The sequence below is a fragment of the Eriocheir sinensis genome, chromosome 31 (genome assembly GCF_024679095.1).
Source record: "Eriocheir sinensis breed Jianghai 21 chromosome 31, ASM2467909v1, whole genome shotgun sequence".
In the NCBI taxonomy this organism is placed as follows: domain Eukaryota; kingdom Metazoa; phylum Arthropoda; class Malacostraca; order Decapoda; family Varunidae; genus Eriocheir; species Eriocheir sinensis.
Window position 1 is genome coordinate 16,132,417 of NC_066539.1, and position 70,543 is coordinate 16,202,959.

The 70,543-nt window shown below is 44.7% G+C and overlaps 5 protein-coding genes, 1 long non-coding RNA gene and 2 pseudogenes across 7 annotated transcripts; 1 reads left to right on the forward strand and 7 right to left on the reverse strand.

The window, feature by feature from the left end:
* Positions 1 to 3,806: 3,806 nt before the first annotated feature.
* LOC127005967 (uncharacterized) lies at positions 3,807 to 12,569 on the reverse strand. The gene is made up of 3 exons (XR_007758992.1): positions 12,180 to 12,569; positions 11,511 to 11,596; positions 3,807 to 5,178 (listed from the first exon to the last, which is right to left on the reverse strand). It is a non-coding gene; the product is annotated as an uncharacterized LOC127005967 (long non-coding RNA).
* A 13,923-nt stretch (positions 12,570 to 26,492) lies between these two features.
* LOC127005974 (trypsin-1-like) lies at positions 26,493 to 29,785 on the reverse strand. Its single transcript, XM_050875452.1, has 3 exons — positions 29,638 to 29,785; positions 28,157 to 28,377; positions 26,493 to 27,068 (listed from the first exon to the last, which is right to left on the reverse strand). Exons 1-3 carry the CDS (start codon positions 29,678 to 29,680, stop codon positions 26,550 to 26,552), a joined length of 783 nt encoding a protein of 260 aa, XP_050731409.1. The 5' UTR covers positions 29,681 to 29,785; the 3' UTR covers positions 26,493 to 26,549.
* A 13,121-nt stretch (positions 29,786 to 42,906) lies between these two features.
* On the reverse strand, positions 42,907 to 43,818 carry LOC127006007 (trypsin-1-like). Its single transcript, XM_050875491.1, has 2 exons — positions 43,801 to 43,818; positions 42,907 to 43,459 (listed from the first exon to the last, which is right to left on the reverse strand). Exons 1-2 carry the CDS (start codon positions 43,816 to 43,818, stop codon positions 42,965 to 42,967), a joined length of 513 nt encoding a protein of 170 aa, XP_050731448.1. The 3' UTR covers positions 42,907 to 42,964.
* A 1,030-nt stretch (positions 43,819 to 44,848) lies between these two features.
* On the reverse strand, positions 44,849 to 45,909 carry LOC127005975 (trypsin-1-like; annotated as a pseudogene).
* A 1,986-nt stretch (positions 45,910 to 47,895) lies between these two features.
* LOC127005971 (trypsin-1-like) lies at positions 47,896 to 49,111 on the reverse strand. Its single transcript, XM_050875450.1, has 3 exons — positions 48,944 to 49,111; positions 48,579 to 48,799; positions 47,896 to 48,475 (listed from the first exon to the last, which is right to left on the reverse strand). Exons 1-3 carry the CDS (start codon positions 48,984 to 48,986, stop codon positions 47,954 to 47,956), a joined length of 786 nt encoding a protein of 261 aa, XP_050731407.1. The 5' UTR covers positions 48,987 to 49,111; the 3' UTR covers positions 47,896 to 47,953.
* An 864-nt stretch (positions 49,112 to 49,975) lies between these two features.
* On the forward strand, positions 49,976 to 51,176 carry LOC127005972 (trypsin-1-like). Its single transcript, XM_050875451.1, has 3 exons — positions 49,976 to 50,140; positions 50,271 to 50,491; positions 50,597 to 51,176. The coding sequence occupies exons 1-3, from the start codon at positions 50,098 to 50,100 to the stop codon at positions 51,116 to 51,118; spliced, it is 786 nt and encodes a 261-aa protein (XP_050731408.1). The 5' UTR covers positions 49,976 to 50,097; the 3' UTR covers positions 51,119 to 51,176.
* Positions 51,177 to 56,323: 5,147 nt separating this feature from the next.
* LOC127005969 (trypsin-1-like) lies at positions 56,324 to 57,763 on the reverse strand. The gene is made up of 3 exons (XM_050875448.1): positions 57,703 to 57,763; positions 57,006 to 57,226; positions 56,324 to 56,903 (listed from the first exon to the last, which is right to left on the reverse strand). Exons 1-3 carry the CDS (start codon positions 57,761 to 57,763, stop codon positions 56,382 to 56,384), a joined length of 804 nt encoding a protein of 267 aa, XP_050731405.1. The 3' UTR covers positions 56,324 to 56,381.
* A 7,520-nt stretch (positions 57,764 to 65,283) lies between these two features.
* LOC127006008 (trypsin-1-like) lies at positions 65,284 to 67,123 on the reverse strand (annotated as a pseudogene). The gene is made up of 3 exons (XR_007759009.1): positions 67,095 to 67,123; positions 65,968 to 66,183; positions 65,284 to 65,863 (listed from the first exon to the last, which is right to left on the reverse strand). The product of XR_007759009.1 is annotated as a trypsin-1-like (transcript).
* Between the last annotated feature and the right edge of the window lie 3,420 nt (positions 67,124 to 70,543).

A 70,543-nucleotide genomic window follows, 5' to 3' on the forward strand; every position in this document is an offset into this window, starting at 1 on the left:
CCGTGTCATCAATGTATGGAATGCTCTGCCTCAAAAGGTCGTCGAAAGCGAAACTATTTGCACGTTCAAAAACCGAGTTGACAAATATTTAGAAGCTAACCCGAACATCTGCTATTTTGCTCCGGTCTAGCAGAAAGTAGTGTTAGCTTAATAGTCGTAACTATATGATCTTCCTTCTATCCATATTAAATTCCATTGTGGTTTTTCTATACTAAATGGTATTCTTACTTTTCATGCCAGCTTCGGCCGGAGGGACTGATGGGAGGGGAGGAGCCTTCACCTTTGCTGTCCTGTGTCTCTGACTCGGAGATTAGAGTAGATGGTAGCAACAACAAATAGCCCATTTAGGACCAAGAGGTCTGTTGCTGTTTGCTTTTCCTTTGTAATTCTCCTCCTCCTCCTCCTCCTCCTTCTTACTCCTATTCCTCCGATTTCTCCTATCTCCTTACTCCTCTTTGTTTCTCGCTCTTTATCCTACTCGTTGTTGTTTTCTCCTCTTCATTCCTCCTCCTCCTCCTCCTCCTCTCCTTATACAAGCCGTGCGTTAGAGAAGCTGTGACCCTTTTTTTTTTCTTTTCCGAGAGAGAGAGAGAGAGAGAGAGAGAGAGAGAGAGAGAGAGAGAGAGAGAGAGAGATCCCCCCTCTCCCCACCCACCATCCCTTCCGAGGCAGCAATCATATCGCGGGTCCAGGGCAGCGCGTTCCATTAGTCCTGTGGCTGGCAAGGGCTCGTCGACGGATCCCTCAGAACCTCATTCCTCGCGCTGAAAAGATTCAATTTTCCTCACGCGCCGATTGCCAGAATTTGACGCGAAAATTTTTGGAAAAGGCTCACCCTGGAATGTCTATTAGAGGAGGGCCGCTGAGTTGTGGCGGCGGTGGAGGACTCCGGGCCTCGGGTGTCGCGGCGAGGAGAGTTTGTAAGCATGCATGTGTGTGTGTGTGTGTGTGTGTGTGTGTGTGTGTGTGTGTGTGTGTGTGTATGTATGTATGAACGGATACATGCGTGTAGGTCGGTAGGTAGGTTGTTAGTCAGTAGGCTGGTAAAGTAAGTCATAGGCGACGGGGAAGAGGCGTGATGCACCTAATGTCTGAGGGAAGATGATAAGGTGAAGGGGATTTTTGAAAGGTTGGATTGGATTTTCCTTTAATTTCATATATTATACTGTTTATCAACGTTTATGAAATGCATTTTATTGATTTTAACATTTTCATTGAATATTACTCAGGTTTTTGTTACCATATCTTAAACATTAATGGTTTATTTCTCGAATATTCATGAAATTCCATGAAATTTTACACATGTAACCGTTCTTATTTTAGTGTCCGGATTCACTTTGTTTCTTTAGTGTCCGTTTAGTACAGTAAGTGTTATTAGTGCCACGCCAGAGACCTCTGTCTTTATACTTCCTGAGTCTGGGTGGCGCGGTAGTGTCGCGGCGCGCGAGAAGTATTGTGAACTGGTGTCAAGGTTTGTCAGCCCATTCGGCTCGGTTCCGAATCCCGGCATGAGCAGCAGCCACTCAGTGACACAGCTGTCCATCTAGTAGCCAGGTAAAAAATGTTGCCCGAGGAAATTACTGGCGGAAACGTGGGCGATGGAGTGGCCCAGTGTGCCGGTGTGGTGTCATGATACGTCCGGCTATAATAAGACATCCCATCCTGATCTGCGCATGTGCGGAACCCAATGTTTGCAAACACAGTGTTGATATCGTCGTTTGTCCCAGGCAAGATGGCGGCAAGACACCATGGCAGCTTTTTTGACGTACAAGGGGTGTGGGTTACCTCAGGTATCACATTTACTGATATACAAGGGGTGTAGGTTGTCTCATTCATCACATTTACTGACATACAAGGGGTGTAAGTTGTCTCATTCATCACATTTACTGACATACAAGGGGTGTAAGTTGTCTCATTCATCACATTTACTGACATACAAGGGGTGTAGGTTGTCTCATTTATCACATTTACTGACATACAAGGGGTGTAGGTTGTCTCATTTATCACATTTACTGACATACAAGGGGTGTAGGTTACCTCATTTATCACATTTACTGACATATAAAGGGTGTAGGTCATCTAATTTATCACTTTAAAAAAGATAAAGAATAAACTTAGGTGGGACGTTTCATGATAGGCAGTCAACAAAAGACACGGTACCGTGTCATAGCTCATCCACCCTCTGTTTGTAAACAAAGCCCGCGCATGCGCAGATCAGGATGGGATGTCTTATTATAGCGGCTGTCTCATGACACCACACCGGGACTGTGGCAATGCACCTCCCGGAGCACGCGGGGCAGAGATGATCACCCTCTGTGTGTGTGTGTGTGTGTGTGTGTGTGTGTATTCGCTCGCGCACGCGTTAAGAAAAGTTTTAGACGCAAACGAGACCGAAATGAAGATAAAAAAGGGAAACAAAGAAATGAATCAAGGGAAATAAAACTGAAGGTAGTGACGAAAAGAGAGTCGTTTTTAGTGGGAGGTAGAGAAATTTTATGCATAGTGCAAAGACAGCGAAAATTATTATAAAGGAAGGAGAGAAGAATGGCATGTCCGCTGTAAATATGCCTGAAATTTATGAGTGTATGTACGCGAGCATGTTAGTGTGGTTCGTGTGCGTGCTGGCGGCCGCGTGTTTGCACATGTGTTGCGCAGTGTATGGCGTTATTCATGACAACGATATTATAAAGTATGATCGTGTCCCGACTCCCACGAAACAACGTCTATATATCAGCGATCCAGCACACTAATATTACGGTAATGAAGAGATGATGCAAAGAAAACTACTACTACTACTACTACTACTACTACTACTACTACTACTACTACTACTACTACTACTACTACTACTACTACTACTACTACTACTACTACTACTACTACTACTACTACTACTACTACTACTACTACTACTACTTTAATAAAATAAAGAAATATTCATAATGGAAAATAACTCCTTAGGGGACGATACACAAAGAGCCTAACCATTATTTCAGTGTAATGCTGCGGGAAATGCATTTAGTTATAATGTTTTAGGGAAAGACCTGCGGAAGAGAAGCTGCAGCAATCGTCTTGTTTTCCACGGTCATTGGCTTGCTGCGTCCCTCTCATCCACTTATGTTTGTCCGCTCTTATCTTAGTTTCATTTTCTCGAGGAAGGCTGTTTGATTTTTCTTTTCGTTCATTGCTGTGTTTTTTGTCCTCTCAAGTTTTTCTCTATCGCGGTTTCATTTTAAGTCACCCCGGATCCCCCATGCTTCTTGTCTCAGTCATTGTTTAATTTTCGCTCATTTTCTCGAATTTTTTTTTTATCTTTTCCGTCCGTTTCATTGTCTCATCCTTTACAGTTTCACTCGTCTTCTTTCCTTCATGTTCTTTCTCATTTTTCTTTTTTTAATTTGTGTCGCTGTCCGGCTTTATTACCTAACCTCACTCCAAGTTTTATTTTTAGTTTTCATTTTTATATTTTACGTCACAAGTCTTTCATAGGTTGGTCAAGTTTGTTGCATTTTTTACATTATCCTGCCACTGTTTTGTATTCCTATTTTCGGTGACGTCTGAAAATTGTCTGTCTCAATATACTACATCTGTGCCACACTCCTGCACTGCTGTGGTCGTGTTGGTCAGCCAGCGCCAGGATGATCGATGCTCCTTCAGTCTTGATTTTTTTTTTTTGTACAAGGCTGTGATCGCATTATTTTTCCTTCTTTTCAGTAAGTGTCGTGGATCTACCCCGCCTGCCTTGTGTCGTCGCCAGAGGAGTTGTGTGAGTGCTATTCGTATATCTGTGCTGTTTTTCGTGTTATTTTTATATATATGTATTTTTTGTTGTTTTATGGATTTATTACGTCACATTATCGCTGTTAAAATACTCTCGGGTTTGTAGAAAAGAAAGGTCAATTTCATATTTATTTAACTCTCAAGGAAAATAGTGATATAAAGAAACTTTGCACGGTACAGAAATAAAGCCGAAAAGCTTATAAAGATAAAACCCGAAAAGTTTGGGGAAAGATGTAGTTCTTCCCTCTGTCGCAGGGAAGAAAAGTAAAAATACAAAGAATTAGCTGGACTCCTTAATTGGTGGCGTTCACAAAGTGTTGACGGTGAGGAGGAACTTAATTGGTAACATTTACGAAAGAGCTGCTGGCGGAAGGAGGAAAGGAAGGAAGAAAGAGAGGGGGATGCGGGAGGAAGGGAGGCAGGGGTTGAGAGTGAGAAAGAAGGGAAAATGGTGGGACGCGGAGTTTCAGGATGTGAAAAGACAGACGAGGAAGGGAAAGGAGAGCGGCTTTCCTTAATAATGTCAAGTATTTCAGAAGTGATGGGAAAGTGAGACAGGATGGAAATGAGCGACCGGATAACAGTGGAAACTGAAAAGGGATTGAAGTGTGACAAGGAGGACTTAGAACAGATGCTTCCCGGTAGGAGGAAAACTAAAACAAAAAACAGGAAGGCAGTGTGAGATGTGCTAATGAGACAAAGGAGAAAGTTAATGGAGGAAAACGTGCTTTAATTAACTCAAGAGAGATGAGTTGTGGATTAATAAATCATTAGAGAACCATCGTCACCACACGCAGGGTGGCTTAAGGCGGGGCCGTTGCTCTTGTGTTACCCTAAGTGCTTCTCCCACATCTTTTGCTTCACAATATGGATGAATATTTAATAAACATTCATATGATTTTGCCAGTGACAATAACGGCTACCTCCATACAAACGATCAATTCTCGTGTGGGTTTATGTTGAGCTTGCGGAGTCGTGAGTTGCGAAATAGTTTTTATTTAAAAAAAAGCCAACAACAAATTGTGGTAACAACAATAAATTACTGAGAATTATGTAGCGAAACTAAAATGTCGCCCAGCTGAGAATGTCACTAACAAGAGACCGACGCTAACAAGTTCCGACGTTCTGACGCAAGGCGTGTTCCAACGTTAACAAGACAAATTTAACTTTTTTTATATTATTATTTTCTTGCGTTTGGCCAATAGCGCAGGTAGACTTTTATGGTGGTCGGCTCCAGCCCGTTAGTCTCGCAAGTAAGTGTTTCATAGTGACAATTCTCTTTTGGCTCATGCTGCTCCCGTGGCTCCTCTTGATCTTCTGTTGAGAGTTTAGTTAGAGTTCGGGTTGGGAGTTGGTCATCAGGACAGCATGCAGGCAGTCCTAGGCCACTCGGCATGCCTGAAAATTCTCAGCTTGTAGTAGCCAGCGGCCTCAGCTGATCCCTCTCTCTCTCTCTCTCTCTCTCTCTCTCTCTCTCTCTCTCTCTCTCTCTCTCTCTCTCTCTCTCTCTCTCTCTCTCTCTCGTACTAAAAGCAGTAGCAACCTCCTCCTCCTCCCATAAAAACAGGGCTTCTGGAGGGAGGCGAGGGAGGAAAGGGACTGGGGGGGGGGATAGTTTAGGCTTTTGAGCGAACGTCCATTAAGGGGAAACAGGCACTTGCATTTTTAAAGCAAACTTAAAAGTTGCCTGATAAATTTTCCAACTTCTACCCCTCCCCCGCTCCCTCCCTTCCTCGTTTCGCTAACTTTGCAGACACGTTGTTTTTATTTATTGGCGAATTTTCGAAAACCGTTTTTGCACCTTCCAGATTTTGGGTGTAAAACTAGGCAAAGTGCGGCCACATTTTTGGTGGTGCGCGGGAGTTGCCGGAAAGCTGAGCCCGGTTAATTAAATCCCAGAAGAACGACGTGCTAATGCTCTGGCTTTGTGTTCCCGAGATTATCCGGTGCCCTCCTCAAGGTGCCAGCTCCACTCTGCGCTCAGCATGTCTTGTGCAGGCCATGCTAACCGTAATCCCGCACGAGCAGGATGTTAATTAATTCATTGCTAGTCTCTAACGTAACCGGGAAAAATGTATATATTGTGTGCGGTCCGGTAGCTTCACCCTGACAGGCTTGATTGTTGCACTCGTCCAAACAAGATGTATTGCCGCAATTATTTTTTATGTTCAGCCTGTAGCACCGGTAGACCTGGTAGGGGCTTGATGGTTAGTGGTGCAGGCAAGTGTTTATAGTGGCGCCATCTTGTTTGACTCATTCTGCCCCCTGGAATTCATACCTACTCTACTCTGGTCTGGGTTGATAGGTGGTCTTCAGGACAGCATGTAGGTAGTTTTAAGCCACTCGGCGATGACTGAAAATTGTTTGCTTGTATTGGCGGGCGGGACTTGAACCCAGGTCCACTAGGACACCACGCCTTCACACTGACCACTCAGCCACCGCCTCCATGGATTATTGTGAGCGACTCGTATGATGAAACACGGCTGTCTGACCTCTTACTCTTGCCACAATATTGCTTTAGGTACAACTCTCTCTCTCTCACTGAATTGGTATCTCTCCAGTATGTTTGCGGTGGTGCTGATGGTATGGGACGCTTCGGTACATGAATTGCAAGCCGTTAGTTTTCAAAGTCAACGCCTTCAATTTTAACTTGAATTTAAGGGTAGTATCATACGACGCTAACAGCTGAGTCCTGGAATACATCTGTGAGTTTAACGAGAGATGTTTGCTCAGTCTTTCATTTAGCAACTCTACTTACGTACTAAAAGAAAGTCAAGAACAACTGCCAACTGGGGGAATCGTCGGAAGAATTGTTGAGATGTTGGGGAATCGTCATGGAAATTTTGGGGGGGAATTATTGGTGACTTTGAGGATTTGTCGGGGTAATTCTTGGGGGTATTATGCAAAAGTTAACCTGCATCTTCAATTCCTTCATTCCTTCCGCTGGTAACTCTGGAACAGCCTTCTTTTGCCAGTGTTGCCCCCTGCCTAGGACTTGAACTCTTTCACGAGGGGAGTATCAAGGTACTTTTCCATCTGAAATTAACTTCTCTTCTGGCCCCCCCTGACGACTTTTGCAGGAGCAGTGGTTAGCGGGCTTGTTTTTCCTTTGCTTATGGCTCATGAGCTGTTTACCGTAAAAAATGGCTAACAAGAAAAAAAACATAATTAGAAGAGAAAAGCGGTGCGGGAGGAAATGAACGGTGTGGGTAAGAAAAGAATATCCATTGTACGAGTAGCATAGTAAGATAGTAAGTAATATAAATTATGATTAAAACAACATGCCATGTCTAAAACGGTCAAGGCTACAAAACCTTACCATCAAGGGAGGGAGGAGTGCGGCGGCCTGATGCTAATCCTTCACTAACAGCGAGAACATCCTTCTGTAATGTCCCTGAATTGACATACGTCGCGTGTGCTCGACATTAATACTCGTAATTGGAAATAATGTACGATTCGTATGACGGGAATTTCCAGGCAAGTAGGATGAAAAGGACCCTCGAGTCTGCGCACCGCTGTGTAATGTTGATGAATACGACGCGACTACAGTGTGTGGCGGCCACAGCGAGAGTGTAGGGAAGAGCCTCTCAGCCTTTTATATCAGCTAAACATCCATATTTGCAAATGAACATCACTGAGTGCCAGGATTTGGGATGTTTTTCACTGTGTTAACACAGTTTTACTAATCCATATTTGGTTGAATATTTAGTGAGTGATAACTGAAATGGTATATATATATATATATATATATATATATATATATATATATATATATATATATATATATATATATATATATATATATATATATATATATATATATATATATATATATATATATATATATATATATATATATATATATATATATATATATATATATATATATATATATATATATATATATATAAAGTCTTTTAATCTCTATAAATAGTTTTATTATTATTATTTATAATGCTTGTGAGGACTGCCCTGCGCATCAACCTTGGTTTGAAGTCTTGTCATTTCCAGGTTATTCGCGTTGGTGCGTAGTCTGTCCTACCCACCCTTTAACCTATTTCCTAACCTATTCCTGCCTGTCCCTTCTTTAATGCGAATTTCTCTTAAATAATGCTTCTTCAAACATATTTTCTGCAATTATTAAGCCATTTACCTGAATCGTTTCTCATGTCTATTTTTTGAGACTTTTTTTCTAATGTACTGCCTCTAGCACCAGCAGGCTCTCGTGAAAGGTCTGGTGAGTGGCCCAGCCCGTTAGTGGTGCAGGCGAATTGTATTTATTGTGGTCGGCGTGATATGTGACTCTTGCTTGGGCCATGCTAGCCTCCGGTGCTCTTCTTGACTGAAGTCGTTAAAGTTAGGGTAATCTTCCGTCACTTGGCGATGGTTGATTGTCAGCGTCATGCTGTGGGACTTTAACCCTGGTCCTCGGAATCACCACGTCCGCGCGCTGACCACTCGGCCGCCCCTCCCATTATTTGGTGACGATTGCATAATTCCTCTTTGTGTGCAGTCAGTGCGAATATAATTATGTCACATTACTTTCATGTGTGTTCGATTTGTCAGTTTTTTTTATAATCTTTTTTAATTGCATTTAACATTCATTGTGTGGCTTGGTAGTACTTATTTTTCAGTCAGCTGCAAAAGGAGGATGAACATCAAGGTCGCTGGTCATTGACTTCATAGCGCATAATCCAACTGAGAACCGGGAAAAAAGTAGTCTCCTTGTCACGTTACACGGAAGAGATGGTTTTGAGCAGCTGGGATGACGAGGAATGGCATGTACACAACGACAGACAGACAACAAGCATATACACGGAAAAACAAACACACACACACACACACACACCACCACCACCACTACCACCACTACCACCACCACCACCACCACCACCAACAACAACAACAACACCAACACCAACACCAACACCACCACCACCAACAATACCACCACCACCACCACCACCACCAACACCATCACCAACACCACCAACACCATCATCACCACCACCACCACCACCACACCGGCAGGACAAAAGCTAACTTAGACTCGACGCTATTAACACTATCTTCACTCTACTTTACCGCACAAATTACTGTAAATTATAAATTATATTGCTGTAATGCAAGAATAAAGCCCTCGCCTTATGAGACGATAAAGTGAGGTAATGATCATGTAAGTCACAGGCACCATTAAATTCAAGCTCCAGGGTCTCTCTCTCTCTCTCATATATAAACTAGTCTCATATTCGTTGTGTGAGGCAGAGAGAGAGAGAGAGAGAGAGAGAGAGAGAGAGAGAGAGAGAGAGAGAGAGAGAGAGAGAGAGAGAGAGAGAGAGAGAGAGAGAGAGAGAGAGAGAGAGAGAGAGAGAGAGAGAGAGAAAGACCAGCCAGATAGTGATACTGACTTTGAGGATTTTCTATATATATATAAACTTATATATTTATATATATATATATATATATATATATATATATATATATATATATATATATATATATATATATATATATATATATATATATATATATATATATATATATATATATATATATATATATATGTATATATATATATATATATATATATATATATATATATATATATATATATATATATATATATATATATATATATATATATTAACAAAAAAAGGTACATAATTACAAAAATAATTTGTCATCTGCGGTAGCTTTACAACAACAACAACAACAAAAAAAAGAATGACTGAGAAAAAAACAAAATTAAGAAAGACGACTTGCAAATCTCAACTTTTGCTTTAGGAAGAGGAGCTAGTGTCAGGTGGGGAAGGAATAGAAGGTCCAGAGGTAGAAGTGGGAATAGGAGGCTGAATGTTAGGCGAAAGGGGCACACTCACATGCTTGAGCCTATCAGCGTGAACTACCTCTGAACAATGACCGACAGGGTCAGTCGTGCTAAATTTATTGCCATGCATCTTTGCAGTAATAAGGTAAGGGCCAGAAAATTTAGGGAGCAATTTGCAAGAACGGTCAGGTACATGCTTCATCACAGAGTCTCCAACACTGAAGGTGATGGGACTTGCTTGAAGGTGCTGTTCACGCAGCATCTCCTCGCGGGAAGCTTTAAGCTTATCCCTCAAAGAAGCATGAATATTTTGAAAACTGTGGAGCTGCATCTGAGAGTAGTCGTCAAAGGAATGGAGGGGGCGAGGAGTCTGCAGAAATTCCATCATAAGGCAGTCTTTTGTCATAGCCAAACAGAATGTAGTGAGGCGCTTCGTCCGTGGAGGAATTGACAGAGTTGTTAATACAACCAGCAACAAGGGGTAGCCAGTCTTCCCAAGATTCCTGAAAACGACCTGCATAATGACGGAAACTCTCTAGAATTTTCCTGTTGGTCCTTTCGACAAGGCCGTTAGACGCCAGAAGATGTGCAGTAATGAATGTTTGTTTAATTTTAAAATGTTGGCAAATATCACGAAGAACTTGGTTCTTAAATTCTGTCCCATTATCACTGAGAAGTCCACGAGGAGACGTGTAGGGACAAATCGGGTTAGAGACAAGTGCATGAGCGACCATTGTAGCAGACTTGCCGCGTAATGGCGCTAAGACCACAAACGACTGAAGTGATCAACGCAGACAAGGACGTATGAGGAGCCTTGATGACTGCAAGGGAGCTGTAGCAGATCAATGCCAACGACATCAAAGGACCCGTCAGGTAGCGTATATTCCAAAATTGGAGCAGTCTTAGTAAAACCTTTGGTTTATGGACAGGACAGACACTGCGCAACATGTTTTTCAATGTCGTCTCATCGTAGGCCAGTAATATTTAGTACGAGCTGCAGCTAAGGTTCTGTCCCGTCCGGGGTGACCAGCATGCGGAGCGTCATGGAGAAGCTGCAGGACAGTCTTCACCAGAGCAGTAAGGATGACAACCTGAGTGACGTCTCTCCCATTGATTGCCACTGTGCGACAAACAATGCCATCCTGTAAGGAAAAGGCAGAAAGGGGCACAGGTATATGAGGTAATGTGGACTCATCGCCAGACTCGAGGGCGTAGACGACTTTAGACCACAACGCATCATGTCGTTTGGCCGTCTGAAGCTCGTCAAGTGAGAAGTTCTGGTCCTGAGAAACTGCAACGACAGGAATATGTCGGGACAACGCGTCAGCGCCCACAGTGCTGTCTATACCCGGTAGATACTTTATCACAGGGTTGAACTGTTGGATGGTGAGGTACCGCCTAGCCAGGCGGTCGGTGAGAATCTTGCCACTGAAAAGAGTTGTAACTGCAGTGTGGTCAGTGTAAACTCTGATAGGATAATTAAAAATAATATCCTTGAGATGTTTGAGGGCCCAGACAACAGCAAGGGCCTTAAAGTGAGTTACAGAGTACCGTGACAAAGGATCGGTAAGTACACGGCTAGCGTAAGCAATGACATGTGGACGTTGTCAATCTATAGTCTGCATAATAAATGAATAAATAAATAAATAAATAAATAAATAAATATATATATATATATATATATATATATATATATATATATATATATATATATATATATATATATATATATATATATATATATATATATATATATATATATATATATATATATATATATATATATATATGGATGATTATTAACATGAGCAGGAGCACACACACACACACACACACACACACACACACACACACACACACACACACACACACACACACACACACACACACACACGACACTCACTAATTGGCAGGTGGAGGGTGTCCGGGCAGGTGAGGCTGCGTCCTTTGTCCCGCGCTGATGACGCCTTCAGTATGCAGATGAACCACCTTTACCATGGAAAGTGAGACTGCAATTATGTCGCGGACTGGACAGGTATTCTATATCGGCCTGACTCATTCGTCCTAACTCATCATTTCCTGGAGCCACCCTTGGCCAGGCTCACTTCAAATTAGAGTGACGAGCTTAGTTCGAATCCTGCACGACTGAGCTACTGTTTTAATACAGTGACTTTCTGGGTATTAATTTTCTGCCTTGTTATTTTTACAAATAGGGAGATGAAATTATTATGATGTAATTTATGAAAAAGTAAGTGCTATTTAGATTAAAGTCTCTGATGACGGGTGTGTGTATATATATACATATATATATATATATATATATATATATATATATATATATATATATATATATATATATATATATATATATATATATATATATATATATATATATATATATATATATATATATATATATATATATATATATATGTATATGTGTATATATATATATATAAATATATATATATATATATATATACACATACTCTGAGCACCGGGGGGTGTCGCTCGGCCAGGCATCCGGGTGGGTTGTTAGCGCTGTAGTTCCTTGTTCTCACAATGTACTTACTGTCTCTTAAATAAATTGTGACTGCATTGCACGAGAGGGTTCTCTAGAGTGATGCGTTCGTTGCAAGTGGTGGGGGGTGGAGGGAGAGGGCAACAGTCACTGCGTTCGCCGTGGAGGTGAGGGTCCGCGTGCGGTGGCGTGAGGGCTGGGCGATGGCACTGTTGATAGGGCTGGGAACGGCCTGGTGGGGCGCGTGCCTTCTCACCACGCGGACCCCCAGCAGAGAGATGCCTGGTTAGCATGTTGACAGCTCCCTCCGAATCATAGTCTCGTAACACGTCGTGCTTGGCACAGCTGATAGACTTTTTTGTTTTGCAATTGCCCTTTGTCCATTACCGATAATGCCATGGGGATTTCCTTTCTTTATTCTCTATTGTGTATTTTATTACATTCTAATCGTTGTCATGGCTACATTAATCCTGGTGTGCTAAGCTTGCTAATTGTAGCAATCATGCATCTACTCTTTATTAGGGCCATGCAAGGAAAATCTAAAGCTATTCTCCAGTAATGGTCCAATATATTACCTTTTACCTTTAAAAAATAAAGAAAGTAACGCACTTCATAGTAATTATTGTGCAATTATTTTTGGGAAACTTTTTTATTACGTAGATTTATCTTAAGATTATTTTTAAATGATTGGGAACACCATATGTGAAAATTTTAACTGCGTTAACATGTACATTTTGAGAGGTTCGGCGGCTCGTGCTCATGTGTGACAATACCGAAATTAATTATACGTCTCATTTTAATGAATCTCACTCCTGTGCGTGGGGACATTATAATTGCGAAAGTGTTTGTGTAATTTTGTCCCTTGATCGCACTGGTACTCTCGTGCAGCATCCAATCTAGTTCTCTGCTGTTCTTGAATAAAAGATAAATGAAAAAAAACAGGCTGGAAGTACAGTTCTGCTAAACACTGTAGGAAGTTATTAAGTGGCGATTAATTCTTAAATGCTCCATCAGGAATAATCCTGCAATAGTTCTTTTCTACTGACCGTAGTCGTCACGGCGCGGACGTGGTGATCCCGAAGACTATCGTTCGTCCCACCGCAAGCAGATGACAATTTTCAAGCATTGTGGAGTGGCGGACGATTACCCACATGCTGTCCAGATCATCGATCAATCTTAAACTTAGGCGACTTTGTACAAAAGGAATACACGAGGGGGGTGGGGGGGGGGGCATAGGCCGAAGAAGTCGTATATGAAAGCAGCTCTTGAAATTTAAGTTCGCCCGCCCCTCAAGAGAGTCTACTGGCGGTATGGGCACCAAAAAGAAATGAATGAATGAGTAGATAAACAAGATGCAGTTGAAGAAAACAAAATATAACAAAGTAAAACAAATGGAAAGCTTCACAAGAATGAAGACAGGAGTGTGAAAGTAGCCCTTAAAACCCTTAAATATTGATTGCGAAGGAGATGTCAGCTCGTGAACCGTGCCGCAATGAAGGGGTCATGTAGGTGACTTCCTAGGCACGAGTTACTGTTGGCATCCCGCAGGGTTCAGTTCTGGATCCATACTGTTTATCACTTACATCAACGATCTTGACTGCGGCATAAACTGAGACCTAAGCAAAATGTACCTAAATAACTTTACCTAAGCAAATTTGCTGATAATAAAAAAAATGGGAAGACTAATCAGTTCAAGCAACGACGCTGAGGTGCTTCAGGAGAAACTAATTTGCCTGTATGATTGGACCAACTAATGAATAATGAATTTGAAAAATTCGACAATTGCAACGCCCTAAGTGAAGGAAGAAATAACCCCCAAAGTAATAACGAATTAAGTAAGAGAGTTCTTGGCCACTTCAGTTGCGAAAGGGATTTGAGTGTGCGAATGGCCTTAGGCCCAAAAATCACTTAATTACCGCCAGAAACCGAGGAAATAGTCTAAGGTTTTACTTTGAGAACCGTAAGCGACCGGAGATCTGGCGTTACCCTTGAATTGCACTTAGCATTGGTTAAGCCTCACCTGGATTAAGCTGTTCAGTTTTGGTGCCCCTGTTAAAGAAAGAATATAGATTCCCACGAGGCAATACATATATATATATATATATATATATATATATATATATATATATATATATATATATATATATATATATATATATATATATATATATATATATATATATATATATATATATATATATATATATATATATATATATATATATATATATATATATATATATATATATATATATATATATATATATATATATATATATATATATATATATATATATATATATATATATATAGAGAGAGAGAGAGAGAGAGAGAGAGAGAGAGAGAGAGAGAGAGAGAGAGAGAGAGAGAGAGAGAGAGAGAGAGAGAGAGAGAGATAATAATATACTTGCATATACGAACACTCGCACACCACTTTAAACCCCATAACTAAACTAAGTATAAATGCTAGCAGATCTTCAATCAGAAAATAGCATGTCCTTCAGACTCATTACAACAGTCACTCAAAGGAAGCGTCCGAACCTCACTGAAGTTGAGGTCGAGGCCATCCAGTAGAGGAGGGGGGATGTTAGGGGGACTGATTTCTCTGGCCGCAGTGCATGGTGACCGAAGCGCTCCCTTGGCCTTGAGAACCCAGGGAGGGAAGGAGGAGAGGAGAGGGAGGACCTGAGGGTGAGTGCAGCGGCACCGTGCCAGGGCAGGGCCGTGGGAACGCAGCGGGTGGCTCCTCAACCGGCGAATGAATATTGGAATTACCGGGTGAAAAACAACACTCATGCTTGTTTTCAGGGTGAGTGGTTTTAATCGTTGCCCTGTTCCGTTCTGATGTTTTTATTTGTTTATATCTGAAGTGAATAGTGTATGCTAATTACATCTTGATAAACAGTGTTTGTCCTTATGATTGTAAACTGAATTGATGAAAGTACATTGCCTTTGGGAATTCTGGGAAGTTGCGTAAAGCTCCGTGTCGTGAGAACGACATCGTTTATCTTAACCTTGGTGGGGACAATCGGTGCCCCAGGTTTTCATTTCGTCATTCATTTGTTTTCCTTGCTATACAGAACGTTTGACTTCCAATGTCTGCACTTAACATTTACCGTGAAAATCAAATTTGTTTCTTTGTAATTGAATAAGATTTAATGTCTACATTTATTTAAGATTTTAATATGGAAGGTATTGACAGCATTTGAAACGTTGAGCAAACCACTAGCCATACACATGCTGTGAGAAGATTGTGAAGTGAGTGATTGGATGCATGTCCACAACCCGAGCTGAGTGGCGGATAAGTTCTATGGCTTTTTGTGATGGAAATATGAAAGGTGAAGCGAACGCAGGAGGGAGAGATATATCCTTGATAGCATGGTATGTACTTCACTGAGATTTTTCCTGCTACTATGCCAAAGGGGTATTAGTTATGAGGGCACCTCGGAAGCCAGGTTCTCCTTTCTTCTCTTATATTGTAGTTACTTCGGGCACAACCTTAAGTGGCTATATATTTATATTTTGTATAATTGGTCGATTTGATATTTCTTGAAAACACACACACACACACACACACACACACACACACACTGCAGTCAGTAATAAAATAGGTAGTGAAGGTATGTTTGAATGAGAAAATAATTATGCTTCCAATAACTTTAGATAAAAAGATACTAATGTGTGCTTTAGTGGTGCTGTATTTATTACGGGGGAGGAAATTTTTTTGAAAGGTAAAATAGAGAGAGATTGTTTGGCTACTAAAGGACGTGAGCGAACACAGGATGAGGATCGGAAGGAGTGAGTGGGCACAAACTGATGACGTTTGGTGATGGAATGTCATATTGGGGTTGAAGTCCGTGGATAATAGATTGATGGAAGACTTATCACTTCAGCTATTCCATGCTTTTTTATCTTTTTAAAGCACCAAATATTTGGCCTGAAAGGGAAAATGTAAGAGCCAAGGCTTGGGTTGTTCGAAGCACCACTAAATCAGGTGACTTATTTGTAAGGTAAAAGTATCGTTGAAGAGAAAGCTGCGTGACCTCATTTTTAATTGTAATGGATGGCCCTCATTGTTGATGGCACCAGTTAGGTTGATTTTTTGTCATTCACGAGCTCAGTGACCCGCTTCAGCAAGTTTGGCCATCAGTCCCTTGCGTCGTTGTAGGTTTCTGGAACTTACAGATTTTTTTCACTATATATATATTCTACAAACACTAAAATGATTACATTGTCTTTTTGTAGTTTGGAAGGAAAAAATGATGTGTACATTTCAGAGATTCTTGTTGCGTACTTGGTTTACATCATATTGTATTATTACATTTATTGCTGCACTTAGCGTGTTGGTACTTTTAAGACCGTTTCAATCCTTGAATGTGCTTTTAGAAAAGATGAATTCAGGGCACAGTTTTATTTCTTTGTAGATCACGAAAACCTGACGTTTTCTTGGCATCATGATTTCATTGACTTTACGGTCGATTTGTGTGTCATCTACAAGATTACCCAAAATAAGTGTTGCCCATGCTCTATTAGCAATAACTGTCACGTGTTTACGAAACGTATTTATTAGTGGTGAAAATGTGAAGGATGACTTTCTTGCCAATAATATCTTCAAACAAAGTCAGTTGCGAGGGACACACAGTCAGCACACACATGTGCATGTTCCCTCCCCTCATTACAGCAAGATGCACCCTTGATTTCCTTTCCCAAGCCTATATTAGCCATTCCTTTACGTTGAATGGTTTTGTTTTGCTTTAATTTGGTGCACCTGTAGCTTTGTGATAATAAGTAATTATAATAATTCATATATTATTTCTCGTTGATCAGCCAAATTCATTACTACACTACAAGAAACACATTTAATTCTTATTTGCATGTTTGTTGGTTTCTAGCAGTTTGTGATAGCTCATTTCTCTTGAAGTGCCTGGTGAATGGCCCCAGCCCATCAGTAGCGCAAACGAATTTAATTTATAGTAAATGTATAGAGAAAGTTGATGGCGTACACAATAGCTGCGCTTGTCCGCGATGTTCATTTCAATCGCACTGACCCTTGAGCCTGTGGTGCGTAAGAACCCATTTCCCCGGGACAAAGAACCCGTGTGACATCCGGATTACCACAGATTTTCCCGGGTGCCCATTTATCGTCCAGCACGAAAGAGAGATGAACAGCTAGGTAATCTGCACGCTGATTGCCCAGGGAGGGATTCGAACGCGGGCCAGCGGATTCTAGCTAATCATGCTAACCACTGCACCACGGAGGCGCTATTATGTTTAGTGGCTGCCGTGAGATATGACTCTTGCTAGGCCTGTTCTTCACCCCAGTCGCTGAAGTTAGGGTTGATGAAGATCTGCATAGCATGTGGGTAATCTTCCGCCACTCGGGGATGGTTGTCGGGTTGTCAGTCTTGGTGTGGGACTTTAAACCACAGTCATCGGTGGCCATGCTTGAACCCGGGTCCTCGGGATCACTACGTCCGCGCGTTGCCCATTCGGCCGCCGCCTCGCCAATGGACGAAAATCATTGGAGTGTGTGTATATGGCGACCATCCTATATTAGTAGATAAATGTTTCAATGTTAAAGTAATTATCTCAATCAGTTAATCAATCAATCAATGAGGCAAACGTCGAGGGGCGCGTCGCCTCGTCCACCATACGACGTCAAGCCCAGGGGTCCCTCTGAGCAAGTCTCCACGCAGCCCCCATTCTAATCTGAGTTCCTCCTGGCAGGATATATTTATGGACTTGCTCAAGTCACGAGCTCAGTGGGTGCCCTGTTGGCCTCCTCCACTCAGGATTGTCTCTCACAGAGGAGGGTCGGCCTTAGGGTAGCGTGCCACATGCCGTTATAAAACAAACGGAGTTGGCGCTGACTGACAATGCGGGTAATATATGTCGAATCGTTCTCACGGAGTAGTCGCAGGTTTAACACAGTCATTCCATTCTCATTCTTTCTCTCTCCATCAATATATCTATATCAATGACTATCTTTCTATACCCATCAATTTATATAAAAAGTTGCTCCAGCTAGGCCAAGAGTATTTTATATATATATATATATATATATATATATATATATATATATATATATATATATATATATATATATATATATATATACATATATATATTTATTTATTTATTTATTTTTTATTTTTTTAGGTCCTGCCTGTAGCCCCGGTAGGTTGTCTTGAGAGGCCTCTTCGACGACCCCAGCCGGTTAGTGGCGCCGGTGAATTTAATTTATAGTGGTACACGACCCGTGATATATGACTCTACCCATGCTGCCCCTCGGTACTCCTCTTGACCTCCGAAGCCGCTGAAGTTAGGGTTGCTTGAAGATATGAGCAGCATGTGGGTAACCTATCGCTGCTCGCCGATGGTTTGAACATTCAGCGTGTTTCGATGGGACTCGAACCTAGGTTCACGGGCTCACCACGCCCGCACGCTGACCACTCGGCCAGCGCCTCCCTACTACGTATATAGGTTTGACAAGAGGCGTTGGTGATGGGGTTGATGAAGGGGGACTGGTTAGGTGGGGAGCGGGCTTGGGTGGGAGCTTATGGAGTGGCCATTCGTCAGCGTCCCTGCCGTGGCCTGATTGGTCGTGTGCGTCTCATCATTAATCAGGTGAACGACCCAACGACGCGAGACGCTGACGGGAGATGCAGGCACAGCTGACTTCCCCGATTGGCTGTACACACACACACACACACACACACACACACTACAATAGCTCAGTCGGTTAAAGCTCTGCGTTGCCAGGCTTTACGGCCTGGCAGGCGGAGGTTTGAGCCCCGCTCAGGCCGGGATTTTTCCACTGGCAAGGAGTGGTTACTGTCCCCCCTTGAGCAAAGGGGATGGGGTGTGTGGTGTGTAACTTCTCATCAATGTCCGAAGATCGATTATAATGAGCCTTGCTCTAGTCGGGAGGGTACTTGCCGGCGATGATGAGTCCAGCTCGTGGTCAGGCCGTGGGTGAATTACACTCACACACTCACGCAAGCACGCACGTACGCACGCACTCACGAACGCATGCACGCACGCTCGCACGCACGCACGCACGCATGCATGCATGCATGCATGCATACACACACACACACACACACACACACACACACACACACACACACACGGTTGACAACAGTGCCACTATCAACCACACCAAGACCATGGTGATGCACGTTTGCACGTCCAAGAGAGATGTGCCACCTCCGCTGCTGTCTATTGGCTCACACCACCTCCAGGTCGTCAAGTCCACCAGACTACTAGGCATCACTGTGGACTACCAGCTCAACTGGAAGCTCCACGTCTCCAACACCGTCAGAGCAGCCTCCTACAAGCTGTACATGCTGCGTAGACTCAAGACGCTGGGGGCACCAGCTGCTGAGCTGTGCAGTATTTATTCATCATTCATATTGCCAAAGCTAATGTATGCCTCCCCGGCGTGGTCTTCGATTGGTAATGGGACTGGAGGATAGGGGAAGGGTTGGTAATGGGACAGGTGGATAGGGGAAGGATTGGTAATGGGACAGGTGGATAGGGGAAGGATTGGTAATGGGACTGGTGGATAGGGGAAGGATTGGTAATGGGACAGGTGGATAGGGGAAGGGTTGGTAATGGGACTGGTGGATAGTGGAAGGATTGGTAATTGGACAGGTTGATAGTGGAAGGATTTGTATTGGGACTGGTGGATAGGGGAAGGGTTGGTAATGGGACTGGTGGATGGGGAAGGATTGGTAATGGGACAGGTGGATGGGGAAGGGTTGGTAATGGGACAGGTGGATAGGGAAGGATTGGTAATGAGACTGGTGGATGGGGAAGGATTGGTAATGGGACTGGTGAATAGGGAAGGGTTGGTAATGGGACTTGTGGATAGGGAAGGGTTGGTAATGGGACTGGTGGACAGGGAAGGACTGGTAATGGGACTGGTGGATAGGGAAGGATTGGTAATGGGCCCGGTGGATAGGGGAAGGGTTGGTAATGGGACTGGTGGATAGGGAAGGGTTGGTAATGGGACTGGTGGATGGGGAAGGATTGGTAATGGGACTGGTGGATAGGGAAGGATTGGTAATGGGACTGGTGGATGGGGAAGAGTTGGTAATGGGACTGCTGGATAGGTGAAGGATTGGTAATGGGAATGGTTGATTGGGGAAGGATTGGTAATGGGACTGGTGGATAGGGGAAGGGTTGGTAATGGGACTGGTGGATAGCGGAAGGATTGGTAATGGGACTGGTGGATAGGGGAAGGGTTGGTAATGGGACTGGTGGATATGGGAAGGGTTGGTAATGGGACTGGTGGATAGGGGAAGGATTGGTATTGGGACTGGTGGATAGGGGAAGGATAGGTAATGGGACTGGTGGATAAAGGAAGGGGTGGTAATGGGACAGGTGGATAGGGGAAGGATTGGTAATGGGACTGGTGGATGGGGAAGGATTGGTAATGGGACTGGTGGATGGGGAAGGGTTGGTAATGGGACTGGTGGATGGGGAAGGGTTGGTAATGGGACTGGTGGATGGGGAAGGATTGGTAATGGGACTGGTGGATGGGGAAGGGTTAGTAATGGGACTGGTGGATAGGGGAAGGGTTGGTAATGGGACTGGTGGATAGGGGAAGGGTTGGTAATGGGACTGGTGGATAGGTGAAGGATTGGTAATGGGACTGGTGGATACGGGAAGGGTTGGTAATGGGACTGGTAATAAGGAAGGGTTGGTAATGGGACTGGTGGATAAGGAAGGATTGGTAATGGGACTGGTGGATGGGGATGGGTTGGTAATGGGACTGGTGGATAGGGGAAGGGTTGGTAATGGGACTAGTGGATAGGGGAAGGATTGGTAATGGGACTGGTGGATAGGGGAAGGGTTGGTAATGGGACAGCTGGATAGGGGAAGGATTGGTAATGGGACTGGTGGATAGGGGAAGGGTTGGTAATGGGACTGGTGGATAGGGGAAGGATTGGTAATGGGACTGGTGGATAGGGGAAGGATTGGTAATGGAACTGGTGGATAGGGGAAGGATTGGTAATGGGACTGGTGGATAGGGGAAGGATTGGTAATTTGACTGGTGGATAGGGGAAGGGTTGGTAATGGGACTGGTGGATAGGGGAAGGATTGGTAATGGGACTGGTGGATAGCGGAAGGGTTGGTAATGGGACTGGTGGATAGGGGAAGGATTGGTAGTGGGACTGGTGGATAGGGGAAGGGTTGGTAATGGGACAGGTGGATAGGGGAAGGATTGGTAATGGGACAGGTGGATAGGGGAAGGATTGGTAATGGGACTGGTGGATAGGGGAAGGATTGGTAATGGGACAGGTGGATAGGGGAAGGTTTGGTAATGGGACTGGTGGATAGGGGAAGGATTGGTAATGGGACGGGTGGATAGGGGAAGGATTGGTAATGGGACTGGTGGATAGCGGAAGGGTTGGTAATGGGACTGGTGGATAGGGGAAGGATTGATAATGGGACAGGTGGATAGGGGAAGGGTTGGTAATGGGACAGGTGGATAGGGGAAGGATTGGTAATGGGACTTGTGGATAGTGGAAGGATTGGTAATGGGACTGGTGGATAAGGGAAGGATTGGTAATGGGACTGGTGGATAGGGGAAGAATTGGTAATGGGACTGGTGGATAGGGGAAGGATTGGTAATGGGACTGGTGGATAGGGGAAGGGTTGGTAAAGGGACTGGTGGATAGGGGAAGGATTGGTAATGGGACAGGTGGATAGGGGAAGGATTGGTAATGGGACTGGTGGATAGCGAAAAGGGTTGGTAATGGGACTGGTGGATAGGGGAAGGATTGATAATGGGACAGGTGGATAGGGGAAGGGTTGGTAATGGGACAGGTGGATAGAGGAAGGATTGGTAATGGGACTTGTGGATAGTGGAAGGATTGGTAATGGGACTGGTGGATAAGGGAAGGATTGGTAATGGGACTGGTGGATAGGGGAAGGATTGGTAATGGGACTGGTGGATAGGGGAAGGATTGGTAATGGGACTGGTGGATAGGGGAAGGATTGGTAATGGGACTGGTGGATAGGGGAAGGATTGGTAATGGGACAGGTGGATAGGGGAAGGATTGGTAATGGGACTGGTGAATAGGGGAAGGGTTGGTAATGGGACTGGTGGATAGGGGAAGGGTAGGTAAGTGGACTGGTGGATGGGGAAGGACTGGTAATGGGACTGGTGGATAGGGAAGGATTGGTAATGGGACCGGTGGATGGGGAAGGGTTGGTAATGGGACTGGTGGATGGGGAAGGTTGGTAATGGGACTGGTGGATGGGGAAGGATTGGTAATGGGACTGGTGGATGGGGAAGGATTGGTAATGGGACTGGTGGATAGGGAAGAGTTGGTAATGGGACTGGTGGATGGGGAAGGATTGGTAATGGGATTGGTGGATAGGAAGGATTGGTAATGGGACTGGTGGATGGGGAAGGGTTGGTAATGGGACTGGTGGATGTGGAAGGATTGGTAATGGGACTGGTGGATGGGGAAGGGTTGGTAATGGGACTGGTGGATAGGGAAGGGTTGGTAATGGGACTGGTGGATAGGGAAGGATTGGTATTGGGACTGGTGGATGGGGAAGGATTGATAATGGGACTGGTGGATGGGGAAGGGTTGGTAATGGGACTGGTGGATAGGGAAGGGTTGGTAATGGGACTGGTGGATAGGGAAGGATTGGTAATGGGACTGGTGGATGGGGAAGGGTTGGTAATGGGACTGGTGGATGGGGAAGGGTTGGTAATGGGACTGGTGGATGGGGAAGGATTGGTAATGGGACTGGTGGATAGGGAAGGGTTAGTAATGGGACTGGTGGATAGGGAAGGGTTGGTAATGGGACTGGTGGATAGGGGAAGGGTTGGTAATGGGACTGGTGGATAGGGGAAGGATTGGTAATGGGACTGGTGGATAGGGGAAGGGTTGGTAATGGGACTGGTAATAAGGGGAAGGGTTGGTAATGGGACTGGTGGATAAGGGAAGGATTGGTAATGGGACTGGTGGATAGGGGAAGGATGGGTAATGGGACTGGTGGATAGGGGAAGGGTTGGTAATGGGACTAGTGGATAGGGGAAGGATTGGTAATGGGACTGGTGGATAGGGGAAGGGTTGGTAATGGGACAGCTGGATAGGGGAAGGATTGGTAATGGGACTGTTGGATAGGGGAAGGGTTGGTAATGGGACTGGTGGTGTGGGGAAGGATTGGTAATGGGACTGGTGGATAGGGGAAGGGTTGGTAATGGGACTGGTGGATAGGGGAAGGATTGGTAATGGGACTGGTGGATAGGGAAATGATTGGTAATTTGACTGGTGGATAGGGGAAGGGTTGGTAATGGGACTGGTGGATAGGGGAAGGATTGGTAATGGGACTGGTGGATAGCGGAAGGGTTGGTAATGGGACTGGTGGATAGGGGAAGGATTGGTAATGGGACTGGTGGATAGGGGAAGGGTTGGTAATGGGACAGGTGGATAGGGGAAGGATTGGTAATGGGACAGGTGGATAGGGGAGGATTGGTAATGGGACTGGTGGATGGGGAAGGATTGGTAATGGGACAGGTGGATGAGGGAAGGGTTGGTAATGGGACTGGTGGATGGGGAAGGATTGGTAATTGGACAGGTGGATAGGGTAATGGTTGGTAATGGGACTGGTGGATAGCGGAAGGGTTGGTAATGGGACTGGTGGATAGGGGAAGGATTGATAATGGGACAGGTGGATAGGGGAAGGGTTGGTAATGGGACAGGTGGATAGGGGAAGGATTGGTAATGGGACTTGTGGATAGTGGATGGATTGGTAATGGGACTGGTGGATAAGGGAAGGATTGGTAATGGGACTGGTGGATAGGGGAAAAATTGGTAATGGGACTGGTGAATAGGGGAAGGATTGGTAATGGGACTGGTGGATAGGGGAAGGGTTGGTAATGGGACAGGTGGATAGGGGAAGGATTGGTAATGGGACAGGTGGATAGGGGAAGGATTGGTAATGGGACTGGTGGATAGGGGAAGGATTGGTAATGGGACAGGTGGATAGGGGAAGGGTTGGTAATGGGACTGGTGGATAGGGGAAGGATTGGTAATGGGACGGGTGGATAGGGGAAGGATTGGGAATGGGACTGGTGGATAGCGGAAGGGTTGGTAATGGGACTGGTGGATAGGGGAAGGATTGATAATGGGACAGGTGGATAGGGGAAGGGTTGGTAATGGGACAGGTGGATAGGGGAAGGATTGGTAATGGGACTTGTGGATAGTGGAAGGATTGGTAATGGGACTGGTGGATAAGGGAAGGATTGGTAATGGGACTTGTGGATAGGGGAAGGATTGGTAATGGGACTGGTGGATAGGGGAAGGATTGGTAATGGGACTGGTGGATAGGGGAAGGGTTGGTAATGGGACTGGTGGATAGGGGAAGGATTGGTAATGGGACAGGTGGATAGGGGAAGGATTGGTAATGGGACTGGTGGATAGCGGAAGGGTTGGTAATGGGACTGGTGGATAGGGGAAGGATTGATAATGGGACAGGTGGATAGGGGAAGGGTTGGTAATGGGACAGGTGGATAGGGGAAGGATTGGTAATGGGACTTGTGGATAGTGGAAGGATTGGTAATGGGACTGGTGGATAAGGGAAGGATTGGTAATGGGACTGGTGGATAGGGGAAGGATTGGTAATGGGACTGGTGGATAGGGGAAGGATTGGTAATGGGACTGGTGGATAGGGGTAGGATTGGTAATGGGACTGGTGGATAGGGGAAGGATTGGTAATGGGACAGGTGGATAGGGGAAGGATTGGTAATGGGACTGGTGGATAAGGGAAGGGTTGGTAACGGGACAGGTGGATAGGGGAAGGGTTGGTAATGGGACTGGTTAATAGAGGAAGGACTGGTAATGGGACTGGTGGATAGGGGAAGGGTTGGTAATGGGACTGGTGGATAGGGGAAGGGTTGGTAATGGGACTGGTGGATAGGGGAAGGACTGGTAATGGGACTGGTGGATAGGGGAAGGGTTCGTAATGGGACTGGTGGATAGGGGAACGGTTTGTAATGGGACTGGTGGATAGGGGAAGGACTAGCTTGATAGGGTTCAAAAGAGGGCATTTAGGGTCATTTTAGGCCCTGACTACCGCACCTACGACAATGCCCTGACCACCCTGAGTCTCCCGAGGCTCTCTGACAGGCACCAGGACGCCCTCAGAAAATTCGGAATCTCCCTGCTTCACCATCCTCGCCTTCGCCACCTTCTGCCCCCCGACGCGCTTCCTCCCACCCGCTTCACCAGACACCACAACAAACTCAACCCCTTCAGGGCGCCGCGAACCGACCGTTACAAACGTAGCGCAGTGCCCGCGATGGTGCGGATGATGGGTGGAGTCTAGCATCTCGCCGCTACCCCTCTAAGTTCCCCCTTTACACCACCCTCCCTCTCCCTTATGTCTCTATTTTTAGGTTTCCCAAACCACCCCCCACCCTCTCCCTCCCTCTAGTGTAGCCTATTTACTATTAGTTTCTTGTATTTTTAATTTAATTTGTACATTTTCAGCCTGACGGCTGTCTTACATTAATAAACCTATTATTATTATTATTATTATTATTATTATTACACACACATACAGCAGGTATGGGATAATATTAATTAATAATACTAATAGGGTATTACAGTTTCCTGATGCCTATTTGAGCCCGCTACTCGCTGCTCCCCAAAAAGAATTAAAAGAGGTGGCCGAAAGAAAGATCAATTTCGGGAGGAGAGGTGTCCAGATACCCTCCTCTTGAAAGAGTTCAAGTCGTAGGCAGGAGGAAATACAGATGAAGGAAGATTGTTCCAGAGTATACCAGCGTGAGGGATGAAAGAGTGAAGATGCTGGTTGACTCTTGCATAAGGGCTTTGGACAGTATAGGGATGAGCATGAGTAGAAAGACGTGTGCAGCGGGGTCGCGGGAGGAGGGAAGGCATGCAGTTAGCAAGTTTGGAGGCTTACTGGATGAAACAGTACAGTCTGTTCATGCGTGTGGCGAGGACATTGCATAGTCCATGAACGCCAATGCGGGCTATACAGGCACGCTACCTAGAAGCCGACTCTGCTCACCGTGTTGTTTCTTTAAGAGAGAACCCCAAATGGATTAGGCGACGATAGATCCTGCCATGAGGTACCAAGGATGTGAGGGGGGCCTGCATGGAGACTTGCCTATAGCAACCCCCCGGGTTTGGTATCGTAAGATGGGCGATGCGACGCCCCCTCCAGCGTATGCCTGTATTGACTGATTGATTAATTACCCCGTTGTGTTAACGTACTCGATATTTATGATTTGTAAGTTGTAATTTTGCCACCAGTTTGCATTAGAAATGCCGAAACACAACATAACTACGACAACTGAAAGCAAGGTTTTCTGTGACGTGTTTATTGTGTTTGGCAGCACACCAGCTAGAGCAAAAAATGAAATTACACAGCATTAGCCTCAACCCAGTCCTTGAAGTAGGCCACCTCAGCGTACACCCCGGGGTAGTCAGGGCGGGCACAGCCATAGCCCCAGGACACGATGCCGGTTAGAAGGCCATCACACGCCATGGGTCCACCAGAGTCACCCTGGCAGGCGTCCGCTCCTCCGTTAAGTAGTCCAGCGCAGATCATGGAGTCTTCGACATCGTCTTCGTAAGCGTCGAAACAGTCAAAGTCACTGATAGTGGGGACAGTGACCCACTGAAGGACAGAGGGAGGGTCGCCTTCCTCTTTGAGTGTGCCCCAGCCGGTCACAACGCATTCTCCCATGTACTCCTTTTCGGTCTGCAGAGGGATAGGTCCGACGAAGCTGTTGAAAGTTAGAGGCTCAGACAGTTGGAGGAGGGAAATGTCGTTGCTGAAGGAGAAGCCGTTGTAATCTTCGTGTCGGATAATCTTGGAAAGAACAACACTCTGCTCGGTGCCATCATCCAGGTCCAAATTATGCTCGCCAGCAACAACCTACAACGAAAGATGATCACATTGAAGGTATGGAAGTGAATCAATGATGACATGATATTTACTAAAAACATTATTTAGTGGTTGGAGATGAGATTACGTTATTGGTCTATTCCGAAGATATTGCAGTTGTTGCTTAATACCCAGTCGTTCTGTAGGATGCATTGACTGCTCGGAACGAACACTGAAAGAGAATAGAAACGAAAATAATGGCAATAAGACCGAGGTGATGAGGGGAGAGAGAGAGAGAGAGAGAGAGAGAGAGAGAGAGAGAGAGAGAGAGAGAGAGAGAGAGAGAGAGAGAGAGAGAGAGAGAGAGAGAGAGAGAGAGAGAGAGAGAGAGAGAGAGAGAGAGAGAGAGAGAGAGAGAGAGAGAGAGAGAGAGAGAGAGAGAGAGAGAGAGAGAGAGAGAGAGAGATGGAGTAAAACTGAAGATGGTGGCAGGCTTTAAGTACCCAGGAGTCTTAGTAAATGAAAGGCATATTATGGAAAAATAAATAACAAAAGAATCGAAAGTTACACCAACAATTTAAGATTAATGTACCCACTACTAAAGGAAAGACTCACTCCACGAAGAGTTAGAATTATCATATGCAAAACAATTTTAAGACCAGTATTAACTCATGGATCGGAGACCTGGACATTAATAACAAGGTTAGAGTAAGATACAGGCTGCAGGAAGGAGTGTTACGTTTGATAAAGGGAGTAACACGAAGAGGTAGATTCAGCAGTGACGTTGTCAGGAACGAGTTAAACATTGAATCAATATTAGAATTTGTAGGAACAATTCAACTGAGGTGCTATGGCCATGCCATGATGATAGAAGAAGAAAGATAACCTGCCACTTATCAATTATCAGCGGTTGCCGAGAGGGAGGAGGCCGGTGGGCAGTCTTCGAAAGAGGTGGAGCGATGGGGTTCGGGAAGCAATTGAGATGAGAGGATCAGCGATGGAGGTGGTGGAGGAAGAAGAATATTATGTGGACCGTGCCAGATGGAGAAGTTTTGTGAGGCATCATAACTGACAGGGCACCAGCCCTACTTTGTGTATGGTGAGAAAGTGATGGAATTATTTAGTGGGTAAGTATATACCTGAAGGTTGACAGGGTTCTCGAAGTCCTCTCCCTGGACGCAGTGACCGGCACATATGGCCCAGTTCTCGTTGTAGATGGAAGCCCCGCAATAGTGGAATGCTTCACCGAAGACAATGTCTTGGTAGCTCAGTTGGTAGGGAAACTGTCCTTGCGTGGCATCCTGTCCACCGACGATCTTGTTGAGACCCCGACGGAAGGTGGGCTTGTGGGAGGGGGCGGCTGTTGGGATAAATTTGAAATGTTGTTGATGATATTCAAGACAGTACAATATCGTGGAGGTAATTACAAATTTCATCATATATTTTCACATCAGCTTGATTTATCGATTAATTAAGTTTTATAATTGATAAATTAAGGCGTAGTTTGCGTGTTTATGTGCAAAGACATTACTGGTCATGATTATTTTATTTTCGTAATTACTTTATTATCTGTTATGAACGTGCTGGGATTTGCAGTGTTTATCGTGTTTTTAAATTTAAGACTTGGTGTAGCACTTGGATTGCCCCACAGGCAACATTACCCCACTGACGATGTCCCGGCATCTCCTGCATTCTCTCACTCAATCATGCAGCAACATTACCTCACTAACGATGTCTCCGGCATCTCCTGCATTCTCTCACTCAATCATGCAGCAACATTACCTCACTGACGATTTCCCGGCATCTCTTGCATTCTCTCACTCAATCATGCAGCAACATTACCTCACTAACGATGTCTCCGGCATCTCCTGCATTCTCTCACTCAGTCATGCAGCAACATTACCTCACTGACGATGTCCCGGCATCTCCTGCATTATTAAGCCGTCCTATGGAGGGTGTCCCACGAGCTGAGGTGCATACTTCGGGATATGACCATTCAAGTCATTCTATGTAAAAATATACTCAGTACACACATGTTTTTTGCCGTGGAGGCAGAGGCAAGGCGGCGAGTGGTCGGTTAACTTGCAGTGACGAACACTGATTTGCACAATATAGGCGATCAAATCTTTACAGAGAACAGTTATTAAATGTCTACTGATTAATTAATTTTAATTTTATGCTTTAATTTTAAATTTAAATGTATGCTTATTAATTATGCGTTCTTAATTATTAATATTTTAGTATAGTATTTTTTGTTACATGTAGTCTTCATTTAGCAAGCATAAACAATTAACATTTCATTTAGTAACAGTTCTCTGTGAAGATTCGCCCGCCTAGCCTGTGCAGGTCACTCGCCGCCTGGCCTCGCCTCCCCGACCGTTAGTCATCCCCGCAACACAGCACCGAACAATGTTAAACACTTTCAGTTTCTCGCAAAAGAAACACCCTGCATAAGACGGGTTCATAATATAGGAGATGCGTGAGGCATCGTCAGTGTGATAATGTTGCTGAACGATTGAACGGGTGAATAACTGGTTGTGTTCCTGAGTGACGGAGTGGTTGATTCATTGTGTAATTTTTGAAATGACCAAGTGACGAAGGAAGGAGCAGATCGACTTACCGAGGGCCCCGGCAAGGAGCAGGCACAGCACCAGCGTCTTCATGGCTGACTGGCGACAACTTTCCCAAAGGCGTCGCCGCCTCTTATGGTTGCTATGCGGGTTTGCCGCTGCTGTTATCGCGGCCCACGTAACTGGGAAGATACACCTGGTTTCGGTTATTTGAAATTATATAAAAGTTTATGATGAATGACAAGATATGCTTCTACATATATAAATCTCATCTATTTTTGTTTTTGTTTATGATCCTTGCAGCACACCGTATGGTGTGTTCGGAGTTGTTGGAAGGTTGCTGTACTGGACACACTGCCTCCGATTACTGAAGTACGACTGAAACCATCTGTTGGCTACACCCCTGATCCCGTAATGCTCTAGCTTGTATAGCAGAATATTGTGATCTACTGTGTCAAAAGCCGTAGATAAATCTAAAAATGAGGCCATTGTGTAGTTCCGTTCATCAAATGAGGTCAAGACATCTTTAGTAAATGATACAAATGCAGCTTCAGTTAATTTGCCGTCTCTGTATTCAACTGCGCGTCGGTGAGTATATTACAAGCTTTGCCAAATCTCATAAACTGTTATAAATTAATTTCTCATTGATTTTGCGGAGAGTTTAGTCCTGATGGTCTTGATCGGGTAAATAGTCCATGATTCTGAAATTGCCTCGATCTTTGGCTTTATAATTAGAGTGACTTCTGCGATTTTTTGTTGTTCAGGAAACTTGCTGGTAGTCAGGAATGCATTACATATATGGAAAAGGACCGGTGACAGTATTGTTGCTACCTTCTTTATTATATTCATGGTTACTCCATCACCTCCTTGCGAGGAGTTTTTCAAATTTTTGATCACCAGTAAAAGTTCGTTCTATTTGACATATATTATATTGTATACTATATTACTGTTGAAAAAAAAAAAAAAAACTTTAGGGAGTGGAAAGTGAAAGCTCCAGGTTCAAGTACGTCCTTAGTCTGAATTACTGTTTGATTTATCACTTTTTGTGGGGGAGTAGAGGCTGGGAAGTGAAAGGCAGCGCGTGAAGACCAGTCTTTGTCTGCTTTCCTCCGGCATTATGGAATACTGAATAACAGAGCAGAGTACGTTATTATAATATTTTCCATCGACTTACGTTTTTCTGTCCCTGAGACTGACAAATACTTGAGTGTTTTCCATTATGGGAAGTGGCAGGCCCTCGCGTCCGTGCGTGCGGAGCAGGATCAGCCGCTGTCTCTTCCACCCTATTAAACTGAGGCAAACTCTCGACCCAAGACTTCTGGACAGACTTTCTCTTCACTCTGACGTGTGATCCAAGATGTTCCGCCCGGGGCGTCGGCCAGCTGAGTGCTTCTAGATTATATTTCAAGTGTGAAAAATCATTTACGAATTGTACGGAACCGAAGATATTCGTTGTCATTTATTGTTAATTGACGAAGAAAAAAAGTTTCAAGTATGTTTGTATATATGTATGTATGTATGTTTGTTTGCATGTATGCATGTATGCATGTATGTATTATGTTTGTATTATGTGTGTGTGTGTGTGTGTGTGTGTGTGTGTGTGTGTGTGTGTGTGTGTGTGAGAGAGAGAGAGTGTGTATACCATTTGCTGCAGTTATGGTCCGTAGGGACTGAGATCCGTCACGTCGTAAAGGTAAGCGATTTTCTCTCTTTTAATAGAGCTGTCAATCACAGGTATTGGCATCATCACGACTCCAGGTCCGTGGCAGCCAGTCTTCCAGCGCGGCGCTCCGGCTCAAGGAACGGAGGAGTCGGTGGGTGGTTGCTGGAGGGGCCTTACTTAAAAAAGACCCACGAATTCAGAACTCAGTTTAGAGAGTTTCATTCATGTGACAAGTAACTTTGGAAAGCTGAGTGGAAGAGGGACTAAGTAGCACTGATCGGTTGATGCATCATATTTTTTTTTCATTGGTTACGGAGTGGTTTGTGGATGGTATGGAAGAAGTTTATCCATTTCATTCGTTGATTCATGTCCATAATATGAAGAACATAATTATTTCTTTTAATCGCACATCTTAAACTGCTGCGTGTCGTGGCTGTGGCGCTCATCACTCAATCTTCGTGGCCGAGGCGACAACGGCAAAGCACCGGAAATGGTGCGAGTTGATTTATGGCTCAAGTATTGACTTCTTTTAAGCGTCATTAGTGTCGTAAAATTGATGCAACAGTAGTAGATGGCTCATGGCTCGTTTTGCAAGAAAGACGATATTTTTTTTCAAACAAGATTGTAAGAACTGACCGACCAGTTCCATGCACCAACCAGAGACATCATGGACGGGGATTATTTTGTGCCATTTTACTTTTGGATGTTATGAAGACTGCAGCCTGCTGATTGTCCAAGCTCTTCTCCATCAGTCAGCAAGATAACACCAGTTTTATGAGTGTGTGTTTCATTGTGCAAGGACACAAGGAGAATCAAATCAGACAAAAAATCATCATTGTTCCAAGAGTCATGAGAGCTTCAGGAAGCTGTGATGGCGAGCAGCACATCGGGAACCTCAGTAAGTGAATGACATTACTTGTACATGGAATAAAACCAATACAGCATATTTATAGTAACGTGGCCGAAACACCCCAACTGTGACAACAGTGCTACTTTGACTGCTTGGAAAATATATATATATATATATATATATATATATATATATATATATATATATATATATATATATATATATATATATATATATATATATATATATATATATATATATATATATATATATATATATATATATATATATATATATATATATATATATATATATATATATATATATATATATATATATATATATATATATATATATATATATATATATATATATATATATATATATATATATATATATATATATATATATATATATATATATATATATATATATATATATATATATATATATATATATATATATATATATATATATATATATATATATATATATATATATATATATATATATATATATATATATATATATATATATATATATATATCTATATATTATATATATATATATTTTCTTTTATATATATATATATATTATTTTTCCTCACCTGTTGCTCGTCTTCTTTCTTTTAATCCAAATTTATGGCAATCATCGCCAATTCCATGTCCGTCAACTTTGCCACCTCGATAATCACTGACTTCGACCCGTACGGAGCCACTACTAGGGTGTGTGCATGGACGTCACGGAGGCGTCACGGATTTCACCGACACTGAGCTGACCAGTCACTGATACGCCACTGACGTCTGTGAATCGACCTTTAGGGGCCGATAGACTACACCGCGCAAACTGATTCAACATACTTGACTGATTCTTATAAAGGAAGATTTACTCAAGTTGCTCTTCTTCTTACCTTCCTCTCTCCTCCCTCCCTATTCCAATAACTCTACTCTCTATTTCTTCTCGCATTCATTTGGTTAGTCGTTCATTAGGGTAGGATATCCATCAGGAGACAGGCTAGTCCGCTAGTCCTTAACGGAAACTTGCATCTCCAAATCACGAGTAGCTTGCCTCCAAGGTATAATTTCATCGGTAAATGGTTCTGTGACTTGGTCGAGGGACATTGGGTAGACAGGGGTGGGGCGGGGTGGGGTGGGGTGGGGTGGGTAGGAGTGGGGTAGAATGACTCTGGGATGGGGAAAAGGGGTGTCATGTTCAAACTTTCCTTTTAGCATTTCTTAATTGAAAAGTTCACCTGAGTCGGAAGGTAACTTAAAGTACGTCAAAAAGTTTTACGATTTATTTCCGACCGTGCATTAAAGTGTGTGTGCGTTCATGTGTGCGTGCCTGCGTGCGTGAGTGCGTGCTTTGTGCGTTTGTGTGTGTGTGTGTGTGTGTGTGTGTGTGTGTGTGTGTGTGTGTGTGTGTTCGGTGCGTGAGTATTAAGTTCATGGTTGTTAGCGTGCGTGGAAAGATATTATATAATGACCGCTTTGTTGCCATTTAGAAATCACAACCATATCGGAATGTATGATTACCTATACATCAACGTTTTCCTGATGACCGTAATGCTAAGTGCTTTGTATAATGCAACGCTTTTTGACTGTAGTTTCACTAAAGAATAGATCTTCATTTATCCAAATTTTACTGATAACATTGAATACCAAGATCCCATGAGGCCATTGGTTGTAATTCATATAAATTCTATACATCTATTGGCGACATCAGGATCACTGAACGTATTTTTGTTGATGATGTTAAATGTATTTCTCGCGTATTCGCTGGAGGACCTGGTGATGGCTCTCGATGTGTTTCATGAGGAGGCAAAACCACTGGGACTGGTTTCCTGGGCCCAAACCAAAGTACAGTCGCTTGGGGCGTTACTGGATGACACAGTTCAGTCTGTTCATGCATATGGTGACGACATCGAGATTACCAAAAGTTTCACATTCCTTGATAGCGTTGTGCATAACAATGGTTGATTTTGTACGGAAGTCACTCAACGGATTTATCTGGCCCACGGTGTTATGGATTCTCTCAACACGAGTACATGGCGTTCTCGATATCTATGCAGGAAGACAATTATTCGAATCTAAGTCATTTGTGCTCCCTGTCTAACTGTACGGCTGTGAGACATGGACATTGAATAGTGACTTAGAGAGATGTGTCGAGGCATTTGATATCAAGTGCCTTCGCAGAATCGTGGGTATTGTTGGAAAAACTTGGTGGCCTTGTCAAGTTCTGAGTGGGACTCACAATGAGAGTATTTTCCAGAACGCCCCATGGTTAGTTTCGAAGCTACAGCCGAGCGTCTTCACCCAGGGACCACATACCCAAAGAGAGTTGGGAATATGCGGCCGGGCCTGCATCCACCCTGGCTTACCAAGGGGAACCCCAGTCAGAATATGGGCGTCTGCCGTCAATCACTTCCCACCTCGTGCAGAAGCCCTCAGCCCATGGTGTGGCTAAGCACGGGTTGATTATTTAAGAATTTGCCTGTTAACCAAACACAACATTCCAGCCTCACCCCATAAAATCATGGAAGTGGCTGCTCATCTCGACTCCTGTCCCTCCCCTCCCTCCCCGCACCCAGGATTAGTGTCCCTGCTCTCGCCCCGCGCCCGCGCTTCTTTACATAACTGAACCCAGGGCCCTTTGGCCCTGGCTGAACCCTCACCCGTCCCTCACCCGCAACATTTCCAGTTTGTTCACCCGCACCTCTGATGACCTCAGATGATACTATAGGCGACGAAGACGACCGACAAGGAAGGAGGAAGGAATAAAGGACAGTAATTGGGTGAGGATTGCAAAAGGTTTTCGAAAGATAGGGACTGAAGGAGTAGTGGAGGAGGAGAAACACAAAGAAACACAAAGAAAGAACAAACAACAGCAGACATGATCGTCCTTACGAGGCTATTTGTGACAAGCTACACTAACTATCTGATCAAAGTTGGAAGATGAAGGACAGCAAAGGCGAAGGCTCCTCTCCACCCCTACATCCCTCCAGCCAAAGATTGCAGGAAAGGAAAAAGAACCATGCAGTATGTAAAAACTGCATGGATATTATGTATGAAAGAGGAAAGGACTAGCATTACTGCTACCACTAACCGGGCGATAAAAACGGACAAGGACACCAGTATTCGAAAGAACTTAACGTTATTACGACAATGAGTAATGTCTTAGTTGCAGGTTGGATTCAAAATACTTGTCTAATCTGTTCTTGAAGGCCGTAACTGTTGTACTATCAACGATATCACAGGGTAGAGAAATTCAGACATTAACGACTAGATTGAGGAAGAAGTATTTGGCTTCGTGCGACGAGAATCTTTTACCACTTATCTTGAAATTGTTATTTCTTGTTCTGTTTGATCTGTCAATTGTAAAGTAATCTTCCGCAGTAATATCACTGAATCGTTTGAACATTTTAAACACTTCGATTAGATCGCCTCGCATTCTTCGTTTTGATAGGCTGAATAGATTTGGGTAGGCGGTGGATGAGTGGCAGCGTGCTGGGCCCACTTTCACCGGGTGATGGACGACGCGGGTTCGAATCCCTACGCTACCACCTCGGTTTTTTCAGTCACCGCCGAGTGGCTTTAAATTACCCACATGCTGTCCTGAAGACCACCCATCAACCCGGACTTTGGAGGAAACCGTCCAAGTGAATCAAGAACGAGTTCCGGGGGGGCAGCATGAGCCAAGAGAAGATGGCGCTACTATAAACACTTGCCTGCACCATGATGGGCTGGGGCCAACTACCATCCAGGCCCCTCAAGCAAGCCTGCCGGCGCTATAGGCGTACACGTAAAAAAAAAAAAAAAAATCTTTAAGCCTTTGTTCAACAGATAAATTTCTCAATCTAGGAATCATTTTTGTTATTCTCCGTTGAACCCGTTCTAACTTTTCTACGTCTTTTCTGTAATGGGGAGACCAAAACTGTACACATTACTCTAGATGGGGTCGAACTAGCGAATTATACAGTTTTAATATTACTTTTACCGATTTATTATTAAAGACTCGTCCGATGAAACCAACCAATCTGTTTGCGGTTTTAACTGCCTCTGAACAATGCTGACTGGGCTTTAAATCGCTTGATATAGTGATTCCAAGATCCCTTTCTTTACTTACTGCAGAAAGGAGGAGGAAGAGGAGGAGGAGGAGGAGGAGGAAGAAGGGTTTAGTCGCCTGGGACTGCAATTTCCATGCAGATTTGGCTTTGGAAGGGCATCAACAGAGACCAGAATGAAGGTGTTAGTGTGTGTGTGTGTGTGTGTGTGTGTGTGTGAGAGAGAGAGAGAGAGAGAGAGAGAGAGAGAGAGAGAGAGAGAGAGAGAGAGAGAGAGAGAGAGAGAGAGAGAGAGAGAGAGAGAGAGAGAGAGAGAGAGAGAGAGAGAGAGAGAGAGAGAGAGAGAGAGAGAGAGAGAGAGAGACCCTGATATTTGAAAGACTTGCTATTATTTTTATTTAAGAAAGTTATAAGAGGAAAGATTGGGAACGTTTTTTATGTGTTGATAAAGAGCACTGACGAGGGAGCGTTCAGGTCTCTGTATATCTGTTGCTGGTTGAGAAATATTGATGGAATGTGTTTTGGTTATGTAGGTGGTATTAACGTCAACAGCGCAACAGCGAAATGGTCAGTTGGCGGTGTATGGGATGGCTGGTGTTGGAGGTTGTGGGTGTGTGGGTGGGACTAAGGCTGGTGGCAAGTGGCAACGAACAAAATCAAGGCTGTGGTGTGTGTGGCGAGTCGCTTCAAACACATGGAGATCGGGGTTAGTAATCTGTGTGGCTGGGGTATGGCGCGTGGGCAGAGTACGTAAAAGGTAAGGGCCAGATCCTGGGTATTAAATAAAGATGATGATGATGATGATATAATTGCATGGTATCTGTCTCTATCTGTGTATATTCCCCATTCTAATTTTAACTTGTCATGATTCTCATGAATCAGCTTTCTCACAATGGGTCGCACCTCAAAATGTAGTGCATTGTACCGCCAGCTGCAGGCTTACTAAAAATCAGCTCAATCTTATCCTCAACACCCTCAATTGTGTGTAAGAACTCATTGCGGTCTGAGATAAGAACATAAGAACGCAGGAGTCTACAAGAGGTCGGTAGGCCTGTACTAGGCAGCTCCTTTAACCCTAAGCTCCCGTGTATCTAACCCCACCTAATATCGCTGTCCATGAATTTATCTAGTCTATTTTTGAATGTGACAATTGTATTGGCACTCACCACATGACTGCTAAGCCCATTCCACTCATCCACCACCCTGTTAGTAAACCAATTTTTGCCTATGTCCCTGTTGAATCTGAATTTATCCAGTTTAAACCCATTACTTCGTGTCCTACCCGGTTCTCTTACCAACAACACCTTATGAATGTCTCCCTTATTAAAGCCCTTCATCCATTTATAAACCTCGATGGTAGTCTTTATTTTTTCCTTAGTCTCCTCTTAATGCACATTGCATATCATGATCTTTGGTTTCATCTTTCCAACACTCTTGATACTAATTTGCTCAACAGACTCCAATTTTTGAGCAGCCTCATCCCTTGTGTTCTCATTATCAAAATTCATGACAATATTACCCCCATCTATGAATCTTGACTCAGTTATTTGAATACCATTCAATGCCTGGGAGACCTCATCCTTCATATCTGTTGCCTTCTTTTCCTGGGTAGAAGCTTTCTCAACTAGGAGATTCTTCTTCACTTTCCTGCCTCTCATCGCCACCTCAGCCCAACTGGAATCAGCATGCTCAGCAAGAAGCGTGTCAACACCTGATCCCAGCTCCTTATTCACCTTCTCAGCCCTTGATTCAACCTCAGCCTTAACCACCGATATTTCTTTAGATAATTCTTGCTTGAATTCATTCAATTTTTCCACAATGCTGGTAGCCAGAGACGCTTTATGGAGGCATGGGGTGCATATCCAATCTATTTTGGGTATATTATCCTGCTTGATCCCAGTCAAATTAGCACACTTCACATGACACCACCAAGGACACAAACAGCATCCAATCCACTTCTCGCCTGAGAATTCCACACCAACAGCACAAATCCCCCAGTCCCTTGGCCTTGCCAGTCATGTCGACACTTTCTGTGTGGAGCTAGACGCAACACACATCCGCTCAGGACCACGACCACTCACTCACTTACTTAGAAGAAAGTTTTATTGTACTTTCACCTCCTCCTCCTCCTCCTCCTCTTCCTCCTCTTCTCTGATTATATCCCACCCTCTTTTCCATCCTTTCGTCCTCTAGCACTCCTGTCTTCCCTTCTGAACCTAATTCTATCCATTCCTCCTCACCTGTCGTACGCTTCTTCGCTTTCAGGAGAAGCAGAACGATGCTCTTCCAATCGGGCCAATCTCAGGAAGTGGTCCTGGCAAATTAATAGATTTCTGCAACCTCTGCTTCCTGGCTGGGAAAAGTTTGTGTCTTGAACACACGGTCAGCAGAATATTTTGACGTTGGTATTATTTTTTTTGTTTTAGTTGCTGCTTGCTTGTGAAGAACTAATTTTTGCTATTGCATCATGCTGCTGCTGCTGCTGTGAAAACGCAAGTAATGTTGATGTGACAAAATCTGGCGAGATGTTTCCGCTTTAAAGGTTGTCATTTCTCTTTTAATTAGCAATCATGATAGTGTATTACCGCTGTACGACGTCGCTTCAGATGCTCAAGTCTATACGTGCTATTATATAGGACCACTTGAATTTTTATTTAGGGCGTTTTAGGACTAGCGTGCAAGATTTTGGTTTAATTTTGGCCTGCCGACTCTGAAGTCGGGTTGACAGGAAGGCTTTGCGAGTTATTGTTACTCAGTTAAGTATTTCAGGAGCAACGGCGTCCTTGAGAGTTTATGTCAGGTACGTCGCTATGAAACAAATATTTCTTTGTCGACGAAGATTATTTTTACCTATGCTTGATCATAGACTTCACAATCTCTTGACGGGAAACGGGGCGCGGGGCCGATTCGCAGGGGGCCGATTTTCAAAAATTTAAAATTTAAATATTTTCAAAACCAAAGCAGCTAGCGACCTGAAACTAAAACAGGCACCTCCCTTAGGCATATATGAGTCTCCATGAGCAGCGGTATCAAAAAATTCAAAGTCGTTCCCTAATAAAATCCCGATTAATTGTTTTTTATATAAGTATAACAAAACTTAAAAAGGCTATAAAATCCTCAGATTTTACGCTAGATGCACAAACATCACCAAATGCAGAGATAATCACTTATATTTTCAGAATCAATAGCAATATTTAGCATATCTTATAAGTTTTTGCCCGAAATAGCTACTTATTATTTTTTTATTTAGTGCAATTTTTTACGTAAGTTTTTAACATCTAATAAATCACTTAATTTTCACATTAGAAACTTAATACTTGAGGAAAGCATGCAGAAACATCTTAATTTTACTCAACAAAAGCAAACTATTCATTTTTCTATATACAATCACAACTTATTTTGGTTGAATTCCGATGTCACTATTGCCGCAGCACGTCTTGCCGGCTATCTGGCCCTCGTCCCTGAACAATCACTTTAGCCTTTTGGCCTATGACTTGTGGGCCCCAGTCAGTTTCTGGACTTGTACACGTCCCTGTTCCTCGCCGTCTCCTTCCTGCCCTCCTCGATACTGCTCCTCTTCCTGCCGGTCGGCTGCTTCAAGGCCTTGTTCTTCCTCGCTTCTGAGGTCACGTCCTTGGAGAAATTAGCACCGAAACAGTTGAAGAGGGACCTGCTGATGTGCGGCAAGATGGTGTTGGCCAGGTTGTGCCCTCCTGGCACCTGTACCCCTGCAAGGTCGGGTCTGAGGCCGCCAGGAACTCCAGGAGGTGCCTGAACCCGTCCCTGTGGCGCATGGCAAGGAGAGGAACCTCAACCTGCGCTCCTTCTTGTCCTCCCTGCATCAGGGAGTCCCACAGCGACATCCCGAAGGACGCCATGTGGGCCATTGGGAGAGATGGCCGCTTCAGGACCGCCCGGCCCGTCTCCAGCTCTCCCCTGTCGACCAGCTCGACCAGGGCGTCGAACATCACAGAGGGCGGGTCGCCCCTCTCGAGCTCCACGGTAATCTTCATCTCCTCCTGCTGGGCAAGCTCCTGCTTGCAGCACTCGGCCAGAGGAGTTGGCCTGGACCTTCCTGGCCAGGTAGCCGGCGTAGTTGCCGACCGCGGCGAGGAGCAACTCGTCCGTCGGCGGGTCCGGCTGGTCGTCGGCCAGCTCCCTGGCAAGCTGGGCCAAGATCACCTCGTCGTCCTCCTTCTCCTCTGCCTTGGCTCGGTCCAGGTCGGCCTGCACGTCCCGGGGAAGAACCCGACGAGCTTCAGCAAATGCAGGCGCTGGGCCAACCTGTTGCTCACCATGAAGTTCTGCACGCTCGTCCAGTAGTTGGCGCCGCACATGGTGCGGCGCTTGCCGAAAGAGTGCTCAGTCGGGTCAGAGTTGGCCTTCCCCATGCACACATACTCGACCCCGTAGGACGTAGTGAACAGCCCCCTCACTACCACACTGCACTGAACACACCACTGCACTGCACACAACACTGAGTCACTGCACTGATGGCGTAGTACGGCTCCTCCACAGTTTACTCCACGGGGTCGCGGCGTCCTCATATCTTGTGTCTCCTCCGTCACTTCCACTGGATCCACTGCCTTCTGTGTCTTCTTGTATCGTCCTCTGGATCCTTGCAGTTGTGGGGAAGGGTACAGAGACGATGAATAACTGTAGGTCCTTTACTTGGAGAGTAAACAGAGGCAGGACAGCGATAATCCTTTACAGAGGGGAAGTGCCCAGCTGACTGCGTGCCTAAGGCGAGTTAGGCGACGCGGGAACTGAGCTGAGTTGCCATGTAGGCACTAACTAAACGTACATTTCTTGTTTCCTAATACGTAAAACTGTGGACTTCACTATCCTACAGTTATCATTCATTTTACGTAAAGATTTCAACCTAAAGTTACGCAAATTTGCCATTTTTTACACAACGTTTTCAAAGTGCACGCATGGTGCTATTTTATATAAGTTACTTTGAATCCTCGACCAAATCACTCTAGAGACACTCCTGCCTGCTTGTATGCACTAAAACTTGAAGATTTCGTCCTGTTTCCACTGAAATTCGGAGTAAGAACGCAGAGTGTGTTTGAGTTGTCGCAGTGAAAGTCGCCATAACAATCGGCCCCTTACGCGAAGCCAGCGCGCCAAGACTGAAGAGATTTCCCGTCAACTAGTTGTGAAGTCTATGGCTTGATACTGAATTTTGCTTTGAATGTCTTTATAATTCGATACTACAATACGTTTGTTGTTCATCAGCTCTAGGCGATACTGTGAAGTTTGCACCGACAATTCATATTCTTTTGTTCATTAATGATCTATCCAAAAGAAACTACTCTGTTCACTTACGTCGATGACTCTTCTGCGATCCTCAATATCTTTCAACATAAGATCCTCCCAACATAATTACAGGACTTAAGGCTGGACGCTACATAACGCTTAAAGTCTGACCTTGCTATCATTTTTGAATGGGGCAGAAGGAAACTGTTGTTCTTCCATGCATCAAAAACTCAGTTTCTTCACCTGTCAACTTGACATAATCTTTTAAACACCTATCCCACTCTTTTCGATAAAACTATAAAACTCAGTTATCTCCTGCTTCCACAACAAACATTCCCGGCCTATTCCTAACTCATAATCTTAACCGGGAATTTCATAGCTCATGTCTTGCTAAATCAGCTTCCCCGAGGTAAGCCGTTCAGTATCGTCTCCAGCTTTTTTCCCCCTCCCAGATGCTAACCTTATACAGAGGTCTTGTTCGCCCTCGTATGGAGTATGTATCTTGTGTGGGGGCTTTCACACACACAGCCCTTCTGGACAAGTAGAGTTAATGTTCTTCGTTTCAACAACTCCCCTCCCCTTACTGACAGTGTTTTACTTTCTAAACTTCACCGCAATGTTTCTAACTGCATGCTCTTCTGAACTTTCTAACAACATGCATCCACCCGTCCCACGGTACCGCTACACACGACTTTTTACAATGCTATCCAAATCCCTTAAGCAAGAGTTAATTAGCATCTTTATTCTTTCATCCCTTTTGGCTGCTAAACTCGACAACAGTCTTCATTCGTCTGAATTTCCTCCTGCCTACGACTCTTCCAATAGTGGAATATCAAGACACCTCTCGATCTTAAATTGACCCTTTTTGCTGGCTACTCAGTTCTGTTTACTTTTACATGAGCAGCGCTTAGTGGGCTTTATTATTTTTTGTTTTGTTTTTGCTCGAGGCTGCTTCCTTTAATGTGAAAAAAAGTTCTTAATGTATCCTTTACTTGATTTGTAAGCTAAGCATACACGTGTGTGTGTTGGTCTGTTCGTTTGTTTGTTAGTGTTAGTGTTTGTGTGTTTATCTGAGAATGTGTGTGTGTATGTGTGCGTGTGCGTGCGTACTTGCGTGCGTGCGTGCGCGCGTGCGTGCGCGCGCGCGTGTGTGTGTGTGTGTGTGTGTGTGTGTGTGTGTGTGTGTGTGTGTAATTCACCACGGCCTGATCACGAGTTGGACTCGCTTTTGCCAGCAGATACCCTCCCGGGGTCTGGGTACTGCCAGGACCTCACACACACACACACCATCCCCCTTGCTCAAGAGGGGACGGTAACCACTCCTAGCCAACCGAAAGAATCTGGTGTGTGTGTATGTGAGTGTGTGTGTGTGTGTGTGTGTGTGTGTGTGTGTGTGTGTGTGTGTGTGTGTGTGATTATGCCACCGGTCTGCGCTATACATGTCGAAACACCATCATAACTTGGTTTTACTGAAAGCAAAGTTCTGTGTGACGTGTTTATTGTGTCTGGCAGCACAGCAGCCACAGAGAAAAATGGAATTTATACAGCATTAGCTGCGACCCAGTCCGTGAAGTAGGCCACCTCAGCGTACACGCCGGGGTAGTCAGGGCGTGCACAGCCATAGCCCCAGGACACGATGCCGGTCAGGAGGCCGCCACACACCATAGGTCCACCAGAGTCACCCTGGCAGGCGTCCACTCCTCCCTCGGGTAGTCCAGCGCAGATCATGGAGTCTTCGATGTCATTTTCTCCGTAAGCGGCGCGACAGTCAGCGTCACTGACAGCGGGGACATCGACATACTGAAGGACAGAGGCACTGCTGCCTCCCTCCGAGGTTGTACCCCAGCCGGACACAACGCAGTCTCCCATGTACTCCTTTACAGTCTGCAGACCGACAGATCCAACAAAGCTGTTGAAGGTCAGAGGGGAGGACAGTTGGAGAAGGGAAATGTCGTTACTGATTGTGAAAACGTGGTAATATTCGTTCTGGATTATCTTGGACAGCAAGATATTGTGAAGTTTGCACCGACATTCCTTATTCGCATTCCATTATTAGTCTATCCAAAGAAACTACTCTGTTCACCCGTCAGTAGCTCTTCTGCGATCCTCAATATCTTTCAACATAAGATCCTCCAACATAATTAGGACTTAAGGCTGGACGCTACATAACGTAAGAGTCTGTGCTATCATTTTTAAGATGGGCAGAAGGAAACTTTTGGTATCTTCCATGCATCAAAAACTCAGTTTCTTCACCTGTCAACCTGACATAATCTTTTAAAACACCTATCCACTCTTTTCGATAAACACTATAAAACTCAGTTATCTCCTGCTTCCTAACAAAACATTCCTTCTTCCTAACGCTCCTTAATCTTAACCAGGAATTTCATGGCCATATCTTGCTGAATCAAGCTTCCCCGAGGTAAACCGTTCGAGTAGCATGTCGTCTCCAGCTTTTCCCCTCCAGATGCTAACCTTATACAGAGGAATTATTCGCCCTCGTATGGAGTATGTATCTTGTGTGGGGGCTTTCACACACACAGCCCTTCTGGACAAGTAGAGTTAATGTTCTTCGTTTCAACAACTCCCCTCCCCTTACTGACAGTGTTTTACTTTCTAAACTTCACCGCAATGTTTCCTAACTGCATGCTCTTCTGAACTTTCTACAACAACATGCATCCACCGTCCACGGTACCGCTTCACACGACTTTTTACAATGCTATCCAAATCCCTTAAGCAAGAGTTAATCAGCATCTTTATTCTTTCATCCCTTTTGGCTGCTAAACTCGACAACAGTCTTCATTCGTCTGAATTTCCTCCTCCCTACGACTCTTCCAATAGTGGAATATCAAGACACCTCTCGATCTTAAATTGACCCTTTTTGCTGGCTACTCAGTTCTGTTTACTTTTACATGAGCAGCGCTTAGTGGGCTTTATTATTTTTGTTTTGTTTTGCTCGAGGCTGCTTCCTTTAATGTGAAAAAAAGTTCTTAATGTATCCTTTACTTGATTTGTAAGATAAGACTACACGTGTGTGTGTTGGTCTGTTCGTTTGTTTGTTAGTGTTAGTGTTTGTGTGTTTATCTGAGAATGTGTGTGTGTATGTGTGCGTGTGCGTGCGTACGTGCGTGCGTGCGTGTGTGTGTGTGTGTGTGTGTGTGTGTGTGTGTGTGTGTGTGTGTAATTCACCACGGCCTGATCACGAGTTGGACTCGCTTTTGCCAGCAGATACCCTCCCGGCGTCTGGGTACTGCCAGGACCTCACACTACACACACCATCCAAGAATCTGGTGTGTGTTTGTGTGTGTGTGTGTGTGTGTGTGTGTGTGTGTGTGTGTGTGTGTGTGTGTGTGTGTGTGATTGTGCCACCGGTCTGCGCTATACATGTCGAAACACCATCATAACTTGGTTTTACTGAAAGCAAAGTTCTCTGTGACGTGTTTATTGTGTCTGGCAGCACAGCAGCCAGAGAGAAAAATGGAATTTATACAGCATTAGCTGCGACCCAGTCCGTGAAGTAGGCCACCTCAGCGTACACGCCGGGGTAGTCAGGGCGTGCACAGCCATAGCCCCAGGACACGATGCCGGTCAGGAGGCCGCCACACACCATAGGTCCACCAGAGTCACCCTGGCAGGCGTCCACTCCTCCCTCGGGTAGTCCAGCGCAGATCATGGAGTCTTCGATGTCATTTTCTCCGTAAGCGGCGCGACAGTCAGCGTCACTGACAGCGGGGACATCGACATACTGAAGGACAGAGGCACTGCTGCCTCCCTCCGAGTTGTACCCCAGCCAGACACAACACCCAGTCTCCATGTACTACAGTCTGCAGACCGACAGATCAACAAAGCTGTTGAAGGTCAGAGGGGAGGACAGTTGGAGAAGGGAAATGTCGTTACTGATTCTGAACCCGTTGTAATCTTCGTGCTGGATGATCTTGGACAGAACAATCGCCTGCTCGTTACCCTCATCAACGTACAATTTTTGCTCGCCAGCAACAACCTGCAACGAAATAATGTCAGAATGAGAGTATGAGATACAAAGAGGATTGCTGGCGGCAAAATAGTTTATTTTTTTTAACTTCATTATTGTGTGGATAAGTATTTACCTGAAGGTAGTCAGGGTTGTTGAAGTCCTCTCCTTGGACATGATGACCGCACACACGCCCAGTTCTCGTTGTAGATGGAAGCGCCGCAGAAGTGGAAGGGAGAAGAATAGGAAATGTCTTGGAAGCTTAGCTGGTAGGGAAACTGTCCTGGCGAGGCATCCTGTCCCCCGACGATCTTGTTGAGACCCCGACGGAAGGCGGGCTTACGGGAGGGGGCGGCTGTTAGATGTAAAGTGAGAATTGGGTAATTTCTAGGTGATTTTTAGTTTTTTTTAGTGAGGAAGATAATGAGAGATTTAGGTATCGAGTATGCAAGAATGAGAAAGTTTACCGAATGCCCCGGCGAGGAGCAGGCACAGCACGATGGTCTTCATGGCTGACTCTGGTGATGATGGTGCCGACAGTGACGCCTTTTATATTACGGGATTGCCACCGTGACCTCTACATGCTGAGATAAGCCAAATGTCTTTTTATCTATACGTATGGGAAGTCCGCATTATTCAGCGTTGGTGTCCTCAGTGAATGTATTGACTACTCAACCATAGAAGGTAATTTGACAAGTGCCTGTAATTATTTTTTTGTGTGAAACAAAGCAATCACGGAAGATTATTTGAAGAAAGGACTCTGCTAAAGTTTTGCTGTTCATATTGAAAGAATTAACCAGCATCTTCATTCTTTCATTCGTTCCATCAGTAAATCTGGAACATCCTTCCTCCGTCTGTATTTCCTCACCCTTACCTACGACTTGAACTCTTTCAAGCATTAAGACATCTCTCCGTGAAATGATTGAACTGAAAAAAACAAAAATTAGGAAACTAAACAATTATATCAAACCCTCTTTCCTGTAATGCTTAGCTTACAAATCCAAATAAAGGATACATTAAGAACTTTTTTTCACATTAAAGGAAGCAGCCTCGAGCAAAACAAACAAAAAATAATAAAGCCCACTAAGCGCTGCTCATGTAAAAGTAAACAGAACTGAGTAGCCAGCAAAAAGGGTCAATTTAAGATCGAGAGGTGTCTTGATATTCCACTATTGGAAGAGTCGTAGGCAGGAGGAAATTCAGACGAATGAAGACTGTTGTCGAGTTTAGCAGCCAAAAGGGATGAAAGAATAAAGATGCTAATTAACTCTTGCTTAAGGGATTTGGATAGCATTGTAAAAAGTCGTGTGTAGCGGTACCGTGGGACGGGTGGATGCATGTTGTTAGAAAGTTCAGAAGAGCATGCAGTTAGAAACATTGCGGTGAAGTTTAGAAAGTAAAACACTGTCAGTAAGGGGAGGGGAGTTGTTGAAACGAAGAACATTAACTCTACTTGTCCAGAAGGGCTGTGTGTGTGAAAGCCCCCACACAAGATACATACTCCATACGAGGGCGAACAAGACCTCTGTATAAGGTTAGCATCTGGGAGGGGGAAAAAAGCTGGAGACGATACTGAACGGCTTACCTCGGGGAAGCTGATTTAGCAAGACATGAGCTATGAAATTCCCGGTTAAGATTATGAGTTAGGAATAGGCCGGGAATGTTTATTGTGGAAGCAGGAGATAACTGAGTTTTATAGTTTTATCGAAAAGAGTGGGATAGGTGTTTAAAAGATTATGTCAAGTTGACAGGTGAAGAAACTGAGTTTTTGATGCATGGAAGAACAACAGTTTCCTTCTGCCCCATTCAAAAATAATAGCAAGGTCAGACTTTAAGCGTTTACTTTTACATGAGCAGCGCTTAGTGGGCTTTATTATATTTTGTTTTGTTTTTGCTCGAGGCTGATTCCTTTATTGTGAAAAAAAGTTCTTAATGTATCCTTTACTTGATTTGTAAGCTAGACTACACGTGTGTGTGTTGGTCTGTTCGTTTGTTTGTTAGTGTTAGTGTTTGTGTGTTTATCTGTGTATGTGTGTGTGTGTATTTTTTTTTTTTTTTTTTTTACAGCAAAGGAGACAGCTCAAGGGCACAAAAAAGCAAACATTAATAAAAAAAAAAAGCCCGCCACTCGCTGCTCCTAAAAAGAATCCAAAGAGGTGGCCGAAAGATAAGTCAGTGTGCGTGTGCGTGCGTACGTGCGTGCGTGCGTGCGTGCGTGCGCGCGTGTGTGTGTGTGTGTGTGTGTGTGTGTGTGGGTGTGGGTGTAATTCACCACGGCCTGATCACGAGTTGGACTCGCTTTTGCCAGCAGATACCCTCCCGGCGTCTGGGTACTGCCAGGACCTCACACACCACACACACCATCCCCCTTGCTCAAGAGGGGACGGTAACCACTCCTAGCCAACCGAAAGAATCTGGTGTGTGTGTGTGTGTGTGATTATGCCACCGGTCTGCGCTATACATGTCGAAACACCATCATAACTTGGTTTTACTGAAAGCAAAGTTCTGTGTGACGTGTTTATTGTGTCTGGCAGCACAGCAGCCAGAGAGAAAAATGGAATTTATACAGCATTAGCTGCGACCCAGTCCGTGAAGTAGGCCACCTCAGCGTACACGCCGGGGTAGTCAGGGCGTGCACAGCCATAGCCCCAGGACACGATGCCGGTCAGGAGGCCGCCACACACCATAGGTCCACCAGAGTCACCCTGGCAGGCGTCCACTCCTCCCTCGGGTAGTCCAGCGCAGATCATGGAGTCTTCGATGTCGTTTTGTCCGTAAGCGGCGCGACAGTCAGCGTCACTGACAGCGGGGACATCGACATACTGAAGGACAGAGGCACTGCTGCCTCCCTCCGAGGTTGTACCCCAGCCGGACACAACGCAGTCTCCCATGTACTCCTTTACAGTCTGCAGACCGACAGATCCAACAAAGCTGTTGAAGGTCAGAGGGGAGGACAGTTGGAGAAGGGAAATGTCGTTACTGATGGTGAACCCGTTGTAATCTTCGTGCTGGATGATCTTGGACAGAACAATCGCCTGCTCGTTACCCTCATCAACGTCCAAATCTTGCTCGCCAGCAACAACCTGCAACGAAATAATGTCAGAATGAGAGTATGAGATACAAAGAGGATGGCTGGCGGCAAAATAGTTTTTTTTTAACTTCATTATTGTGTGGATAAGTATTCACCTGAAGGTAGTCAGGGTTGTTGAAGTCCTCTCCTTGGACGCAGTGACCGGCACACACGCCCCAGTTCTCGTTGTAGATGGAAGCGCCGCAGAAGTGGAAGTGAAATCCGAAGGAAATATCTTGGAAGCTTAGCTGGTAGGGAAACTGTCCTGGCGAGGCATCCTGTCCACCGACGATCTTGTTGAGACCCCGACGGAAGGTTGGCTTACGGGAGGGGGCGGCTGTAAGATGTAAAGTGAGAATTGGGTAAATTCTAGGTGATTTTTTATTTTATTTTTATTTTTTATTTTAGTGAGGAAGATAATGAGAGATTTAGGTATCGAGTATGCAAGAATGAGAAAGTTTGATGAAGATGGAGCACTTACCGAATGCCCCGGCGAGGAGCAGGCACAGCACGATGGTCTTCATGGCTGACTCTGGTGATGATGGTGCCGACGGTGACGCCTTTTATAGTACGGGATTGCCGCAACCGTTACCGTGACCTCTACATGCTGGGATAAGCCAGATGTTTTTTTATCTATACGTATGGGAAGTCCGCATTATTCAGCGTTAGTGTCCTCAGTGAATCTATTGACTACTCAACCATAGAAGGTAATTTGACAAGTGCCTGTAATTATTTTTTTGTGTAGTGCAAAGTAATCACGTGAGTGGGACGGTAGAGTATTTGAAGAAAGGACTCTGCTAAAGTTTTTTGCTGTTCATATTGAAATAAGGAAACTATATTCTAGCGAGGTTAGACTTTTTTACTAGAACTGCTATTGGCAGCCCTTTTTAGACCTAATTTTAATTTAATTTTGACCGTTAATCTCAGGCCACTCTGTAGCCTTTACTTCATAATCAGCCATGTCCTAACGGGGTGGTCGTGGTCTGGAAACGTCATGGAAAATTCATGGAATTTTATTTTCATTTTTTCTGTCCTGGAAAAGTAATGGATTTTGTATTAATTTCAAAAGCCTTGAAAGAGGTGGACTTTGTGAATAATATTACAGGAAAGAGGGTTTGATATAATTGTTTAGTTTCCTAATTTTTGTTTTTTCAGTTCAATCATTTCCTCAATTTCGAACGGAGAGATGTCTTAATGCTTGAAAGAGTTCAAGTCGTAGGTATGAGGAAATACAGACGGAGGAAGGATGTTCCAGATTTACTGATGGAACGAATGAAAGAATGAAGATGCTGGTTAATTCTTGCATAAGGAATTTTTATGATCTCGCTAGAATATAGTTTCCTTATTTCAATATGAACAGCAAAAAACTTTAGCAGAGTCCTTTCTTCAAATAATCTTCCGTGATTGCTTTGCTCTACACAAAAAAATAATTACAGGCACTTGTCAAATTACCTTCTATGGTTGAGTAATCAATACATTCACTGAGGACACCAACGCTGAATAATGCGGACTTCCCATACGTATAGATAAAAAGACATTTGGCTTATCTCAGCATGTAGAGGTCACGGTAACGGTTGCGGCAATCCCGTACTATAAAAGGCGTCACCGTCGGCACCATCATCACCAGAGTCAGCCATGAAGACCATCGTGCTGTGCCTGCTCCTCGCCGGGGCATTCGGTAAGTGCTCCATCTTCATCAAACTTTCTCATTCTTGCATACTCGATACCTAAATCTCTCATTATCTTCCTCACTAAAAAAAACTAAAAATCACCTAGAAATTACCCAATTCTCACTTTACATCTAACAGCCGCCCCCTCCCGTAAGCCCGCCTTCCGTCGGGGTCTCAACAAGATCGTCGGGGGACAGGATGCCTCGCCAGGACAGTTTCCCTACCAGCTAAGCTTCCAAGACATTTCCTATTCTTCTCCCTTCCACTTCTGCGGCGCTTCCATCTACAACGAGAACTGGGGCGTGTGTGCCGGTCACTGCGTCCAAGGAGAGGACTTCAACAACCCTGACTACCTTCAGGTAAATACTTATCCACACAATAATGAAGTTAAAAAAATAAACTATTTTGCCGCCAGCCATCCTCTTTATATCTCATTCTCTCATTCTGACATTATTTCGTTGCAGGTTGTTGCTGGCGAGCAAAAATTGTACGTTGATGAGGGTAACGAGCAGGCGATTGTTCTGTCCAAGATCATCCAGCACGAAGATTACAACGGGTTCAGAATCAGTAACGACATTTCCCTTCTCCAACTGTCCTCCCCTCTGACCTTCAACAGCTTTGTTGGATCTGTCGGTCTGCAGACTGTAAAGGAGTACATGGGAGACTGCGTTGTGTCCGGCTGGGGTACAACCTCGGAGGGAGGCAGCAGTGCCTCTGTCCTTCAGTATGTCGATGTCCCCGCTGTCAGTGACGCTGACTGTCGCGCCGCTTACGGAGAAAATGACATCGAAGACTCCATGATCTGCGCTGGACTACCCGAGGGAGGAGTGGACGCCTGCCAGGGTGACTCTGGTGGACCTATGGTGTGTGGCGGCCTCCTGACCGGCATCGTGTCCTGGGGCTATGGCTGTGCACGCCCTGACTACCCCGGCGTGTACGCTGAGGTGGCCTACTTCACGGACTGGGTCGCAGCTAATGCTGTATAAATTCCATTTTTCTCTGTGGCTGCTGTGCTGCCAGACACAATAAACACGTCACACAGAACTTTGCTTTCAGTAAAACCAAGTTATGATGGTGTTTCGACATGTATAGCGCAGACCGGTGGCACAATCACACACACACACACACACACTCACATACACACACACCAGATTCTTTCGGTTGGCTAGGAGTGGTTACCGTCCCCTCTTGAGCAAGGGGGATGGTGTGTGTGGTGTGTGAGGTCCTGGCAGTACCCAGACGCCGGGAGGGTATCTGCTGGCAAAAGCGAGTCCAACTCGTGATCAGGCCGTGGTGAATTACACACACACACACACACACACACACACACACACACACACACACACACACACGCACGCACGCACGTACGCACGCACACGCACACATACACACACACATTCTCAGATAAACACACAAACACTAACACTAACAAACAAACGAACAGACCAACACACACACGTGTAGTCTTAGCTTACAAATCAAGTAAAGGATACATTAAGAACTTTTTTTCACATTAAAGGAAGCAGCCTCGAGCAAAAACAAAACAAAAAATAATAAAGCCCACTAAGCGCTGCTCATGTAAAAGTAAACAGAACTGAGTAGCCAGCAAAAAGGGTCAATTTAAGATCGAGAGGTGTCTTGATATTCCACTATTGGAAGAGTCGTAGGCAGGAGGAAATTCAGACGAATGAAGACTGTTGTCGAGTTTAGCAGCCAAAAGGGATGAAAGAATAAAGATGCTAATTAACTCTTGCTTAAGGGATTTGGATAGCATTGTAAAAAGTCGTGTGTAGCGGTACCGTGGGACGGGTGGATGCATGTTGTTAGAAAGTTCAGAAGAGCATGCAGTTAGAAACATTGCGGTGAAGTTTAGAAAGTAAAACACTGTCAGTAAGGGGAGGGGAGTTGTTGAAACGAAGAACATTAACTCTACTTGTCCAGAAGGGCTGTGTGTGTGAAAGCCCCCACACAAGATACATACTCCATACGAGGGCGAACAAGACCTCTGTATAAGGTTAGCATCTGGGAGGGGGAAAAAAGCTGGAGACGATACTGAACGGCTTACCTCGGGGAAGCTGATTTAGCAAGACATGAGCTATGAAATTCCCGGTTAAGATTATGAGTTAGGAATAGGCCGGGAATGTTTGTTGTGGAAGCAGGAGATAACTGAGTTTTATAGTTTTATCGAAAAGAGTGGGATAGGTGTTTAAAAGATTATGTCAAGTTGACAGGTGAAGAAACTGAGTTTTTGATGCATGGAAGAACAACAGTTTCCTTCTGCCCCATTCAAAAATGATAGCAAGGTCAGACTTTAAGCGTTATGTAGCGTCCAGCCTTAAGTCCTGTAATTATGTTGGGAGGATCTTATGTTGAAAGATATTGAGGATCGCAGAAGAGTCATCGACGTAAGTGAACAGAGTAGTTTCTTTTGGATAGATCATTAATGAACAAAAGAATATGAATTGTCGGTGCAAACTTCACAGTATCGCCTAGAGCTGATGAACAACAAACGTATTGTAGTATCGAATTATAAAGACATTCAAAGCAAAATTCAGTATCAAGCATAGGTAAAAATAATCTTCGTCGACAAAGAAATATTTGTTTCATAGCGACGTACCTGACATAAACTCTCAAGGACGCCGTTGCTCCTGAAATACTTAACTGAGTAACAATAACTCGCAAAGCCTTCCTGTCAACCCGACTTCAGAGTCGGCAGGCCAAAATTAAACCAAAATCTTGCACGCTAGTCCTAAAACGCCCTAAATAAAAATTCAAGTGGTCCTATATAATAGCACGTATAGACTTGAGCATCTGAAGCGACGTCGTACAGCGGTAATACACTATCATGATTGCTAATTAAAAGAGAAATGACAACCTTTAAAGCGGAAACATCTCGCCAGATTTTGTCACATCAACATTACTTGCGTTTTCACAGCAGCAGCAGCAGCATGATGCAATAGCAAAAATTAGTTCTTCACAAGCAAGCAGCAACTAAAACAAAAAAAATAATACCAACGTCAAAATATTCTGCTGACCGTGTGTTCAGGACACAAACTTTTCCCAGCCAGGAAGCAGAGGTTGCAGAAATCTATTAATTTGCCAGGACCACTTCCTGAGATTGGCCCGATTGGAAGAGCATCGTTCTGCTTCTCCTGAAAGCGAAGAAGCGTACGACAGGTGAGGAGGAATGAATAGAATTAGGTTCAGAAGGGAAGACAGGAGTGCTAGAGGACGAAAGGATGGAAAAGAGGGTGGGATATAATCAGAGAAGAGGAGGAAGAGGAGGAGGAGGAGGAGGAGGTGAAAGTACAATAAAACTTTCTTCTAAGTAAGTGAGTGAGTGGTCGTGGTCCTGAGCGGATGTGTGTTGCGTCTAGCTCCACACAGAAAGTGTCGACATGACTGGCAAGGCCAAGGGACTGGGGGATTTGTGCTGTTGGTGTGGAATTCTCAGGCGAGAAGTGGATTGGATGCTGTTTGTGTCCTTGGTGGTGTCATGTGAAGTGTGCTAATTTGACTGGGATCAAGCAGGATAATATACCCAAAATAGATTGGATATGCACCCCATGCCTCCATAAAGCGTCTCTGGCTACCAGCATTGTGGAAAAATTGAATGAATTCAAGCAAGAATTATCTAAAGAAATATCGGTGGTTAAGGCTGAGGTTGAATCAAGGGCTGAGAAGGTGAATAAGGAGCTGGGATCAGGTGTTGACACGCTTCTTGCTGAGCATGCTGATTCCAGTTGGGCTGAGGTGGCGATGAGAGGCAGGAAAGTGAAGAAGAATCTCCTAGTTGAGAAAGCTTCTATCCAGGAAAAGAAGGCAACAGATATGAAGGATGAGGTCTCCCAGGCATTGAATGGTATTCAAATAACTGAGTCAAGATTCATAGATGGGGGTAATATTGTCATGAATTTTGATAATGAGAACACAAGGGATGAGGCTGCTCAAAAATTGGAGTCTGTTGAGCAAATTAGTATCAAGAGTGTTGGAAAGATGAAACCAAAGATCATGATATGCAATGTGCATTAAGAGGAGACTAAGGAAAAAATAAAGGAGACCATCTCAGACCGCAATGAGTTCTTACACACAATTGAGGGTGTTGAGGATAAGATTGAGCTGATTTTTAGTAAGCCTGCAGCTGGCGGTACGATGCACTACATTTTGAGATGCGACCCAACCTTTGAGAAAGCTGGTTCACAAGAATCACAAGTTAAAATTAGAATGGGGAATATACATAGTGATATATACCATGCAGTTATATGTTATCATTGTCAGAGATACGGCCATCTTGAGCCCAACTGTGCTGCTAAGAGCAATGGAGAAGCCCCAAAATGTTTCAAATGCGCTGGTGATCATTAATCGAAGGATTGTTCCATGGCTGAGAAGAAATGCATAAACTGTGTGAGGTAGAAGAAGCGATTGAGTCTCTTCTTTGTATCAACCTTGGCAGGTCCATTTCCTTAAACCTTTCTTCATATGACAATCCCTCTAGTTCTGGAACCATTTTCATTGCCATCCTTTGTATTCTTTCTAGTTTTTTTACGTGTTTTTTCTGATGGGGAGACCACACCAGTGAGGGGGTGTGGGGGGGGGGGGGGCGACAGCGCGGCCCCCTCCCCATTAGGACCTAAATTGCGCCCTTTCAAAGAAAGATTCACTGAGATCTTGGGGGTATCATTCCTGTAAACACTACCACTAGCCTACTAATTATAATGATAATAATAACAATACTACTACTACTATTACTACTACTACTATTACTACTACTACTACTACTACTACTACTACTACTACTACTACTACTACTATTATTACTACTACTACTACTACTACTACTACTACTACTACTACTAAAACTAATAATAATAATAAAGAAATAATGAACATACAAAACAAATAAAAGAAATTGCGAACATTATCGTAGTTGTAAAAAAAAAAAAAAAAAAAGCGCGCCAAGCGGCATGAGATGGCTTTCTTCCTTTAGTATGTAGATCTATCAGATCTAACCTTCAATTGCAATGCTAGCAAATATGTGAATATTAAAAAGAAATAGGCATATATATATATATATATATATATATATATATATATATATATATATATATATATATATATATATATATATATATATATATATATATATATATATATATATATATATATATATATATATATATATATATATATATATATATATATATATATATATATATATATATATATATATATATATATATATATATATATATATATATATATATATATATATATATATATATATATATATATATATATATATATATATATATATATATATATATATATATATATATATATATACACATATATTTATATATATATATATATTCTCGCATTTTCTGTCTTGCTCCAGTTCCTCTTCCTCTTTTCGGTGTCTGCCACCCCTCATCCTACACCAGCTTTAAATTCTATAAACAGGAGACGGGCCCACTCAGAGCACGCCCTGACCTTGCGAAAACTCAACCCGGTTTTTGTAGACGACACAACACAGGAGGGAGCTCCCCAGACCACGTCCTCTTCGTACGGCATCTGTGTGTGTGTGTGTGTGTGTGTGTGTTGGTCTGTTTGTTTGTTTGTTTGATTGTTTGTGTGTGTGTGTTGGTCTGTTCGTTTGTTGATTTGGTCGTTCTTTTGTTTGTTTGTGTGTGTTAGTTGGTTAGATAGTGTGTGTGTGTGTGTGTGTGTGTGTGTGTACGTTTGTTTGTTTGATTGTTTGTGTGTGTGTTGGTCTGTCCATTTGTTGATTTGTTCGTTTGTTTGATTGTATGTTTGTATGTGTTAGTTTTCTTGTGTGTGTATGTGTGTGTGTGTGTGTAATTCACCACGGCCTGATCACGAGTTGAACTCGCTTTCACCAGCAGGTACCCTCCCCACACGAGCAAGTGCATGCTCATTATCGTCGTTCTCTGGGTATTGCCAGGACCTCACACCACACACCCCATCCCCCTTGCTGAAAGGGGGGCATTAACCATTCCTAGTCAACGGAAAAATCCGGCCTGACCGGGGCTCGAACCGCCGCCTGTTTGGCCGTGGAGCATTGCAGCGCGGCGCTCTAGCCTATTGAGCTACCGGAGTGTGTGTGTGTGCGCTACCGGTCTGCGCTATACATGTCGAAACACCATCATAACTTGGTTTTATTGAAAGCAAAGTTCTCTGTGACGTGTTTATTGTTTCTGGCAGCACAGCAGCCAGAGAGAAAAATGGAATTTACACAGCATTAGCTACGACCCAGTCCGTGAAGTAGGCCACCTCAGCGTACACGCCGGGGTAGTCAGGGCGGGCACAGCCATAGCCCCAGGACACGATGCCGGTCAGGAGGCCGCCACACACCATAGGTCCACCAGAGTCACCCTGGCAGGCGTCCACTCCTCCCTCGGGTAGTCCAGCGCAGATCATGGAGTCTTCGATGTCGTTTTGTCCGTAAGCGGCGCGACAGTCAGCGTCACTGACAGTGGGGACATCGACATACTGAAGGACAGAGGCACTGCTGCCTCCCTCCGAGGTTGTACCCCAGCCGGACACAACGCAGTCTCCCATGTACTCCTTTACAGTCTGCAGACCGACAGATCCAACAAAGCTGTTGAAGGTCAGAGGGGAGGACAGTTGGAGAAGGGAAATGTCGTTACTGATGGTGAACCCGTTGTAATCTTCGTGCTGGATGATCTTGGACAGAACAATCGCCTGCTCGTTACCCTCATCAACGTACAATTTTTGCTCGCCAGCAACAACCTGCAACGAAATAATGTCAGAATGAGAGTATGAGATACAAAGAGGATTGCTGGCGGCAAAATAGTTTTTTTTAACTTCATTATTGTGTGGATAAGTATTTACCTGAAGGTAGTCAGGGTTGTTGAAGTCCTCTCCCTGGACGCAGTGACCGGCACACACGCCCCAGTTCTCGTTGTAGATGGAAGCACCGCAGAAGTGGAAGGGAGAAGAGAAGGAAATGTCTTGGAAGCTTAGCTGGTAGGGAAACTGTCCTGGCGAGGCATCCTGTCCCCCGACGATCTTGTTGAGACCCCGACGGTAAGTGGGCTTACGGGAGGGGGCGGCTGTTGGAGTAAGTTTGAAAAGTTGATATTTAATAGGTTTAAATAGCGTGGGGCTAATTACAAAATTCACCAGATGCTTCTATATAAGCCTGACTTCACCCCTAAGCTTTGGGATTAATAGATTGAGATGTAGACCCGTGTAGTTTGTGTATGCAAAAGAAATACTGGTCATGATTTGTTGTAAAGTTAAATATTGCTTTAATATCTTTGATCAGGGCATTGAGATCCGAAAGTTTATCATGTTTCTAAACGTGAGATATGGTGCAATAATTCAACTTAGATATAGGACATTATCAGCGTGATAATTTTGCTGAATGATTGGGCGAGTGAGTGCAGGAGATGCAGAAGACATCGTAAGTGTGGTAAAGCTGCTGAATGGGTGAGCGAGTGAATTAGTGGTTGTGTTTATGAGTGATTGAGTGGTTGATTCATTGGGTAATTATTGACCAAGTGACGAAGAGAGGAGATCTACTTACCGAGGGCCCCGGCAAGGAGCAGGCACAGGACGAGGGTCTTCATGGTTGACTCTGGTGACATGTTCTGCCGGCGTCGCCGTCTCTTATAGGGGACTATTGTTTTTTGTAGCCGTTATCGCGGCCTTCATAACTGGAAAGATGCAGATGCGTGATAGTTGTCGGATTTTTTTTCTCTTTTCATACTGATGAATGACTATCATAATAGTGACTGAATGACAATCATTAAAAAAAATAATAATCTGCTTCTTCAAAAAGTTAGTCTTGAACAATCTATGATCGAATTTGTATTCCATGCTTTGATGCTGACTTCTCTTCTGAACTTGCTAACTGCATGCCTCCCCTCCTCCCGTGACCCCGCTGTACACGACCTTCTACTCTAGCTCATTCCTATACAGTCCATACCCATTATGCAAAAGTTAACCAGCATCTCCATTCTTTCATCCCTCACACTGTATATTTCCTCCTGCCTATGACTTGAACTCTTTCAACAGGAGTGTATCAAGACAATTCTCCACCCGAATTTTGACCTCTTTTCGCCACTTTTCACTTTTGTCTATGTGGGAACAGCGATTAGCGGGCTTTTTCTTTACTCCTTTTTTTGTTGTTGTTGCCCTTGAGCTGATTCCTTAGCTGTAAAAAAAAAAAAAAAAAAAAAAAATTGCTGCCTGCCAGACCGTCTGATCTGAACGTTGTTCGACGCATTGGATCAAGGGCTCTCTTGTTTTGCTGTTCATGAGATATTTGCTGCTTTTCATGAAGAGAATGCAGACTGATTCATACACGGGTGATGATGACGAGGTTAGATCTGCTGATGACTTTCTTCGGTTTAGTTTTTTTCCGTTCCGGCTCCTCCGACCTCTCTGAGGAGGCCACTTTTTCAATAGCATCTAGGTCACGTGTCTTAACAAATTGATTCCTGTATCTCCTGTGAGACCAGGACTTGTGGGATGTCATCATTTTTGGAAGTAGCGGCGATCTCTCTCTCTCTCTCTCTCTCTCTCTCTCTCTCTCTCTCTCTCTCTCTCTCTCTCTCTCTCTCTCTCTCTCTCTCTCTCTCTCTCTCTCTCTCTCTCTCTCTCTCTCTCTCTCTCCGTCTTTTTTTTATTTTTTTTTTATTTAAACATAGGCACATGTATAATATTTACATACCCAAAGGTGCACTGTCGTGTGCTGCCTATTCAAAGGGCAGAATAAAATCTATATAAAAAATAACTTCATAAACTATAAAAAATATATATACTATAAAAAAAACATACAATACAGAATATATGTGAGCGCACTGCACACTACACTCGTGTCAATGCTCCATCACGAGTGTCAGTGGAGTGGGGAGTGAGGCCCTCCAGTGGTGGGCCGACAGTTTTATTTTTTGGGTGTTCATCTCCCGGATGTTTGGTACACAGGCCGTGAACATGTTCCACATCCGGCAGACTCTTCCCGAAATGTGCGCTGGTGCTGGCTGGTACGGGAACACGGCACCTCCACTGCGTCACCACGGGATAGCACCGTTCTCGTGTCCCGCGTGGTGACTCTCGGAGGTTGGCGTAAGCCCACCAGATGTGGCACTCCCTGCACTTGTGCCTTATGAAACACCACAAGAGCAGCTACGTCCCTGCGGTGTTCCAAGGAGTCGACGGAGCTGAGAGTTTCCTGCCCGGTTGGTGGGTCTGCCGCATCCACCAGTCGCAGTGCCCGTCTCTGGATGGCGTCGAGTCTCCCGCTGTGCGAGGCAGCACACGACATCCAAGAGAGGGTAGCGTACTCCAGGTAAGGCCGTATCTGGATCTTGTAGAGCAACAGCCTCCCTTTTTTGTCGAGGAAGCTGGCCACCCTTCGCAGGCAGGAGACTCTGTGGGAGGCCTTTTGGGCAATGTGTTTGCTCTCTCTCTCTCTCTCTCTCTCTCTCTCTCTCTCTCTCTCTCTCTCTCTCTCTCTCTCTCTCTCTCTCTCTCGTTCTCTCACTCTCTAACTTCAGTTGTAGGTAAGCTACTTGAGAGCATAATTAGAGACAAAATTATGAGTTACCTTGAAAGCCACTCATTAATTGGGGATGCACAACATGGCTTCCGTAACAAAAGATCCTGCCTATCAAACATATTGACCTTTCATAACCACCTCTTCTCAGTTTATGACGTAACCAAATCATTGGACGTAGTCTATCTTGATTTCCAGAAAGCGTTTGATAAAGTCCCACATCATAAATTACTTTATAAATTAAAGCAAATAGGTATTGACGGTCAAGTAAACCAATGGATCGCGAATTGGTTGAGGAACAGACAACAAAGAGTGGTGATTGACGGATTTAACTCAGAGTGGGCGCCGGCCACTAGTGGCGTCCCTCAGGGCTCGGTTCTTGGCCCAGTGCTCTTCATCATTTACATCAACGATGTGGATGTTGGACTCAATAATCGCATTAGTAAAATTGCAGATGAGACAAAGATTGGTAACTCGGTTCTCACTGACGAAGACAGGCAAAGCCTCCAAGAGGATTTGCACAAAATTTCAGCTTGATCGGATAGATGGGAGATGCCCTTTAACGTAGACAAGTGCAAGGTCCTTCAAGTTGGAACAAGAAATAAGAAGTTCGATTACGAAATGCGCGGCGTTAAAATCACAAGCGTTCAATGCGTTAAGGACCTGGGGGTCAAAATCGCGTCAAACCTCGAATTCTCACATCAATGTATCGATGCAGCAAATAAAGCGAACAGAATGTTGGGCTTCATTAAAAGAAACTTTTTATTCAAGAATAAAGATGTAATACTTCCGCTCTACAATAGTTTAGTCAGACCCCACTTGGAATATGCGGTACAGTTTTGGGTCCCCACCATGCAAAGGACATTTCTAAATTAGAAGGTGTTGAGCGTCGGGCAACAAAAATGATCCCTTCCTTGCGCAACAAATCTTACGAAGAAAGGATTTCCACCCTTAACATGTTCACTCTTGAGAAACGCCGCCTCCGAGGAAAACTGATCGAATGTTTAAAATACTTAATGGTTTCACGAATGTAGACAGAACGAAATTGTTCATGATTGATAACACTTTGCCGACGAGGAACAATGGCATAAAACTCAAATGTAGACAAGTAAATTCAGATACACCAAATTTTCCTTCACCAACGTTGTAGTGCGGGAATGGAATAAGCTCCCACCTTCACTGGTCCAGTGTAACACAATTGACTCCTTTGAAAACAAGCTCGACCGACACTTCATTGAACTTAATATTAACTAGAGTAGAAATGCAACGTTTTAGAGCCATCTGATTAATGTAGAATCACTTAGGTTTAAGGACAGACCACCTAGTCTGGACCATGGGGTCTGTGTGGTCTGATTTTCTTTGTAAATCTCTCTCTCTCTTTTATTTTTTTATTTTTTTATTTAAACATCAAGATACAATGGTATACATATGACAAAAGGGGCGCGGAAATTGTCTCCATGCTAAAGACGACCTCTGTCGTGAGGTCGCTTATCTTAAAGCATTGTCTCGGACAATGTCACTAGTGTTGTGTTGTGCTCAGGCGGATGTGACTAGGGCGGATAAGTGCGACACCAGGCATGAGCCGCCACCTTCTCCTGCTGGGTGTTCATTGCCCTAACGCCCACTTCACCCGTGAAGGCGTTGCACAGGTGGGCCGTGACACTCGTGAAGGCCCTCTGGCACCTGGCTGTGCGGCTTCACGGGATTTCAAGGAGGAGGTCGTTAGCCATCGCCGCTCTCGTGGTGTGCTGGCCTCTTCTCCAAGGGACCCGTAGTGCCGCCAGGTGAGGTGTATGTTGGACCTGGGCCTTGTGTAGGACTGGGATGGCACCGACCCTTCTCCGGTGCCCGAGACTGTCGAGCATACAGCGGGGGGCGTCCTGCTGGTGACGTAGCTGCTGTCGATGTTGCCGCTGCCGCCACTGGTGCCCATGTGGTCGCTGCTGCTGAAGGCTGCTGGCATCGCGGACGAGTCGCTCTGCCCTCCTCTGCACTCTGTCCAGCAGCGAGAGGTGACATTGGGCACTACTCATCCAGGAGAGAGGGGAGTATTTCATGACGGGCCTCACCTGGGCTTTGTACATCCTCAGGAGGCCATCTGCGTCGAGCAGGTGCCGCACGCGACGCAGGAGTGTCACCCTCAGGGAGGCTCTGCACGCCACACACTCCAGGTGGCGGTCGAAACTGAGTCTGGAGTCGACCTCCACCCCCAAGATGTTGATGGAGTCCTTGATGGCCAGGGTGTCGCCCCAAACTTCAGCCGTCCCTGCAGGAGTCTGGCGTCCTCCCCCGAACGCGATATGACCATGGCCTGGGTCTTCTCGGCAGCAAACTTGACTTGATAAGGTCTTCCTCAGGCCATGATGTCACCAAGATGGCGGTTGGTGGCTTCAATCACGTCCGCAGTTTCCTCCCTGGTGTAGCTGTGGGACAGGGTGCAGTCGTCGGCGTAGGCTGAGGCCACTGGTAGGCCACGGAGCAGCTCGTCGAAGTATGCGTTCCAAAGAATCGGGGCCAGTACTGATCCTTGTGGAACGCTGGCAGTGATTGGGTAACTGCCTGACGTGCACCCGTTCACCACTACCCTCAGACTCCGGCCGTGCAGGTAGCTCGAAAACAGCTGCAGCAGTTGCCCTGTGATGCCGAGCTGTTCGAGCTTGGCCAGGAGGTCCCTGTGCCACACACAGTCGAATGCCCCAGCAATATCTAGGGCAGCAACAATTGAGGGGCGACCAGAGTCCAGGGCATCATGCCGAGACTTGCTGAGCAGGAGGAGGAGGTCTGATGCCGAGCGACCTCTCCTGAATTCGTGCTGACAAGGAGACAATAGATGGTTCTCCTCCAGGTGGCGCGTCAGTTGTTCAGCAATATCCGCTCCAGGATCTTGCTAACAACCGACAGGAGCGAAATTGGGCGGTAGTAGGTTGGGTCTGTCTTGTCCTTTTTCTTGAATACCGGTATGAGCCCAAAAGCTCTTCCCTAAGTTCGATGGCTGCTCCAGTCGCCGTCTGCTGGGGCTGATCGACAGGTAGACCAGGTTGTGAGGGAGGTGGCGTGGAAGTGTCCTCTGCTCTAGCCGTGGTCTGGTGGGGCTGATGGTCAGATTGTGAGGAGGGTTGCGTGGAAGTGGGGGCGGCGTCCTCAGCGTCCGCGTAGGTGACAGGGTGGGGTATATTCCGAGCCTTCCTAAGGTCTTCGGTGCGCGAGCAGCAAAAGGAACCTTCGCTATGGCAGTCTACACACACCAAATTTGGGCAGTCTGGTTGGTTGCAGGCTGTCGAAGGTTTTTGCCTTACTGTGTAACTACACACACAGCAAAATTTAGCCCCAGGATAGCCAGATTGTCCCGCCCACTGAATTTTGTGGTGGCGGTGGACTGCCTCTCTCTTTTATTTGAACATAATATTTCTGTACAAAAGGAGGCTCAGAATTACACTATATAGGTATAACTATTTGAAGAGCCTGTGTATAGGACAAAATTAATCGTCGACTGTTGCACACACACATACAAACATACAAATACACACAAAAAAAGAGAAAAAAAAGCAAACATATAAAAGCAATTTGTACAAGTGTCAGTTTGCCACTACATTTGTGCCACTAGCGCACTTGGGTATCCCTCACGCCACCTGTGAGCAGCCAGCTTCACCTGCTGTGTTCATGCTCTCTACTTAGGGAGTGGCTGCCGTGAACGTGTTCCACAGTCGTGTAGTCCTGGCTGTATATGTGCGCTGGTGCTGCCTGGAATGTGATCGGGGCATCTCCACAAGCTGGTCACTGGAGAGTGCAGTCCGGGTGAACCTCTGGGCAGCGCGTTGAGGAAGCCTGAAGGTGCAGAGGCGGGGAACCCCTGCACCTGGGCTTTGTGGCACACCACCAATGGTTAGACGTCACGGCGGTGTTCCAGCGACGTCACAGTGACAGACGACTCCTCCAGATGCTCGCTGGCCTCCACCAGACGCAGTGCTCGTCGCCGCACTGCGTCGAGCCTCTGCATGTGGGTGGCAGCACTCGACATCCAGCACAGGACACCGTACTCTAGATACGGTCGTATCTGTGCCTTGTAAAGAGTGAGGATGCCCCGTGGGTCGAGGGATCCTGCTACTCTTCGTATGGCAGAGACTCGCAGGGAGTCCTGGCGGGCAACAGCTTTCTCTCTCTCTCTCTCTCTCTCTCTCTCTCTCTCTCTCTCTCTCTCTCTCTCTCTCTCTCTCTCTCTCTCTCTCTCTCTCTCTCTCTCTCCGTCTCTCTCTCCCCCTCCGTCTCTCTCTCTCTCTCTCTCATTACGATACTTCATGCCACAGCTATCATCTCTTCTCCACCTCTCGGACTGTAATGAAGCCCAAATGTTTCAATGCTTCAGCTTCACATGCCTTACTAATCGTCGAAGTAGAATGATATTTGATTTCTTTTGTAATTTCATACGAAAAAAATGCCGTGAAATAAATGACAACTTTACTTAAAATTAACTTATAGAGAAAAGTCTGGTTACTTTTTTGATTTTCTCAATACGTACTGTTTGACAATAATCGGAGTCCCTTTGTTTTGTTTCAAATATCTTTTTTATTCATACGTGTAATGCAATTTGCTTTAATGAAAATCATGTTTGGAAAAGTAAACACATTCATATATTCCTACTCCTACATATACTGTTCGTATTCTTAGTGGTTCTTTAGATTTGTCTCCTCCAAAAGTCGAATAATATCAAGTTTGTGATCATCTTGCCCTACAAATTACTTCTTTTGGACCACATCACTTTTACACTTGTTCTTTGGTCACCCCAGCGTCCTCGACTGAGTCCGACCGTGGCGCCTCTGTAGTCATGCATTATGGAGAGTACAAGGGGTGCAAGGCGGACACATGTATAGCGCATAAGAGTCACTGCCCATGTGTACCATTTTTTGGAGGGCGAGGGGAGGGTGGGAGCTTAGCAATATAGGGAGGGGAGAGGCGACAAACGAATAGGTGATGTTATGCGGTACAGGTTTTGTTTCATGATTCATGCCCTCCGGCCGACGCCTTAGAGAGATCGCTCTTTACTTTTCGAACTTCTCCTTTCTCGGCAATGTAAAGCTGAAACTCTCGAAATAACTCCGTCTGAAATAATTGGGAGACAAATGAAGAGAGGAAAACCGTGTGTGTGTATGTGTGTGTGTGTGTGTGTGTGTGTGTGTGTGTGTGTGTGTGTGTGTGTGCTGGTCTTTTTATTTTTTATTTGATTGTTTGTTTGTGTGTGTTGGTCTGTTCGTTTGTTTGTTTGTGTTAGTGTTTGTGTGTGTGTGTGTGTGTGTGTGTGTGTGTGTGTGTGTGTGTGTGTGTGTGTGTGTGTGTGTGTGTGTGTGTGTGTGTGTGTGTGTGTGTGTGTGTGTGTGTGTGTGTGTGTGTGTGTGTGTTGGTTTGTTTATTTATTATTTGATTTTTTTGTTTTTGTATGTGTTGGTCTGTTCGTTTGTTTGTTTGTGTTAGTGTTTGTGTGTATGTGTGTGTGTGTGTGTGTGTGTGTGTGTGTGTGTGTGTGTGTGTGTGTGTGTGTACTTTGTGATTATGCCATCTGTATACACTAGACATATCGAAACACCATCATAATTAGGAATACTGAAAGCAAAGTTCTCTGTGACGCCTTTATTGTGTCTGGCAGCACACCAGCTAGAGCTAAAAATGGATTTTACGAAACATTAGCTTCGACCCAGTCCTTGAAGTAGGCCACCTCAGCGTACACGCCGGGGTAGTCAGGGCGGGCACAACCATAGCCCCAGGACACGATGCCGGTCAGGAGGCCGCCACACACCATAGGTCCACCAGAGTCACCCTGGCAGGCGTCCACTCCTCCCTCGGGTAGTCCAGCGCAGATCATGGAGTCATCGATGTCGTTTTCTCCGTAAGCGGCGCGACAGTCAGCGTCACTGACAGTGGGGACATCGACATACTGAAGGACAGAGGGAGTGCTGCCTCCCTCCGAGGTTGTACCCCAGCCGGACACAACGCAGTCTCCAATGTACTCCTTTACACTCTGCAGACCGACAGATCCAACAAAGCTGTTGAAGGTCAGAGGGGAGGACAGTTGGAGAAGGGAAATGTCGTTACTGATGGTGAACCCGTTGTAATCTTCGTGCTGGATGATCTTGGACAGAACAATCGCCTGCTCGTTACCCTCATCAACGTCCAAATCTTGCTCGCCAGCAACAACCTGCAACGAAATAATGTCAGAATGAGAGTATGAGATACAAAGAGGATGGCTGGCGGCAAAATAGTTTTTTTTTTAACTTCATTATTGTGTGGATAAGTATTCACCTGAAGGTAGTCAGGGTTGTTGAAGTCCTCTCCCTGGACGCAATGACCGGCACACACGCCCCAGTTCTCGTTGTAGATGGAAGCGCAGAAGTGGAATTGAAATCCGAAGGAAATGTCTTGGAAGCTTAGCTGGTAGGAAACTGTCCTGGCGAGGCATCCTGTCCACCGACGATCTTGTTGAGACCCCGACGGAAAGTGGGCTTACGGGAGGGGCGGCTGTTGAGTAAGTTTGAAAAGTTGATGATATTTAATAGGTTTAAATAGCGTGGAGCTAATTACAAAATCCCACCAGATGCTTCTATATAACCCTGACGTCACCCCCAAGTTTTGGGATTAATAGATTGAGATGTAGACCCGTGTTGTTTGTGTATGCACAAGAAATACTAGTCATGATTTGTTGTAAAGTTAAATATTGCTTTAATATCTTTGATCAGGGCATTGAGATCCGAAAGTTTATCATGTTTCTAAACGTGAGATATGGTGCAATAATTCAACTTAGATATAGGACATTATCAGCGTGATAATGTTGCTGAATGATTGGGCGAGTGAGTGCAGGAGATGCAGAAGACATCGTCAGTGTGGTAAAGCTGCTGAATGGCTGAGCGAGTGAATTAGTGGTTGTGTTTATGAGTGATTGAGTGGTTGATTCATTGGGTGATTATTGACCACGTGACGAGGAGAGGAGATCTACTTACCGAGGGCCCCGGCAAGGAGCAGGCACAGGACGAGGGTCTTCATGGTTGACTCTGGTGACACGTTCTGCCGGCGTCGCCGTTTCTTATAGGGGACTATTGTTTTTTGTAGCCGTTATCGCGGCCTTCATAACTGGAAAGATGCAGATGCGTGATAGTGTTCGAAGTTTTTTTTTTTACTGATAAATGACAATCATAATAGTGAATGAATGACAATCATTAAAAAAAAATAATCTACTTTTTCAAAAAGTTAGTTGTGAACACATCTATGATCGAATTTGTATTGGATGCTAGAAATATTAACATGAAACATCTAAGTTATAAGTAAACTAGCTTTAGTATATTATCCCAGTGATATTTTTGATATGATTAGTCAATCAATCAATAACGACATACACCTTGAAGCGTTGCCTCGTTCAGCCGACGATTCCATACCCTTGGTGTGCCACCGAGCAAGTCCCCATGCAGGCGTTTTTTCCATACCCCCTTACCAAGTAACCCGCAGTATTCAGACATCCTCATCGTTGGCAATAACCTACACCTACCATTCACAGTGATTCCTTGAACAGAAAAAGAACAAGTACCTTGCTTCTTTGAGCCATCATCAGAATAGGTCACAACATCTTGTTCATCACAGGTCACTATTTCTTTTACAATCTCATCAAGTGCCAGGACCTCAATACTTTTCCCAGCCACTCGGACACTCTTGAAGTCAGGCAGTGTGTAAATATCGATGACATATGGCTCATCATGTACTCTCCAGTTTCTGCCGAACATGGAATTTCCAACTGTGATCACAGCTGCGGTAGCCTGTGCTTCAGACATATGATAACAGCTTTTGAGCTTGTCAACAGTCTCACAAAACTCTGGTCTGACCTTTCTGATGCTCTAACGAATGTGCTGATATTTTGTGGACAGATCATCATTTTGCTTGGTTATTCTAGCTGTGGAAGACAGACGACGCTTCTTGAAACTGACTGAATGACTCCGAGCCTGGGCATGTATGGATCCTTCATCACTTGTGCTCTCACTTTCATCACAGGAACAGAAAGTTTCGCCATCATCAGTATTCATACTTTGATTATCTGCTTCTGACTCCGCACTGGCTTGGAATGATGTAACTGGACTGCTGAGGTCTATTTCTCTCTCTCGGCGTCTTCTCTCATTCTGTCAAGAGCCTGCATATCCCTGCGTCTGCGTTCCATAGTTTTCATCCACTTTTGATCAACAAAATCTTCACAGTACATTTTTCTTTGGCCTCTCTGATCTTTTAAAAAGTCCCACTCCATGTTAGTCATTTTCACTCCATGTTTAAGTTCCAGCCTTTTCAGTACTGCAGGATCATGGAGAAATACATGCAACACCTCGAGGGCTTGACTGCTGAATGCCTCTGCCCTTTAGACAAACTTATCATTCTGTCTCTGTTTTCTTGTTTGATACAAATTCATGAAATTTCCATAGAGCTTGAGAATATGTTTCTTGATGTGTTTAGTCTGGATTGTGTACAGGTTGCTTATTTGTTCAACTGATAAAAAATTCCCACATTCCCACTCAGAAGGACATGTCCATATTTCTGAGGGGCAAATCTCCATAAAATACATTTTTGCAAAACAGTACCACCCCCTAGGTTAAGGTCAGGATGAAATGCAATCAAATCAACACTAGTTTCAGAGTTGGTCTTGGGACTTGTCTTTTTAGTATGCCTACGATAGCAGTAGTGGCTCTCAGCTGTAACAATGTCTCGAGACATATTCGCCATAATTTTTTCATCGCCTTTGTCCACTGGAGTAGGTAGGAAGACACCTACCGAAACGGGCGTAAGCTACTCCCGGTGAGTTATATACTGGAAGTGAGGAGGTGCTGAAGCCCTCCAAAGACCCTTCTCTTGTCCTCACTTTCCGTTTCCCTATTGTCTCATCAACACCAGAGAGTAGTTCAGCATACTCTCTGAAGACAGATCCTTTCTCTTTCCACCACATTACATTCGCACAACACACACCTTTTCCCAAAATTTAAAATTCAAAATGGCACAATTACCTTCGCTCTGCCTCGGAGTCCCCGCCTGGGGGGAGGGGGGGTCAGAATTAACTCCCCCAGGGAGGACTTCCCTTCTGGCTGCCGACTTGAAAGGTGTCTTGATGACTCCTCGAACCTCTTTCTCATCAATTTCTGCAACATTCGCGGTCTTCGTTCTAATTTTCATTCTGTGGAACACCATCTCTCCTCCTCTAAACCTCACCTTCTCTTCCTCACCGAAACACAGGTTTCTGAGGCTACTGACAGGAATCTCTACTCTGTTCCCTCCTACTATCTCTATCCTAAATTTTAATCCGAAGCTGGATGTTGCGCCTTCGTGCGCAACGACATCACTAAATCTCGTGCCCACGACCTTGACTCTTCAGAATTTTCCACCATCTGGCTAAGACTTCGTTGTCAGTCTATTACTAAATAAATCTGTGCTGTTTATCTCTCACCTAACTCTACTAACTATGTAAAACTCTTTGACTACTTAAACTCTAAAGTGGAGCACATCTTGACCCACTCTCCCCTCGCTGAAATCTCCATCCTAGGAGATTTCAATGTTCACCACCAGCTTTGGCTTTCATCCTCTTTCACTGACCAGTCTGGTGAACAAGCCTACAACTTTGCTCTCCTCAACGATCTAGAGCAATTGGTTCAGCATCCTACACGTATTCCCGACCGTCTTGGAGACAGGCTCAACATACTAGACCTCTTTTTTACCTCTAACCCTTCTACTTTGTCAAACTGTTCTCTCCGTTGGGCTCCTCCGATCACAACCTTATTTCTGTATCCTGTCCTATCGCTCCTGTACACCCTCTGGACCCGCCGAAGAGGCGATGCTTCTGGCATTTTGCTTCAGCTCGGTGGGACGACCTGAGGATGTACTTTTCCGATTTCCCGTGGAATGATTACTGCTTCCAGGAGAGAGACCCCTCTGTGTGTGCCCAGCGCATTACAGAGGTGATTGTCTTTGGAATGGAGGCACACATTCCACGTACTTTTTCTGCTCCTCATGCTAAAAAGCCTTGGTTCAATCATGTTTGTTCTCGCGCTATTAAAGATAGAGAGGCAGCTCACAATAGGTACAAGAGCTTTTGCACTTCTGCTAACCATGATCTTTTCATTTCTGCCCGGAAACGTGCTAAATCTATTCTCCGACTTACCAAAAACTCCTTCATTAATAGAAAATGCCAAAACCTTGTTTTTTTAATTTTTCCCGGGACTTCTGGCACCTAGCCAAAAACATCTCCTCCTACTTCAATTCTTCATTTTTCCCTTCTCTCCTTAGTCCTGACGGCAGCACCGCCGTCTCATCTATCTCTAACGCTGAACTCTTCTCTCAAACTTTCTCTAAAAACTCCACTCTGGACGATTCTGGGCATATTAAGAATGATGTTTTCTATGCCCTCTCTAGCCTCAATCCTCAGAAGGCTTATGGACCTGATGGAGTGCCTCCTATTGTCCTTAAAAATTGTGCTTCAGTGCTGATACCCTGCCTGGTCAAACTCCTTTGCCTCTGCCTGTCAACATCTACCTTTCCTTCCTGCTGGAAGTACGCCTTCATACAGCCTATGCCTAAAAAGGGTGACCGTTCCAATTCCTCAAACTACCGTCCTGTAGTTTTACTTTCTTGTCTATATAAAGCTTTTGAATCAATCCTTAATCGGAAGATTCAAAAGCACCTTTCCACTTCTGATAGCTGATTGGTCTGTTCGTTTGTTTGTTTGTGTTAGTGTGTGTGTGTGTGTGTGTGTGTGTGTGTGTGTGTGTGTGTGTGTGTGTGTGTGTTTTACGTCGCTGCCTGTTGCGCCGGTAGGCATCTTCCTGGTGGGGCCTGATGGTCGGCCCAAGGCTTCTTCCAG

What these genes read in the sequence shown, in the direction of transcription:
- LOC127005974 (XM_050875452.1), bottom strand. Translation starts at nt 29,680, where the DNA reads ATGAAGACGCTGGTGCTGTGCCTGCTCCTTGCCGGGGCCCTCG. An exon ending in GCTCCTTGCCGGGGCCCTCG is followed by an intron (nt 28,378 to 29,637) that starts GTAAGTCGATCT and finishes TTATCCCAACAG; the next exon opens with CCGCCCCCTCCCACAAGCCC. An exon ending in AGAACCCTGTCAACCTTCAG is followed by an intron (nt 27,069 to 28,156) that starts GTATATACTTAC and finishes CTTTCGTTGTAG; the next exon opens with GTTGTTGCTGGCGAGCATAA.
- LOC127005972 (XM_050875451.1), top strand. Translation starts at nt 50,098, where the DNA reads ATGAAGACCATCGTGCTGTGCCTGCTCCTCGCCGGGGCATTCG. An exon ending in GCTCCTCGCCGGGGCATTCG is followed by an intron (nt 50,141 to 50,270) that starts GTAAGTGCTCCA and finishes TACATCTAACAG; the next exon opens with CCGCCCCCTCCCGTAAGCCC. An exon ending in ACAACCCTGACTACCTTCAG is followed by an intron (nt 50,492 to 50,596) that starts GTAAATACTTAT and finishes ATTTCGTTGCAG; the next exon opens with GTTGTTGCTGGCGAGCAAAA.
- LOC127005969 (XM_050875448.1), bottom strand. Translation starts at nt 57,763, where the DNA reads ATGTCACCAGAGTCAACCATGAAGACCCTCGTCCTGTGCCTGCTCCTT. An exon ending in GCTCCTTGCCGGGGCCCTCG is followed by an intron (nt 57,227 to 57,702) that starts GTAAGTAGATCT and finishes TTACTCCAACAG; the next exon opens with CCGCCCCCTCCCGTAAGCCC. An exon ending in ACAACCCTGACTACCTTCAG is followed by an intron (nt 56,904 to 57,005) that starts GTAAATACTTAT and finishes ATTTCGTTGCAG; the next exon opens with GTTGTTGCTGGCGAGCAAAA.
- LOC127005971 (XM_050875450.1), bottom strand. Translation starts at nt 48,986, where the DNA reads ATGAAGACCATCGTGCTGTGCCTGCTCCTCGCCGGGGCATTCG. An exon ending in GCTCCTCGCCGGGGCATTCG is followed by an intron (nt 48,800 to 48,943) that starts GTAAGTGCTCCA and finishes TACATCTTACAG; the next exon opens with CCGCCCCCTCCCGTAAGCCA. An exon ending in ACAACCCTGACTACCTTCAG is followed by an intron (nt 48,476 to 48,578) that starts GTGAATACTTAT and finishes ATTTCGTTGCAG; the next exon opens with GTTGTTGCTGGCGAGCAAGA.